Source organism: Panthera pardus, unplaced genomic scaffold (assembly GCF_024362965.1).
Source record: "Panthera pardus isolate Hobbes unplaced genomic scaffold, ASM2436296v1 HiC_scaffold_11, whole genome shotgun sequence".
Classification (NCBI taxonomy): Eukaryota; Metazoa; Chordata; class Mammalia; order Carnivora; family Felidae; genus Panthera; species Panthera pardus.
In genome coordinates this window covers 88,480,572-88,541,519 of record NW_026526666.1, presented here as the reverse complement: position 1 = coordinate 88,541,519, position 60,948 = coordinate 88,480,572, and the positions used below count along the sequence as shown (strand labels likewise).

At 47.7% G+C, this 60,948-nt stretch overlaps 1 protein-coding gene across 2 annotated transcripts; it reads left to right on the top strand.

Annotated features, from left to right (window-relative positions):
* The first annotated feature begins 306 nt into the window (after positions 1-306).
* NIPAL3 (NIPA like domain containing 3) lies at positions 307-49,543 on the top strand. Of its 2 annotated transcripts, XM_019461817.2 has the most exons (13): positions 307-439; positions 4,841-5,163; positions 25,129-25,197; positions 26,424-26,595; positions 29,138-29,197; positions 31,420-31,565; positions 35,248-35,344; positions 37,438-37,573; positions 39,634-39,722; positions 41,144-41,207; positions 44,178-44,272; positions 45,719-45,750; positions 48,660-48,772. In XM_019461817.2, exons 2-12 carry the CDS (start codon positions 5,068-5,070, stop codon positions 45,733-45,735), a joined length of 1,041 nt encoding a protein of 346 aa, XP_019317362.1. In that variant the 5' UTR covers positions 307-439; positions 4,841-5,067; the 3' UTR covers positions 45,736-45,750; positions 48,660-48,772. The 2 variants fall into 2 exon arrangements, with proteins under 2 accessions (XP_019317362.1, XP_019317358.1); XM_019461813.2 differs by lacking the exon at positions 45,719-45,750 and having other exon boundaries at positions 48,660-49,543.
* Positions 49,544-60,948: the final 11,405 nt, after the last annotated feature.

Here is a 60,948-nt window from a genome sequence, read left to right as displayed (position 1 = left end):
GGCTGACCACCTGTCGGGCAGGGGGAGGTGAGCAGTCACCTGAGCTCTCCGGAGAGCGAGAGCGGGGTTTGTTCCAACGTTCTTGGTGCGGCCGCTAGAGGGGACCCCCTCCAGGTGAGCGCGAAGCTGGAGGAGGGCGCCGCCTCCCCAAGTCTCTCCCCCTACGCTTCAAGCAAGCTTTGCGGCACAGCCAATAGCCGGGGGCTGTCCCGCCCATCCCTTCCTCGCAGCCACTCGCCTGCACGAAGTCGCCGCCAGCCTCTGACTGGCAGGCGTCCTGGCAAATCACATCGCGGCCTTTGAAAGCAAAACACTGCAGCACCCTGGCCGCTCTTGAGTTGGGGAAGGAATTAAGGAGGCTGTGCCTCCGGGTTGCGCGAAGAGTCCAAGTCATTTCTCAGAAACCTCCGATAGGTGGTCCTTAGAGAAAACGCCGCCGGTGAGTAGTGATTAAGCCTGAGGGGGGGGGGGGGACTTGAAATCAGCCTTCGTTTTTTTCAGGAAAGGGAATGCATTTGGAATCGTCTAACGCCCCCTAGTACAAATACCCTTCCTTCTTGCTGTCATCAGCCTTGCAGGTCTGGGTCTCGCTGCCTCGGAATGCTTTTTTCCCCCATTTTTGCAGGGGGCATGGGTTTGCCTTAATATAGATGATGGCAGGCTTTACCAAATCAGGAAGTGAAATGCGGTAACTTTGCCAAAATTATCCCTCTACACGCCGGCTCGGGCTTCCTGGCAGTAGCAGATGGTGGAGTTAGCAGGTGGAATGAGGGGAGGTATTCTTGATGTATACTGGCTGCTGGAAGTTGTAGTTTCCAGCTCAATGGGAGGGCAACGAAGAGTGTAACCCTTTAGTGAGCCAAAGCCCGGGAAAGGGAAAGGGCTTGGCGTAACTGGCACTCAACAAGCCGGAAGGCGAATCGTCAGGTGGTGGGAAAGAGCGTATTTTATTTATTTTTTTCAGATAAAGCCAAATCCTAATGCAAACTCTACTCTTAGCAGCCATGACCTATGGTCCTGTCATCTGTCTGACCTGCTCTGTGGGTTGGTGAAATAATTCATTGAGATAAGGGGAGGGGCGGGGGGGGTGGGGGGGGGGGGGAGGGAGGAATGGAAGCAAGCACCTAGAATTATCTTTCCTTTCTTGAGTCAGTGACCCTGTGCTCACTGCTGGCTGTGACGGCCTCAAAATTAAGGGGTGGCTGGGAACACAGAGTTGGCCACTTGCCTCCTGGGCATATGTTAGTCCTGGAAAAGTGCTTTGAAGGCAGAAAAGGAGAATCATCCAGGCAAAGAATGTGCGCCTTACAAGGGAGGGCAACTGGCAAAGAGTTCCTCCAGAGCTTTTATTTTCTTTTTTGAATGTTTATTTATTTATGAGAGAGAGCATGTGAGCAGGGGAGGGGCAGAGAGAGAGGGAGACAGAATCCCAAGCAGGCTCCGCACTGTCAGTGCAGAGCCAGATTCAGGGCTGGAACCCTCGAACTGTGAGATCATGACCTGAGCCAAAATCAAGTCAGATGCTGAGCCTATTGAGCTACTCAAGCAGTCCCCCATCCGAGGCCTTTAGTCTAGACTCCTCCCGAGCCAAGGGAGAGTTTCCTGTCTTTGCAGGTGATGCCTCAGAGGCCTGAGCATTTCTGAGGCAGAGAGAAGAGCTGCTTTTTAAAAGCAAATTAAATGACAGTCACAACACCACCACAAACAAAAACAAACACAGAAACCCACCTGAACAAAGTAGCTGGTCCAAACAAGGTTAGGAGGCCTAGGTTTCCATCACCCCATTGGCATGTCCCCAAGGCCTGTTTGCTTTCTCTGACATCCTGTGGGCGGGGCTGGGTGCAGCAGCAGTGGAGTTGTGGTTGATGAGGCCTGAGTAAGCCATTCCATTCTTGATTGCAAACTGCATCAGGTGCTTAACAGGCCTGCCTTTAGCCAGTCAGGAGGTATAGATGGAGGTCACCAGGCCAGGCCCTGGGCCGGATCTTGGCAAGGGATGAACAGGGGATTCAGCAAACGCCTTCCCAGAGTTTGTGCCCCAGTGCCTCTCCGGCTCCAGCTTGAAAGCCTCTAAGGGTCTCTTGGAGGTCTGTCCCTGGGCCACTCTTCCTTCCTAAGGCTACTATATTCAAAACATTAAAATACATAAATTTAACCCAATAATGCTTTTCACCCACACATGAAAGTATAGTGAAGAATAATTATGCTTTTCACAAGATTGCAAATACTTTACAGTCAGGGAGGTTTGATTATGGGATGTGAGTTATAAAATTGATGAGTGTACCCTGTACGTATGGTATATATATGGCATGTATATCTATGTAATTAAGGTATTGACTATATACTGAATGTGTAACCTCATCTGGAGATAGCAACGATGATTTAATTTTGAGGCCCTTCAACAAAGTGAGACCTGGGCTAAATGGTCTTCGTGGCTGCCCCTGTGCCAAGCCCTGCATCTCGTGTCTCCTAGATGCTGGACACAGTGTTAGCCCTGTGACATATGACTGTGCTGCTCCTACCAGGAACCAGCATTCCTGGGGAGAGGGCTAGATAACAGAAGGAACTGGAAGTCACAGGACAAAGAGCAACTTTTTTTATGCCTTGAGGCATAGCAGAGGCTGTGTCTGTTTGGCATATAGTAGGCCCTCAATAAATGTAGCATGAATGCATGAAAGAAAGGAACATTTGTGGGTAAATTAAATAATTAAACTGATAAGAATAAAATTAATAATAGCTGCCATCCATTGGCCATTTGTTATGCATAGCATTTTACATGCATTATCTCATCAAATTCTCACAACAGCCCTGTGGGGGGGTAGAAATGTTATTATCTGATTATCTGTATTTTCCAGCAGAGAAAACTGCCTGGAAAGTTAAATGACTTGGCCAAGGCAAACAGGTAGCATATAACAGATCAAAAGCTATTTATAACATTTTTTAAATTGAAATGAGCATAGACTTTGCAGTAGAATCCAAATTTGTATGATTGATTTTTTTTTTTTTTTCTTTTCTACTATAAGAAGACTTCAAAGAAACTCTTAGCGTTGTGGTAAGGTGTTTTTGGCCAGGCCTTCCAGAACCCTAGGAGCATACTTCATCTTTCTTCTCCATTTGGTAGACAAGCTTGACATGCATTGAAAATACCCGTCCGATAAAGTCAACGGGAATTACTGTCATTGACGATCTTACTTGAAGCCACATTATTACCCCCACTTTACAGATGAGACACCTGAGTCTCCCAGAGGTGTTATGATCCGGTCACACAGGTCTTCTCCCAGGGTCCAGTGTTACCTCACCTGTGCTAGGCTGACTTTCGGGTAGCAGCCCAGTTCTTCCACCATTCGTGAAGATAGCTTTTCTTCTCGTTCTCTCATTCCGATATCGAACACAGGTGGTTCGATATTTTTTGGAGGCCTGGAGAGGCAGACAAGACAGTCTTCTACTTCTTATGTAGGGGAGCCTATGGAAAAGGTAGGATTTCAGTTAGGATATGACGGGAAGAAGGAAGCCGGCGGGGGAGCAAAAAGGCGATTAGAAAAAAAATTTTTTTAACTGTTTATTTTTTTTTAATGTTTATTTATTTTTGAGAGGGAAAGAGAGAGCGAGCACAAGTGGGGTCGGGGCAGAGAAAGAGGGGGACAGAGTATCCAAAGTGGGTTGTGCACTGACAACAGAGAGCCCCATGTGGGGCTCAAGCTCTTAAACTGTGAGATCATGACCTGAGCCGAAGTCGGATGCATAACCCACTGAGCCACCCAGATGCCCCTAATTATTTTTGAGAGAGAGAGAGAATCCGAAGCAGGCTCCATGCCGTCAGTGCAGAGCCTAATGTGGGGCTCGATCCCATGAACCTTGAGATCACGACCTGAGCCGAAGTCAAGAGTCAAACACTTGGGGAGCCTGGGTGGCTCAGCTGGCAAAGCGCCTGACTTCGGCTCAGGTCATGATCTCATGGTCGGTGAGTTCGAGCCCCGCGTCGGGCTGTGGGCTGACAGCTCAGCGCCTGGGCCTCCTCTGGATTCTGTGTCTCCCTCTCTCTCTCTGCTCCTCCCCTACTCACACTCTGTCTCTCTCTCAAAAATAAACATTAAAAAAAAATATTCTATAAGAGTCAGATGCTTAACCAACTGAGCCACCAGGTGCCCTGAGGAAAGGTAATTTTTAAGGGCCAGGGAAAAAGGTTTTGAGGTAGATGAGCCATGTCTTTAGTATTATTTATTTATTTTTATTACTTTTTTAATGTTTATTTTTTTAATTTTTTTTCTACCTTTTATTTATATTTGAGAGAGAGAGAGAGAGACAGAGCAGTAGGGGAGGGGCAGAGAGAGGGAGACACAGAATCTGAAGCAGGCTCCAGGCTCCCAGCTGTCAGCACAGAGCCTGATGCGGGACTTGAACCCAGGAACCACCGTGAGATCATGACCTGAGCTGAAGTCAGACGCTCAACAGACTGAGCCACCCAGGCGCCCCTTTAATGTTTATTTTTGAGAGAGAGAGAGAGACAGAGCGTGAGCAGGGGAGGCACAGAGAGAGAGGGAGACACAGAATCTGAAATAGTCTCCAGGCTCCAAGCTGTCAGCACAGAGCCCGGCCAGGGGCTGGAACTCACAAACCGTGAGACCCTGACCTGAGCTGAAGTCAGCTCCTTAATCCGCTGAGCCACCCAGGCATCCTGAGCCATGTCTTTATTAGGGGAGGCCAAAGGCATGATATAATTTTGTAAATGACTTCACTTCTCATGACGGCTTGCGTTTTGTCCTCAAAGTGTATGTCCCCTTGGGTGATCAAGCTGGGCTCACCGTACTTGCATTCTTCATGTTCCTCCCCACCACCCTAGGGCGCCGCCAGGATAAGGAATCGCACCCTCGCCTGCCTGCTTGGGAGAGACAGAACCTGGCACTTCTCGGGGTGAAGGTGAGGGAGAGGCTGTAAATCAGCCAGAAGAGCCTCGAAGTCCTCCAACGGCCCCGTGAAAGGAGGTGACCCCCGCCAGGAGAGATGGTCTCCGGGTTCGGCCCCGCCTAGCGGCAGCTCCAGCTTCCCAGGGAATGTTCCACTAGCGCCATGGACCGAGCCCGCGGTGCGGCCCTGCAGCTGCGCCCGCTCCCGCCCACAAGCAGCGCAGACCCCGGCGGCAGCGAGGCTTCCTTCTCCTACAAGGCAAGAGCTTTCTTTCTGGTTTTGAAATGTGGTGTTTTTCTAACCCGAGAGTAACACACCATAGCCCTGGCTCACACGTATTTCCGGGGTCTGCGTGCCTGTTAGCGGCAGAAACAGGCACAAATGTAGAACAGGTAATCCAGAAGAAAGAAACACTCATTGAAGTACATAAAGACAGGGGGTTAGAGAAAAACATAAAAAGAGAAAGAGAAATATTTTTAAAAAATTTTTAAGGTTTACTTATTTTTGAGAGAGACAGACAGACAGAGCACGAGTGGGGGAGGGGCAGAGAGAGAGGAAGACCTAGAATCCGAAGCAGGCTCCAGGCTCCGAGCTGTCAGCACAGAGCCGGACGCGGGGCTCGAACTCACAGACCATGAGATCGTGACCTGAGCCGAAGTCAGGCACTTCACGGACTGAGCCACCCAGGCGCCCCGAGAAATATTTTTAAGGGGAGGTATTCCCACTTAGAAGATTTGTTTGTTTGTTTTAAATCACCTACTCTATTACTCAGAGACAAGCCTTGTTCATATTTCTCCTTCCTGTCTTTTTTTGGTGTTACGCTTTTGGGATCACACTGCACAGAAAGTTCCGTATCTTGGTTGTTTCACGTAGCCCTATTTGTGGGTTATTTCCCCGTGTCATTGAGTCGTGATTTAACGCATACTTTTTGAACGGATTGCCCAGTAATCTGTTGAGCTGCTCTATCAAAACTTTCTGGACACATCCCCTACTGTTAGATGTTCAGGTTGTTTCTACTGCGGGGTGAGTGTAAACCCAGCATCCCAGAGTGCTGCTTGCGTCCCTGCTGTCTCTAAGAATTGGCTAGCCCTGGGAGAGGTGGTCTCTGCCGGGTGAGTGAGGCCACAAATGCCAGAGCATCAAGAACAGAGAACACAAGAAAATACAGTTAATGCAGTTGGCTGTGATGAATGTGTGCCAAACAAACAGATACAGAATCTAAGAAAACACAGAACACTCTCCCAGGTGAGATTTCTAATAAGTTTCCATTTCAGTTACAAATTACAAAAGATACTTATTGTAGAAGTACCTTCCGGGTGCCGGAGCAAAGGTAAATCAATCATGGTGACTCTACCAACAAGCTTAGGAGTTGAGGTGGGAGAGGGGCACATGAACAGTTATGAGCGAACTGAAGTTCCAGGGGGGATCAAGGGAAAGAAGACGCGTCCTCGAATCCCTATTCTGCTCCTTCCCAGCTAAGTGCCCTTGGACATGTAGCTTAGCCCCTCAGAGCTTCTCTTATGGGTAGAATGGTGGTAGTGATCCCTCCCTCCATCCCTCCTCCCTCCAGCCATGTGGATCAATGAAAAAGCACCTAGCCCACGCAGGCGGCATGCGGGAGGTGCTTGACTCACGAGTGCCTGGGGTTTACAAAGAGGAACAGAGGCAGGTGCCCAAAGCGGAGGAGCGTGTAGTTAATTGTGCCTAGGGAGAGAGGAAGTTGCTTCCTTCCACCTTGATTTGGTTAAGGCTATTTGGGTTGCAGGGAATAAAAACCCATTTCAGAAGCGCTGAGACAAAAGGGAAGACTATTATAAGACTGCAAGGTAGCTCCTGCCACCAGAGTTAAGAAGGGCGAGAAGGAGATTAGAACAGATTGGAACTCCTCCCCCGCCTTTGACAGAGGGAAGACCCGATTGGCCAGTTTGGGTCAGGTGTCTACCCTGGTCCAATCTGTGGTGGGCAGGTGGGTGGAGTCTCACACAGCAGACCGGTTTCTGGGGCTCCCTCTCAGAGAAAAGTGGTTATGTGGGCTGGGCAGGCTGCCCCCAAATCATCTCTTATCTTTGGGGCAAGGAAAACGTTAAGAGGGCCCAAGTGCAACTTTATCAATGAGGTGAAGTTAGGAGCACGCCGTTTGAATTGCAGCGCTGCTCTCTGCCCTGGTTGTTGGGGCGGGGGGGGGGGGGGGGGCGGTCTGTGAAAGGGAGCCCAAGAGGCCAGCTGCCCAGAAGGCAGCATCGCAAGGGGTTGCCGGCACTGGAGGCTTGGCCTCAGCCTGGAAGAGTCAGGCCTCAGTTTCTTGTATTTAGCGAATAGGCATTTCAGCTGAGCACCTGCTCTCCCTGCCTGCGTGGGGTGGGCGGGGCTGTATAAACCACTGAGCTCTCTCTTCCCTGAAGGAGTTTGCAGTCTGGGAGGGAGGTGGGGGAAGCTATTTCTATCAGTGCCTTAGCCTTCAGGACAAATTTGATACAAAAGTAGAGCTAGGAGGGGTGTTACCAGCATGGCCTTTAGACTCAGAGAGACCTGTCTTCAAGGCCCAGCTCTCTCACTGTCTGTCATTGTAACTTGGGGGAAAGGCATGCAACTTCTCTGCAGGTCAGTTTTAAATCCACCCTACATGGCGATTGGGACCATGACCTGAACTTACAGATGCAGGAAACTGAAGCTGCCTGCATCCTCCCCTGTCTCTACTGATAGAAATGCTACATATTCTTCCAGCTCCAGCTCAGGTATCACCTTTGGCAGTTTTCCTGGCAGGAAAATATAGGTCCTTTATCACACTTCCATAGCCCATTCCCAGTTCCTGTAGTAATCATCACGATCATAGCAGCAGCTAACTTGTGTTGACTGTTTACTATATGACAGGGACTGTGCTAATCCTTACAGGGCCCCTCAAGGTAGGTATTATTATAATCCCCTTTTACGTATTAGGAAACTGGCACAGAGCGGTTAATTAACTTGCCCAAGGACACACAGTCAGTAGGTAGTAAAGCTGGGATTCGAATTGAGTGTGTGCATTGCCAAGGCCCTTGCTTTTATCCATGGCTCCCTGCTGCCTGCATTGGGCCCACCACTCTGCCAGGCCCCTTCTCTCCCTGACACTGGTTAGTAAGTATTGAAATGGCAATCCTGGGGAAGATAATGCCTCCCCTGCTGGAGAAGGTAAGCATCAGGGAGCTGGCCTGAAGCCAGGTTACAGAAGTAGCAGAGCCTGGAGAGCCAGGCAGCTGCCTCTCTTGTATTTGAATATGAGTAACCCTCAGAGCAAGCCAGAATGCAATTCATACTGAATTGTTGGCAGTTTTAAGCCCAAGGGATTGTGGGAGGTGAGTTTAAATAGCAAGTAATGACTGGTCTTGTCACCGTGATATTTAAATAGAGGCTCTTGTTGGCAGATGTAAAGCAGATGTTAGAATGGGAGATCTGAGCTGAGGTTTCACTCGGCAAGGTTTCCTACCTCTGGGACCTTTGGCTGCTTTTCTGGAAACCGTTTACTTTTTTTCCAGAGTCGTAGCTGGCGCCAAAAAGGTCCTTAGAGCTATTGCTAAGAATAGTGATAATAAAAATAAAAATGATAAAAAATAATGATAGTAACAAGCTAGAATTGTTTTAGTACTTTTTTATGTGCCAGGTGATGTTTCAACATGTACGTTATTTCATGTAGCATGACATTCCCAACATGTATGTTATTTCATGTAACACGACAATCCCATGAGGGTTTACATTCCTCCATTTTAAAGAGGGGAAGCCAAAGCTCAGAGAGTTAAGGTAATTCCCCTGAAGTCATACAGCAGTAAGTGGCACAGGCAGGACCCCAGCCCAGGACTTCTGGTCTTCAGAATCCACACAGGGAAGCTGAAGCAGAGAGAGAAGTGACCTTGATTTTGCTGCCCCACCCTTGACATTGAGGTCTGTTGAAGCCATGCCAAGAAAGCAGCTGAGTTTGAAGCCTTGCTGCCTGCTTGTAGTGTGGCCCTCACCCTCCTTCCCTCTCCAGCAGCCCTTCCCATCCAGAGGCCGCACTAAGAGTACAGGGACCAAAAGTCCTGGCTTGTGCCTCACGGCCACATATATTAATAGAGCCCCCTTTCGTTTTCAAAGAGTCCCAGTTGGGTCAACCTGTGTCCTCAATATAAGGTGCCTGATAGTTGGGAGGCCTCACTACTTCCTCATCTGTATATATGGGACCAAAGTGCTGGGGACACCTGTTAAGGTCCGGCCCTGCCACTTGCTCACTCTGACTTTGGCCATGTCTTGGTCTTTCTCGGGCAGTTGAAATTCTCCACTGGCAGGAGCCCCCATGGAGGTATTTGCCTCCAAATGAGGCTGGCCCTTGCCTCTTTCCTCCCTTCTCTTCCACCTCAGTGGACTCTGCCCAATGAAGTCGAGAGCCAGTTGGGAGGCAGTTAGGTGTTGCCTCAGCGGCATCGTCCCCATCTGACATCGCGTGCGGAGGAACTCAGGATCCAAAGATACGGCAGGTGAAGATGCTGGCCTGAGGCCACCACCAGGCAGTTCTCCCAACCTGCCCCTCAGTGGGGCAGGAATCTGTTTTAGTCTTGAGACAGAGTCACTGAGTCCAAGGTCAAATCCCTGTTCTGGGTTAGCCATCCACGTGGACTTGTTGAACACTTCCCCCTTTAAATAACTTCTGTGAACACACCTGGTGTGGTTCCTCTGCAAAAAGAGGAAGTCGGTGGCTCATCCAGAGGCGGAAGCCACCCGGGCCCCACACCTCGTTCCCTCCCTACCAGCAGACCCAGACACCCCCATTTTGCAGTTTTCCAGCTCTGAGGTTTGGGGGCGGAGCTTAACGTCAGGAGTTCTGCCGGTTGTCACCTCGACTCTGAATCGCCTCTCGCCACACACTTGAGGGCTGCTAATAGGTGTACGTTCAAACTGTGTAACCCCTGGGCCGGTGGCATCGCCTTTGCCTGACTTTCAATGCTCACAAAATTGAATCAAGCACCACTTCACAAGGGCTTGGGGCATAATTAACTTTGATGAAGCCCTTTGAAATGCCTGGATGAAAGGGCATTTAATTATATTGCGCTGTTACTAACCAGGTCTGTCTGTAGCCAGTTATTATGCGTGGAGATTGATATACTTGTGGAAATGGCTTTTAAAAGAAACCCCAGCCGCCTGTGTCACTACTGGGAATGTAGCACTCCCCAGACAGGGTTGTCTTATTTTCCTAATTTACCTGCACCGCCTTTGAAGGGCACCTCAGAGAACACAGTGGGAGACAGCCCGGAGGAATAGTGACAGTCGGGAGACTGGAAGTCAGACCTGGAGCGACACAGAGCCTCCCGTCCCCACCTCTGCCAAGTTGTTACATTTCTTTGGGCCTTACTTTGTTCACGTGTAAAGTCCTTCCAACCCGTGTGCCGAACCTAGGACTCCTGACAGTACACACTTCATAGGTGGGTTATGGCCCAAAGGCAACGCATGGAAAGGGTTTCACGCCACACCTAATGTGTATGTATAAAAACACTCCGTAAATACCGTCCTTGATTATCATAGTAACCTTTTAACCTTGTTTTTCTGCTGCTTAGCCTGCTTATAATTTTTTTTTTAAGTTTATTTATTTATTCTGAGAGAGAGAGAGGGAGACAGAATCCCAAGCAGGCTCCACACTCAGAGCCCGACATGGGGCTCAAACCCGCAAACCCACGACATCACGACCTGAGCCGAGATCAAGAGTCAGAGCCACCCAGGAGCCCCTACGGTTTTTATTTCTAGGTTTGGGCCCTCACCATCCTCCTCCCCGAAATAGTATTGACTTGTCTACATGGCCACAGGGGCTCATTTCCCTTCTTGATCTCTTTACTTCCACCTGGCGAGTTGTTAGCACACTCTCGGGCAGCCTTGTGGACCTCATCGGCATTGCATCTGAGGACAGCTTAGTCTCTTGCGGTAAAAATAAAATAGCTACCAGTTATAGGTTGAACCATATGAAACTACCATTTCGTATGGGTCCAAGTGGCAAAATAGTGGCAGTTTCCTCCAGCTCACCCTAGTTCCAAGTTACCGAGGTAAGTGCTTTCTCCCAACTATCTCAGGAAGTCCACGCACCAGCTCTGAGAGAGGGGCACTGCTGACCCAGCTAGCGAGGAGGTGAAGCAAATCCCCCAGCCCGCCCTTGAACCTGCAGCCGCGTGATCCCCACGTGCCCTCTGAAAAGCCCTCGCTGTGGTCTCCGCTTTCTGCACAACTCCCAGAGCCTGGTTCCAGCTCCCCTTTGTCCCCCATAAAGGAAATAAGGCAGCTGTGAGGTGTTGTGGGAGCCAGAACCAGGGTCCTTCTGTCTCCTCTCTGCCCAAGGCAGTCGCTGTAGAATCACTGCCAGTTAACTCTTTGAACCATTAATCATTAGCGTAGATAAACTGACTTTGTGCGCCGAGTGCCTGCCTGGCCCCCAGATCTCTGCCTCCTTGAGGATGAGTTCCTTGCTCTGTAGCCTTAATGAGCTACACTTAATGAAGGGCTTCCTTTGGGGTCTTCAGACTTGACCCTCTAAAGAAACACCTTGTGTTTCCCCATTCATTCCTTTGGTTGACATCTAAGACATAAAACTTGTGTCACAAGTTTATATTTGCAAAGTATGTCGTTTCTAGCACATTTTAATACGAGTATTTTTTTTATAGCCCCTGAGATATGAAGCCCACGTGATATCTACCATCAGCCTTCGGAACAAACTCTTCTTTTTATTTTATTTTTTTATTTTGAGAGAGAGAGAGAGAGTGCGCGCGCACACAAGTGGGGGAGAGGGAGAGAGGCGGGGAGAGAGAGAGAGAGAGAGGGAGGGAGGGAGGGAGGGAGGGAGGGAGGGAATCTTAAGCAGGCTCCACGCTCAGCGTGGAGCCTGACAGACTCCATCCCCTGACCCTGGGATCGTGACCTGAGCCAAAACTAAGAGTCGGGCACTCAACCAACTGAGCCCCCCCAGGAGCCCCTGAAAAAGCTCTTCCTTAGCAGTCGGAAATTTTTACGTCATTCCTGTTTCTCCCTAACTTGGTATTTTCCCGACCTTTCCCCCACAGAATTTTGTCCCCAAACAGTGTCTGTGTTTTAACACTTAAAAGTTATATGGACACATATCCTACTTGTCTACAAGAAAGGATGTAAAATAGGCGATCGAATTTCACTTTGTTAATATTTCCTTTGGCATAAGGTTTGTGAAATAACAAAAATTCAACCAAGTAAATTTTGTAGATCTAATTGGCTTTATTAATTGATTCATGAATCAGGCAGCATCACATCCAGCAAGTAGAGGGGAGCTCCAAAGGGCTACAGAAAGGGAAGGGGTTTTAAAAGCAAGACAAGAAAGTTATAAACAGAAAAAAAGGACTATTTCAGGTGAGATGACCTTTGGGGACAAAAGGGTCTTATTAGGTGGATTGTGTCATCTTCCTTTGGGGGATAGAGAGAGTCCATGTGACAGAGTACTTTATTGGTGTTGACCAGAAGCTTCCTGACTGACCAGTTAAGACTACATTTCTGGGGGAGGTTAGAACTTCAGTTAGGGGAGGTATTAAGCCCCAGTTTGGTGAGTTGGCCTAAGTGAGGCCATTTTGGGCCTCTGGCTTTCTTTTTAACATGTTCAGAAATAACTGATTCAACCCAGAAGCTTTTTATTGCTACAATTGAATAAAAGCAGTTGATTAATGTAATATAAAGTTTTATAATAATTATCAAGCATAAAATAACATATGAAGAATGGATATCTGGGGGTACCTGGGTGGCTCAGTCAGTTAAGCGTCCGACTTCAGCTCAGGTCATGAATTCACAGACCATGAGTTTGAGCCCTGCATCCGGCTCTGTGCTGACAGCTCAGAGCCTGGAGCCTGCTTTAATTTCTGTGTTTCCCTCTCTCTCTGCCCCTCCTGCCCCTCACTTTCTCTCTCTCTTTTGCTCTCTCTCATAAATAAATAAACAATTCAAAAAAAATTTTTAAATGAATATCTGAATGAGAATGGGACTTTGTTTTTAATATTCAAGACAAATATTACTGATGGCTAGAATGGGACAGATTTTAGCATCAGCTGTGTTGCAGGTTTGGGGTTTTATAGCTAGAGGTGCTGAGAACGTGTTCACAGAAGTACCTGGAATGGAAGGAATGTTGTTATGGCAGCATCCCTAAATTCTTTCAATTCCTTCTAAGTTTCGTGCTAAAAATCGCATAGTGATAAACTATTTTTATTGACTTATCAGCTAACAATATGAGGAGAGCCTCTTTCGGCCTCATTCAAAACAAAGTACTATATACATTTCATTTACCACAGTATTTGTTTGGCTTTCACAGTGTAGGCTCCCTCTCCTTGTAGATTCTTTGGCTGGTCTAATAATTAAATTGACATAAGATAGATTCCACAAGAGAAAAATTTAATGGCATACATATGGAGGCCCCAAAGAAGTAACCAAAGCTGGTAACTTTCATACCTTTTAGACAATAGATTTGTGAAGAATTGATAAGACAAAAGGGGTTGGGCTTTGGATAGTAAATTAGTGAAGTAGTAGCAAGTTTTGTTTATACAGGTTTCTTGGCCTTAAATTTCCTATCTCTGGTGACAAGAATGTCTTTCTTCCTGCTGGTACATACTGGGAAGGTACCTTTCACATGGAGACTTATTTCCCACTTTCAGGAGGACAAATGGGGCCTCAGAGTATCCTTCTTGTACTGGCTGTTTCTTAAGTGACTTTAATTCAAAATAATCAATATGCCAAAGTGACATATTTTGGGGTGACCTATTTTGTTCCTCCTCAATAAGTTCTGTGACATTGACCAAAAAGGCATTATCAATTATGCTGATAAGTTTTCACCTAGAGGCACATTGGGTTAACCTGATATATCCAGAAAGGGTTGGGGAAATTGAAATCTTGTTAATTTTACTACATCTTTGCCTATACTGTATTTCAATACATGTATTTTAATTATAGTATGTGATACAAATATTTACTATTTACTAAATACTAAATTTACTATTATATGTACTATAATATTTGTACATATAATTGCAATTATAAATGCCTTATCACATGCTTGAATATGGCAATTATAATCCCTAACACAATCACTAAGAAAATAACTCAAAAATAGTCAAAGAAATTATAAGGGAATTAAAATGGTACACTAAGAAATATATCTCTTTAACACAAAAGAAGGCAGTAATGGAGAAACTGAGGAACAAAAAAAAAGACATGACATATAGAAAACAAAACAGTAGAAATCCTTCTTTATCGGTAATTACATTAAATGTAAATGAATTAAACTCTCCAATTAAAGGGGACAGATTGGCAGAATAGATTTTTTAAAAAACACAATCCAAGTATATGCTATTTACAAGATACTCACTTTAGATTCAAAGACAAAAAAAGATTGAAAATAAAAAAGTGGGAGAAGATAGTCCATGCAAACAATAACCAAAGGAGAGCTGAACTAGCTAAACTAACATCAGACAAAATAGACTTTAAGATGAAAATTATTACGAGTGACAAAGAAGAACATTACATAATGGTAAAAGAGTCAATCTATCAAGAAGATATAACAATAATAAAATATATACACCAAAATACATGAAGCAAAAATTGACAGAATGGAAAGAAGAAACAGGCAGTCCAGCAGTTATCATTGGATACTTCAGGACCTCACTAGCAGTACCTCACTGTCAAGAAAATGGAAGACTTGGGGGCGCCTGGGTGGCTCAGTCGGTTGAGCGAACGACTTCAGCTCAGGTCACGATCTCGCGGTCCGTGAGTTCGAGCCCCGCGTCAGGCTCTGTGCTGACAGCTCAGAGCCTGGAGCCTGTTTCAGATTCTGTGTCTCCCTCTCTCTGACCCTCCCCCGTTCATGCTCTGTCTCTCTCTGTCTCAAAAATAAATAAACGTTAAAAAAATTTTTTTTAAATAATAAAAAAAATAATAAAATAAAATAAAAAGAAAATGGAAGACTTGAACAACAACCAACTAGACTCAACCAACATCTATAGAACATCTCACTCAGTTGTAACAAAATACCCATTATTCTCAAGTGCATATGGAACATATGGCATAGAGCATATATTCTCTGGGATAGAGCATATATTAAGCCATAGAACAAATGTCAATAAATGTAAAAGACTGAGATCATATAAAGTATGTTCTCTGATCACAATGGAATAAAGTGAGAAATCAATAGCAAAAGGAAATTCATAACAATAAAGTAGGAAGTTCACATATGTGGAATTTAAACAACACATTCCTAAGTAACCAGTGAGTTAGTGAAGACATTACAGGGGAAATTGGAAAATACCTTGAGAGGCCCCTGGGTGACTCAGTCGGTTAAGCATCCAGCTTCGATTCAAGTCATGATCTCACGGTTCATGAGTTCGAGCCCCGCATCAGGCTCTGTGCTGACAGCTCAGAGCTTGGAGCCTGCTTCAGAGTCTGTGTCTCCCTCTCGCTCTGCCCATCCCCTGCTTGTGCTCTGTCTCTCTCTCTCTCAAAAATAAATAAACATTTTTAAAAATTTTTGAATAAAAAAATACCTTGAGCAATCTCATCCTAAAATTCATATGCAGACATGAGGAACCCCAACTGGCCAAAACAGTCTTGGAAAAAGAAGAACAAAGTTGGAGGATTTCAACTTCTTGATTTCAAAACTTACTGCAAAGCTACAGCAATCAAAACCATGTGATAGTGACCGAAGGATAGACTCACATATCGATACAGAGTCCAAATATAAACCAACACATCTATGGCCAACATATTTTCGACAAGGGTGCCAAGACTACTTCTGTGAGGAATGAATAGTGTTTTAAACAAATGAGACAGAGACAACTGGATATCCACATGTGAAAGAATGAAGTTGGATTCCTTCTTCCCATCATATACAAAAAATAACTCGAAATGGATCAGACACCTAAATGTAAGAGCTAGGACTATAAAACCCTTAGAAACATAGGTATAGGCACACATTGGAGACATTGCAAATTTGGTTCTAGACAACCTACAACAAAGTAAATATTGCAGTAAAGTGAGTCAAATGAATTTTTTGTTTCCTGGTGCATATAAAATTATGTTTACACTATACTTTAGTCTATTAAATGTGCAGTAGCGTTATGTCTAAAAAGCAATGTCGTGCCTTAATTTTAAAAGACTTTATTGCTTAAAAATGCTAATCATCATCTGAGCTTCAAGTCAGAATCTTTTTGCTGGTGGAGGCTCTTGCCTCCATATTGATGGCTGCTGACTGATCAGGGTGGTGGGTGTTGAAGGCTGGGGTGGCTGGGGCAATTTCTTAAAATAAGACAGTAGTGACATTTGCTGCTCCGATGGACTCTTTCTTTCACAGACAATTCCTCTATAGCCTGTGACGCCGTTTGATAGCATTTTACCCACAGTAGGACTTCTTTCAAAATTGGGGTCACTTCTCTCAAACCCTGCTGCTGCTTTATCAACTCAGTTTATGTAATATTGCAAATCCTTTGTTGTCATTTCAATAATCTTCACAGCATCTTCACCGGGAGTAGATTCTCCGTCCACCATTGTCTTACTCTCTTTGCTCGTCTATGGGAAACAACTCCTCATCCATTCAAGTGTATCATGAGATCGCAACAATTCCGGCACATCTTCAGGCTCCCCTTCTAGTTCTACTTCACTTGCTGTTGCCACCACATCCACAGTGACTTCGTCCACTGAAGCCTTGAACCCCTCACAGTCATCCATGATGGTGGGAATCAACTTCTTCCAAACTCCTGTTAATGTTGATGTTCTGATCTCTTTGTATGAATCACAAATATTCTTAACAGCATCTAGAATGGTGAATCCTGTCTTGAAGGTTTTCAGTTTACTTTGCCCAGATCCATCAGAGAAATCACTCTCTCTGGCATCTATAGCCTTAGGAAATGTATTTCTTGGGGGCGCCTGGGTGGCTTAGTTGGTTAAGCATCCAACTTCGGCTTGGATCGTGATCTCGTGGTTCACGAGTTCAAGCCCCGCATCAGGCTCTGTGCTGACAGCTTGGAGCCCAGATTGGACTCTGTGTCTCCCTTTCTTTCTGCCCCTTCCCTACTTGTTCATTCTCTCTCTCTCTCTCTCTCTCTCTCTCTCTCTCTCTCTCAAAAATAAACGTCAAAATTTTTTTTGAAAAAAAGAAATGTATTTCTTAGAAAATAAGACTTGAAAGTTGAAATTACTCTTTGATCCATGGGCTGAAGTCGGACTTGTCACCGACTGAACCACCCAGGTGCCCCATCATCAACTTTTAAAAAAGAAAAATAACAAGTGTTGGCCAGGATGTGGAGAAATTGGAGTCCTCAGCCGGTGGGAATGTAAACAGGTGCAGCCACTATGGAAAACAGTTTGACCATTCGCCCAAAAGTTAAAATAGTCACCATAGATACCCAAGAGACTCGAAAATATATGTTGGTACAAAAACTCGTACAAGGATGTTAGTTATCTGTAATAGAAAGTGGCGATAATTCAGACGTGACTGGTGATTGGATAAACAAAATGTGTTATATCCACGTAATGGAATATTATTTGACCATAAAGGGGAATGAAGTATTGGTACGTGTTATAACATACGAACCTTAAAACATTATGCTCGATGAAAGAAACCAGACACAAAAGACCACATACTGTAGGATTCCATTTATATGAAATGTCCAGAATAGGACAGGTCCAGAAACAGGAAGTAGATTAGTGGTTTCCGGGGGCTGGGGTGATGGGGAACGGAGAGGGACTGCTAATGGGTTTGGGGTTTCTTTTGGAGGGAGATGGTGGAAATGCTTGGGATTTAGAGAGTCGCATGGTTGTACAACACTGATGAAAAGTGGACATTTCCAATATTGTGTTGCAACTGTAGAAATCAGATGTGCACCCCTCCCCCGTTTGCTATCGTTGCTTGCTGTGGTTTGTTAGTGTTTGTTCGTTTTCGTGATTTTTCTAAATTCTTTTCATAAAGTCCATGTGACCGCTGTTGTATCCAGCCTGATGAAGTCTGTTCCTGTTGGGTGGTCACCTTGTGTTTTGACAGTTTCCTTAACCACGTAGATCCAAAAAAGGAAAAAAAGAGAAAAAAAAAAAAAAAAAACCTCCCCCAATTCTGCCAGTCTAAGCACATTGGCTGTGTGTCGGGGCCCTCCAATGCTTGGTCAGGCCATTTATACCCCTGTGCCTTAGCCCTTGCTCCCTGCTTGCATCCAGCCTGCAGGCCAGCCAGAGGTGAAGGCTAGTGTTTAATCAGGCCTTTTTGGAGCATGCATCCAGCCCTGGCTACATGCATGGCCTTTTTGATTCCCCGGTATACATGGAGACTTTAGAAAGCCCTTATCCTCTGTGTATCTCCTTTCCCAGACTCTTCCTGCCAGGCTTTTCTTTCTGTCTGTTGCTCCTCCTGAGTACTGTCCCTTGCCCCAAGCTGTTACACAGCCATTACTTGTACCTTTAAAGGCTTTAAAGTCAGACAGAACAAAGACAAGCCCTGTGCCAACCCTTCAGGGATCACCAGACAGGTCAGAATCCACAACCACAGTTTTTAAAAAAATAAGGTTCATGTATCACTCTCTCTGTGTCCTCATGGCTGTCACAGATCTGGGGTGTAAGGGATGGGAGGCAGGCAATTTAAAATGCCACAGTGCTCTCTTACCGTAAAGCAACAGCTTCTCTCTTCACCATGCCTTCCTCTGATTGTTACATGTTTTTGGCTAGACCCCAGGGTTGTATAAACAAAGTGATTCTGATAGGTTTTGTCAGCTCATTAGCTGTTTTTCTGGAGAGATGGGTCCCTGGAATTCTCTATTCCACCATTTTCAATGGTGTCACTCATAACATTGTGAATAGACCGAAAACCACTGTGTGGGATACTTTTAAAAGGTCAAAATGGTGAATTTTATGATTTGTGAATTTTACCTCAATAAAAAAGGTAATGATGGGTTAAATAAAGATATGCTAGGTCTATAGAATGGCCTTAAAGAGCATCTCAAGTCAGGCATTACAATGGGAAGACATTAGCTGGGCAAAGAAAGGGGGTGGGGAAATCAAGCAGGAGAATCATACACACTCAAGTCGGATGAAAGACGAAAGCTACCTGTTAGTGAATATCTGGGATAGAGTCAGATCTTGAGTCCCAGACAGAAACTGCTGGATCATTCACCAACCTCGGTTTACTAAGGAAGTGTATCAGTTAGCTACTACTGAGTAACAAACCACCTGGAAACCTAAATTTACAAACCACAACCATTTTACTGCTTGCAATTCTACAGGTCAAGAATCTGAACAGGATCCAAAAGAGTTGAAGTCAGGATGTAAAAGAGATAATAGGACTTGAGTATTGATCGCAGTACTATCCACAATAGTCAAGGTGTGGAAATAACCTAAATGTCCACTGACGATGAATGAAGAAAGAAAATGTGATGTATCCATACAATGGAATATTGTGAATATTATGCAGCCTTGAGAAAGAAAAACATCTTTCTGAAAAAGGAAAACAGTCTGTGTCAACGGAGATGAAACTTGAGGACAAAATGCAAAGTAAAATAAGTCCTACGGGCTACATGTTTGTCATCCTCCCCCCCACCCCCACCCCCACCCCCCCCTGCCAAAATTTATATATTAAAGCCCCAGTCCCCAATGTGATGTTTTGGAGGTGAGACCTTTGGGAGATAATGAGGTCATGAATGTGGAGCCCTTGTGAATGGGATTAGTGCCCCTGTAAGAAGAGACACAGAAGGATCATTTCTCTCTCTCTCTCTCTCTCTCCCTCTCTCTCTCTCTCTCTCTCTCTGACATGTGAGGATATAGCAAGAAGGTATCCACCTGCAAACCAGGAAGAGACCTCTAAGCAGGAAGAGAATCAACCAAAATCTTGATCTTGGACTTGCTAGCCTTTAGAACTGTGAAAAATATTGTTGAAGCTACCCAGTCTGTGGTATTTGTTAGAGCAGCTAACACTCACTGAGGCAGTAAGCCAATCACAGACCGACAAATACCACATGATTCCACCTAGATGAGCTGTAGACCATAGTCAAACTCGCAGAATCAGAGAGTAGAATGGTGGTTGTGGGGTTGGCGGGGAGGGGAAATGGGAGTTGCTAATCAACAGGCCTAGAGTCTCAATTACGGAAGATGAATAAATTCCAGAGATCTTTGTGCCTATATTTAACAGTACTGCATTATACACTTAAATTGTTCTTAAGAGGGCAAATTTGGGCTACAGTATCATCTGGAGTGCTGGACCGGGGCTGGAGAATCCAAAATGGCATCACTCATGTCTGGAGCCTCAGCTGGGGTGGCTTACTCAGCTGGCAGTTGGCCGAGATGGCTGGGCCTTTCTCTTCTCTTGCTGTTGACTGGGCCCACTCATATATCTATTTGGTCTTCCACATGACCCCTGTCCCTCCTTATGGATAGGCTAGACTTCTTTATAGGTGGTTGAATTCCCTCTGTACAAAAGTAGAAGGTATAAGGCCTGAGCCCGGAAGTCCCAGAGCCTCATTTCCACCTCATTCACAAGGCCTACCCAGATTCGGATGGTGGGGAGAAAAATTCCCACCTCTTGAGGGCATACAGAGATGAGAGAGATGTTTGGCAGGCATCATTCCACTTTTATTTACCAGAAATGGTAACCCCAACTCGGACAGTATAATTGTGAAAGTGTAATGGTAAAAGTCCTGCCTCTCCACTAGGCCTCCACTGACACCACCCAGTAGGAGAAGGGGACTTCGCTGCTGCCAGCTGGGGTTAGAAGTCCACGCTCCCCGTGTGGGCTCTTCTCACTCTGTGGGGTGGGGAGGTGCCTCATCACTGGACCCCAGATCCGTCCTGGGCCTTCTCTGATAATCCCAGCATGTGGGTTAAGGTGTCTTGTTATAACTGTGAAAGGTTGGAAATCTAGGCTCCCTCCTTGGCCTCTGCTGGTGTTGGGGATTGGGTCGGGGGGGGGGGGGGGAGCTATTTTTTTTCCTGTGATATTTGGAATACAGCAGTTGTCTAAAAGTTTTCTGTCTTGGGGCGCCTGGGTGGCTCAGTTGGTTAGGCATCCGACTTCAGCTTGGGTCATGATCTCACAGTTCATGGGTTCAAGCCCCACATCGGGCTCTGTGTTGACAGCTCAGAGCCCGGAGCCTGCTTTGGATTCTGTGTCTCCCCCTCTCTCTCTGCCCTTCCCCCACTCGCGCTCTGCCTCTCTCTCTCAAAAATAGATAAACATTAAAAAAAAATTTTTTTTTAATAAAAACAATAAAAGTTTTCTGTCTTGCTTGACTGCTCATCTTCTGGTCTTTTGGCTAGAGAGCACGGGCTTTTCTTAGAGCTTTTTTGTCTATACCCATTATTATTCCCAGGTTGCCCGTTTCTTCAGCTTCGAGTCTGAGCGACGTGAGGTGAGGAGAAAACCCAGGGAACCCACTGCCGTGTCGTTCCTCGGGCCCCCAGCTCCCCAGCCTGTCTGCCTTCTCCTCTCCACCTTTCAGAGTCATCTCATGTTTGCTTTGTATACAACATCCAGGGTTTCCTGTTGTACACAGCAGGAAGCATAAGAAAAAGTGAGTCCGCTCCATCTTGCTGGAAGCAGAAGTTCCGTCATTTGCTTTTTAAACTGGAAGGAATAACAGAATTTATTGTATGTAAACGGCATTGGAATATTTAAGACGTATGTTTGTTATATTCTTAAGTGCAGTTTATTAGACTTACAAGCATTTCTTAGTTCCTTGGTAAGATTTTATGTAAAAGAAATGAAATTTGTGAATCGGTTTTTTTATAGCAAATATAATTTTTTTAAGTTTATTTATTTTGAGAGAGAGAGAGAGAGAATGAGCACAGCAGGGGCAGAAAGAGAAGAGGACAGAGGATCTGAAGCAGGCTCTGTGCCGACAACAGAGAGCCCAGCACGGGGCTCAGACTCACGAACCAGGAGATCATGACTCAAGCCAAAGTCTGATATTTAACCAACTGAGCCACCCAGGCGTCCCTGGCAAATATAATTAAAAAAAAAAAAAAAATCAATGTAATACAGAGAGGCGCTTTTTTTTTTTTTTTTGGTCTGCAAAAGCCATCCTTCGAAGAAATGAACACTCAGGTTTACTAGGAGTTGGACTCATTATAAACACGTACCCGAACTGCATCCCATAAAGCATGGGCTCGGGCTCTGTGGGGCAAACAATAGAAACCAACTCGAGCAAAAAAGACTGCGGGGCTGCTCCCAGAATGGAAGGAAGGGCTAGAGAAGGAGGTCTGGGGAAGTCCCAGGCACCAGGATGGCCCCTGGGGCCTGACTTGCCCAGGCCTGGCCTTGGGCAGCAGTGAGCCCAGCCTTCTTTCAGGCCTCCATGCTTCTCTGTTCAAGATGTATACCCCAGAGAGAGGCTCTGACCTGCCTGGTTGGCTCAAGCTTGAGTCTAGGCCCGTCTTTGTCCAGGGAGGACAGAGCACTTGGAGTAACAGTCCCAATGAGACTTTGCAAGGGGGAGCGGGGGCAAGAGGGAGCCTTCCACAGCAAAATCAGGGTGCTGTTGCCAGACCAAAAGGAACGGGATTCAAATGGCAGGCGGGTGAGCATCACAGATGTCTGCAGACCACGAGTTCTAGAGCCAAGTAGGTTTGGGACACCTGGGATGGCCGAGGAGGAACTGCCCGTGAGGCCCTCCAACCTGCCAGTGCACTGTGGCCTCCAAGCCGTGCACCCAGGATCCAGTGTTTCCCAAACTTACTTAACTATGTGGTGCTTTTTGCCTCAGAATCCCATTGACATCTCTAGGAACCCAGTTAGGGAAACCCTGGCCTGGTGGATCTCCAGTGACCCTTTTAGCTCTGAGATCTTGTGATCCCACAGGAAGGACATGGTTTCTGCTTAAGTCTGTTTAAGAAGAGACAGACAGCAGGGGCACATGGGTGGCTCAGTCTGTTGAGCGTCCGACTCTGGCTCAGGTCACGATCTCGCGGTCCGTGAGTTCTAGCCCCACGTCGGGCTCTGTGCTGACAGCTCGGAGCCCGGAGCCTGCTTCGGATTCTGTCTCCCTCTCTCTCTGCCCCTCCCCCGCACATGCTCTGTCTCTGTCTCTGTCTCTGTCTGTCAAAAATAAATAAACATTTAAAAAAAAAAAAAAAAGAGAGAGAGACAGCAAAAACACATCAACAGAGATGGAGAAGGACCAAGGAAGTGCAGCTCAAGCAGTGAGAGCCTTCTAGGGAAGAAGTGGAAGCCAGCTCCCTTGGGTCCATGAGATGCCCTCAATGACCTTCTATTAAGGAGTTGTTTTCTAAAGTGAAATGAACGAAAGTCAGGTTCCTGTCTGGCCTGCTCATTCACTTGGTTTCTGTTGGCAGTCTGGCTTAGGTGACCAGAGGCTTAGGTGGGGGCTGGAAGGATCCTTAGAGGTTATCTGGGCTGGCGTTTACATTTTCCAGACGGGGACACACAAGCCTGATGAGGGGAAGGGACTCCCCCAAGGCCATGCAGTGACGAGGCAGCAGAGCTGTAACTAGAACCCAGGTCTCCTGGCTCCCAGCTCAGCATCCTTCCTTTATTTTGCAATGCTGCACCTTGCTGGGGACAAAGTCAAGGACAGGCCATGGTAGTTTCTGTCAGTGAAAACACCCCCTCCCTCCTCCTCTTCCACAACCAACTACCTTCTTAGCTGTCTAGGCCCTCAGGATTCCAGGAAAGAGGGGAGGAGAGAGGGACAGAGGCTTGACTCCCTGCCTTACCACTTGCTAATTAGGTCTTCTAGATGAATTGCAGGACTGTGTTTGTCTCGCTCACAGCTGATTTCCTAGGGCCCGCCCAGGCCTTAAGGACCCAGCATATTTCACAGGGAGGGAGGAACCTCTTGAGCTTAGGGGAGTTGGAAAAGGCCCATCCTGGGGAGGGAGGATTCATATTTGGCTAAGATAGAACATTTCTTGGTGTTTAGTGGTGAAATAACCCCGGAGGGTGTGTTGGCAACATAGTATAGTGTGGTTTAAATGCTGAGGCAAGTACCCTCTGACCCAGCAGTCCCCCTTCTGAGAATTTATCCCAAGGAGGTAATCCTAATCCTCATAAATGCACAAAAATGCATGTACTAGGATATTCAGTTAGAGCAGTGTTTTCAAAAAAGGAAACAGCCTCAATACCCAATAATGGAGAAGCAATGATAAAAAATATGGTACATTGAAATGACGAGTTATTTGATATTTATTAAAAATGATGAATTAAATATGCTTGACAGGGGAATGTGTTTATAATATCTTAAGTAAAAATGGGTTATAAAAAGATTATAGTCTTATTTTTATCAAATGAACTAACATTGTCATTCATATCTGAATTATGGACAGAAAAAAGTTTACAAGAACAAAATGTTTGCAGGAGTTGTCTCTGGGTTTTGGAATTACAGGTGGCTTTTCTATTATGTCATAATTGTTACTGTTCCTGTCATTTATTTGTATTCCCTGATTGTTCTACAATGAATATATATTTCGTAGTCATCTTTTAAGGTTAAAAGAAAATGCCATGCCAAGAAATCTGAACCTTATTCTTAAGGTGATAGAAATTAAATGTTTATAAATGAAATGATTAAAAATTAAGCACATTAGCCAGTTTAAAGAGTCTCACTGAGGGGCGCCTGGGTGGCTCAGTCGGTTAAGTGTTCGACTTCGACTTCAGCTCAGGCCTGATCTCATGGTTCGTGGGTTCGAGCCCCGCGTCGGGCTCTGTGCTGGCAGCTCAGAGCCTGGACCCTACCTCAGATTCTGTGTCTCCCTCTCTCTCTGAACCTCCCCCACTCATACTCTTTGTGTGTCTCTCTCTGTCAAAAATAAATATTAAAAACTTAAAAAAAAAAGAGTCTCATTGAGACCCCTCTGGCAACATGACGAATCCACTGATAAAATGGCAAATTGTATTCCTGCCTTTGTTTCTCTTGTAAATTCTGATTTGCTTTCCTGCACAAGACTAAGGGGAGTCGATCCATTAAGGGAATAGCAGAGCAGATTCAGGCCTTACCAGGTCTTTATGACCGGTGGACAAAGGACGTTGCTTTGTGGAAGTATCCAGCTCAGGGCAATGTTTTGTAAACCAGCAAAGCAGCCGTGTTGACCATGAGTAGTAAAACTCCAATAGAAGGTCAGGGGTGTGGCTTTGTGGCAGATGTTTTCCTGGTTTGGTTTGGGGACAGCAAACAGTGGGACCTCAGATGTGCCCTGGGGCCCTTTAGCTTCTACCCAGTTCACATCTTCTCCTGTGAATTTTCCTTACAGGAAAACCTGATCGGCGCCCTTTTGGCAATTTTCGGGCACCTTGTGGTCAGCATCGCGCTTAACCTGCAGGTAAGTGTCAGTCACCAGCACCGTCCACAGCGGAGACACAGCTCTGATCAGCCGGGGCGTCTGGTGCGGACCCCGCTGCCTCCTCACCGTGGGACGCTGTCTACTCCATTCCTGGGCTGGGCCTACAATATCTTGTGGGTTGTTCCAGAATCTTCTTCGCCCCCATGTCATCCCCCCCATCACCCCTCTGCTCTGATGACAGCACTCACCATTACTTAGAATCCCTGGGGGCCCTGGAGCAACTGCTCTGGAAGCCGGCCCCCTTAGCCCATCCCAGCTGGCAAGCAGGTACCTGCTCCCAAGCCCTGCCTCGGAGGTTGCTTTGGGGACACCCGTGGACAGGATACGTCCCACAGCACACGGGCTGGCTCCGCTCTGCCAGTGCTACTCAGCTTCTAGCTGCGGTGAACCCGGAACAGGAACATGAACACACATGGGCACCGGGTACATCTCGGCTCCCACGCACACGCGTGTACGGGAGTGTTTCTGTGTGTTTTGGTCTCGTAGCCACTTGTTTGGTTCAGGCTCTTCTTTCTGCAGACCGGCATCCCTGCCTCCACATCTGCTTCTCTGGAGCCCGCCTCACGGTCCCCCCCTAAGGAGCCCCGTGGTCCTCTAAGTCTGCCTGGCTCTCTTCAGTCACCACCCCACTTTCTCTGCCCCGAGTCTGCACTTCCAGAACAAAGGCTGTTGGCCATACTTGGGCCAAGTATCCACCCAAGGGAAGGCAGCGTCCACGGATACCCCCGGGGCTGCCCCAGTGCATCTACAGAAGGGAGTGAGGCCGAGCAGGCACCCTGAGGTGCCCATGAGGAGTCCTGGGCATTGCAGTTAGAGAGAGAGAGACTCAGGCCAAGGCCGGGCTAACATGGGGGTCCTAGACCACGGCTCCCACTCCAGACTGTGATGTGCATTAGAAATGCACCTTTCCAGGCCTCCCCCACACCTCCCCTGAGGTCGAGATGTTTATATTTTCAGAACTTCCCCGGGAGTTTTTGAGGCTTTCCAGCCAGTTTGAGAACTTCTGTCTTAGAGTGACAGTCGGGTATTGAGAGCCCTACTGCTTGCCTCTCCTCTGAACAAGGACTCCAGAACCTGACAAACCTTCCTAAATGAAAAGGCGGGGGCGGGGGGGGGGGGGAGGGCGGGGGTAGACTTAGGATACATACATCGCAGCATCTTTCCCCAAACATCTGGGCAAGTCACATTCTTTCTCGGATTTCTAGAAGTACTGCCACATCCGCCTGGCAGGCTCCAAGGATCCCCGGGCCTACTTCAAGACCAAAACATGGTGGCTGGGCCTGTTCCTGATGCTGCTGGGCGAGCTGGGTGTGTTCGCCTCCTATGCCTTCGCTCCGCTGTCACTGATCGTGCCCCTCAGCGCCGTCTCCGTGATTGGTAAGCCCGGGCTCCCTGCACCACTCCCCTGGGACCCACCTGCCTGCACCTCCACCGTCCTAGTGAAGCAAAACACCGTTTTGCTTGGCCACATAGCTAACACTTACAAACGGCTTCATACACACCGGTCCTGCATCTAGCACTTTACAGATACTAATTCTTCTAATCCTCCTTTTTGAGGTACTGTCATTATCCCCATTTTACAGAAACAGGGGCGCTGAGCGGTGAAGTTCCTTCCTCCAAATCACAACAGCTAGTGAGTGGTGGGCCTGGGGTATAGATAGATGGGGGGCTGTCTGGCTCCCTAATCTCCTTAAAAATGATTCAGAAAGTGTATCAGAATTGCCTTTTATTTCCACTGAAGAAGGAAGGTAGAAACTTGGACCCTTTCATCAAGATAATCCAAGCTTTTATAGGGTTCAGGTGTCTCACACCTCTAAAAACTGCACATTCAACTTATTCTCTGATCTTTTTCCATCAACTGATACCATCTTCAAAACATTGTTCACTTTCTCGGGGCGCCTGGGTGGCTCAGTCGGTTAAGCGTCCGACTCTTGATCTCAGCTCAGGTCATGATCTCCTCATGGTTCATGAGTTTGAGGCCTGCGTCGGGCTCTGCTCTGACAACGTGGAGCCTGCTTGGGATTCTCTCTCTCTCTCTCTCTCTCTCTCCCCCTCCCTCCCTCCCTCCCCCACTCACTCACTCTCAAAATAAATAAACAAAAAAATATATTGTTCATTTTCTCACATGCCATTTTTCTGTCATTTTTGTAATCACTGAGCCAGGGTTTCAGAACATTTGAACCAATGAAAAGATAAAAGAAAAAGACACTCAAGCCAAGCCCACGAGACACTTGAGGTGTTCACACATGCTCTGTTCCTTTCTCACACAGTATTGTTCTAAAATGTAATCTGGGGGCGGCTGGGTGGCTCAGTCAGTTAAGCATCTGACTCTTGATTTCGGCTCAGGTCATGATCTCATGGTTGGTGAGATTGAGCCCTGGTGGTGCTCTGAATTGACATCATGGAGCCTGTGTAGGATTCTCTCTCTCCCTCTTTCTCTGCCCCTCTTCTGCTCGCATGCTCTCTCTCCCTCCCTCCCTCCCTCTGTCTCTCTCTCTCCCTCCCTCCCTCCCTTTCCCTCTTTCTCTCTCTCTCTCTCAAAATAAATAAATAAGCATTTAAAAAATAAAATGTAATCTGAACGCCTTTAGTTGTGGCAGAGGTCACCCCAGTCCTTGCCTTTCCTTGTCGTCTTATCTGGCCCACTTTCTATGTTTATTTTATTACACAGCCCCTACGGGTATTGACGTTTGTCTTCTGCCCGTTGCTGATCTGAAAAGGACTTCAGAACCTTTACTCAGAATGAGACATAGGTGACCAAGTGCTTTAAATATTTGCCTTTGAATTTTAATAATTTAGTGATTCAATAATCAAATTCTTAACAATAAGAATCTGAATTGTAATGATGGGTTCTCAGGTATCAGCCACTAGAAAGTAAGGGGCTCTCAGAGCTTCTTAAGTCACCCAGTAAAAAATAATATTAAAAATATATAAACATTAAAATAATAACTACAGTTTCTTGGGCACCTATTACTTAACAGTCACTATTCCAGGCACTTTAATAGTAATAATAGCTCAGTTATTGAGCATTTACTGTGTAACTAATTATCTACATGTATTATCTCATTTAATTGCCCTTATAACTCAGAGAAGTAGGTATTTTCATTGGTACGCTGATGAAGCAACATTCAGAGAGAGAAAATGAGAGAAGGAAAAGGAGGATGTGGAAGTAGAGGGAACGAATTCCAATTTATATGGAGCAAACACCCCCACCATGGCTGATTTCACAGCCCACCATGGCTGAAACCACAGTGGCTTCCTGCGTATTTAACAAGCAGCGAGCTGGTGTGAGCTGAATCGAGACTGAGACTCCCATGTAGCGACTTACCCACCGGTACACAGCCAGAAGAGGCAGCGCTGAGAATGGCCACCCAGGTCTGTTCACGGTGAATGCCAGCCCCACCCTTCCGAGCAGTAACCTGCAAGTTTGAGAGGGACAGAGAAGAACCAGGGGAAAGTGTCAGAGGTAGTCATGGCAGTGGAAGGAGCAGGAGCCCTGGCCTCCGACAGCCCTTCCCAGCTGCACGGTCCTGAGTGGGTCCTTCACCTCTCGTAGCCTCAGTGTCCCGTTTTTCAGATGGGAATAATAGCACCCACCTCGGAGGGTAGATGTGCCAGAAGCGACTTGTGCAAATCACCTGTCACACTGCAAGTACTCAACGCCAGCGCTCCTGGGCCTGTGGGAAATCCTCAGGAAGGCTCAGAGAGGAGCCTCCCTTTCCGAGGTGGAATAACAGAGGAACCAGAAGGACTGAGTTTTGGGGACGGGAGCATGAGGGAGAGGTACCAAGGGAGTACCAAGTTCCAAGGCAAACGAGTCAACCCCAGGGCCTGGGCAAAGGGACTCCGTTGGGCTGATGGCAACCTCAATTTTCTTTTCCCTGTGCTTTTACTTATTTATTTATTTTTTTTTTTGTAGCTAGCGCCATCATAGGAATCATATTCATCAAAGAAAAATGGAAACCTAAAGACTTCCTGAGTAAGTTCACTGATTTGAGTCCCCGTTCTTAATGTTACGCTTGTGCCGTTTGTTCATTATGAAGCCAGCTCACCCCAATTTAGAGATCATCTGTCTCCTGCTCCCTTCTCTGCTTCTATATTCTACCCTCATCAGGCTCCTGAGAGCTGGGTTTTTTAATCAGTGGTTCCCAAATCTGGCTGCACAACAGAATCATCTGCGAGACTTTTTAAAAAGGGCTTTCATTCATTCCACTCAATCTATATTTACTGAGCATCTACTGTTGGGATTTTAGGAGGCCTGAAAAAAGGCACCCTCTTTCCCTAAATGAGTTCTAAAGCAATGGGAAACAAACATGGAGGTCAAAGACAAGAGGTCACAAGTTATGCTTTATTCCTTCTACAAACTAGATTAGAGTGTGCAGCCAAATGAACTTGCTCACGTGGCCAAGTTTGGGAACAACTGTTCCGAATCGTTGGTGCCGGATATGAGCAAGACAGGGCCAGAAGACTTGAAAAAGAAAAGAATCTGACACTGCTCAGCAAACATACGATGCCAAGAGTCTTTTGCTCGGAGTGAACTGCGGTAGAGTCCCGATGACAGAGGAAGGGTGCAGGGGTAGCTGGACTGGTTCTGAGACCAGTGTAGAGTTTAATGTGCCTTCCAGGCTCACTCTAGGTGGTCCTGGTATAAGAGACACGCTAGTCCAGGCAGTGCCCTATGTAAATTGGAAAAAGATGGCCCCTCTGGACAGCTGTAGGTCTATGGGTACGTGACCTGGTGAGCAGAGCATGGGCTAGATTTTAGCCCTCATCACCTCTTCAGCTAGGTGCTCTTAGGCAGTGAGCAATTTATACAACTGTACATGGCTGTCCTGCATAAAGTTCCATTAAATTCAGCAAACATTCACCCAATGCTAGACCTGTGCTGTTCACCACAGGCATGGAGCTAAGTAAGACCTTTCCCTGCCTGAAGAAAACTTAAGACAACAGACTTGTATATCTTAGCACAGAACTCATTATTGAATTTAACCGTGGCTCATTCATTCATTGAACAAATGAACAACTGGTTTTTGAGCACCTTATGAGGCCTAGAATGAAAATTAAAGACATGTGATGTGGTATCACATTTTTTTGGGAGACAATGGAATGAAATATATAGTTAGTTCCATCCCACAAAAATCCAGAGGCCTGTGGTAACCAGGCATAGGTCAGAACTCACAGCCCTTTTCAAAGCTTGCCTGGATCTGGGCTGGACTTCCAGAGGTTTTTCACAAAATCCCCAGGGTGCATCTGGAGTGTGACAGGACCCAGGGGAAGAGGCAAGAGACTCCCCACCCCTCTAACGGCCTCTGACAGGTCTGTGGAATAGAATATTGACAGTATTTGGACCGATCTCTTGGGATTAGGTTAACCAGCCGACGGGAAAGGATAAGGTCATTATGACACGCTCAAGGATGTTCCTAGCTGGTTATTTGTTATCACCCAACAACTGGAGAGTCCTCAAACACCCATCAGCCGCAGAATGGATACACCGTACAGCCCTACACCCCACACCAGGATACAGATGAATCTCACAAGCTCCCAAACCTTAATGTTGCACGAACCCAAACGCAAGGAAACGTAGTGTGTGAGCCCGCGTAGATAGAGTACAAAACCAGGCAAACTGTCAGCACCTGTTAGAAGTCAAAGTTTTCTCCTGGGGCCGCGGTCTAGTGATTCAAAGGAGACACAAGGGAGGATGTTGGGGTCCTGCTAACGTTCCCTTTCTTGATCTGGGTGCTGGTTACGTGGGTGTGTTCACTTTGTGAGAATTCATCGGGCACTTTTTTGTATACATGCCCCACCTCACTAAAATGTTTTCAACATTACATGTTATTTTTTTTTAATAACAATAAGGAAGGGGTGCCTGGGTGGCTCAGTCGGTTAAGTGTTCAACTTCAGCTCAGGTCATGATCTCGTGGTCCGTGAGTTCGAGCCCCGCGTCGGGCTCTGTGCTGACAGCTCAGAGCCCGGAGCCTGCTTCAGATTCTGTGTCTCCCTCTCTCTCTGCCCCTCCCCCGTTCATGCTCTGTCTCTCTCTGTCTCAAAAATAAATAAACGTTAAAAAAAATTTTTTTTTTTAAATAACAATAAGGAAGATAAGAAAAACCAAAAACAACAACAACAACAACAACCAGAAGCACATGCTGGCCTGAGGCCCAACCTGCCGCCAGCCCTGTGACAGCCTCCCTTTCTCTGCAGGGCGCTACGTCTTGTCCTTTGTTGGCTGCGGTTTGGCCATCGTGGGCACCTACTTGCTGGTGACATTCGCACCCAACAGTCACGAGAAGATGACAGGCGAGAACATCACCAGGCACCTCGTGAGCTGGCCTTTTCTCTTGTACATGGTAAGAGAAGCCGTTGTTCCTTCCACCCAAGATGGCAGGAGGGAGCATCACATCCTAGACCCTGAACACCTGAATATCCAGCAATAGGGGATTCAAGTGAATCATGACGTATTTCACAGCACCAAAGACCGTGCTTGTGGCAAGGATGTGCTCCATGGGAAATGCCTTTTTCACTCATATCCTGGGTAATGTCTAAATCTGCACATACAATACGATAATTCTAGTTTTTAGAGAGAGTGTAGGTGTGTGTGTACAATGTATATGTGAAGGACTAGATGGAGAAAACAGAAACTCTATCTATAATTGTCTCCGAGAGCTGGAATTATGATTGAGTGTTCACTTCACCTGTGTCTTTATGCATCATCCAAAATTTCTCCAGTGATCATTTAAGACTTTTAAGGTAAGAAAAACACTTAACATTTTAAACAGTCATAGAACTGTTACCTATGTATTTTTTCCCAGTATCACACAGCTGCTAGAAGCTAATAGAAACTCCAGAGACACTGGAAACTGTCTCTTAAACCCCTAGCCCCGATTACATCCCACGTGAGGTCTACAAATAAACTGATTGAGGAAGCATGTAAGGTATTTAATAAGCTGCCGGTATATATTCCCGTTCTGTGCCAGGCAGGCACTGAGCTAAACACTTTCTTGCGTATCATCTCAAATTCTCCCAGAACCCTATAAGGTTTTTCTCCCCATTTTATGGAAGAGAAAACTGAAGCGTCGGGAGGTTAGTTGACTGCTCAGAGTCCCACGAGGGCAGAGCTGGATTCGAAGTCGGGCCTGCCTGGCTTCACGGACCACCTTCCCTCGCCACGGCCCGCTGATGAAGGTGTTGACTGTTTTTCCTCTGACACGAGCAGCCTGGGACTGCTCTACAGGCCTGAAACGTCCTTTTTCCTTAGTTTGCTCCCAAGGCAGAGGATAGATGTCCCCCAGATTGGGACTGTTTCATCTCCCTACCGTCAGCCAGCCCCAGCGTGTAGCTGGTGGGCGTGGAGACTGCCACTTCTCCACACCCTGTCTCTGGCAGGACAGAGCCAAAGAACACCCCTCTTCAGGAAAAGCTTAACCCCAGAACACAGTTTTCTCCTAGGGAGTCCTGGGCTTGAATCTGTCATGCGCTGTGTGACCTTGGCCAGGTCGCCTAACCGGAAGCTCTGCCTCCTTCTGTGTAAGCTTGGTGGGAGTCACTGGCCCGGGGCTGGTGGTTGGGGGACGTGAGGTGGTGCGGCAATCACCCGGCCCTTGGCAGATGCCCAGTGACCTACTCTGTTTGTCTCCTTGTGTCTCCAAGGCATTGCCGCTGTAACCGAACTCAAGGGGTCGCTGCTTGGGGTGCATCCAATTGAACACAACCCGAGGAAGTGTTGAAAGCAAAGACCTTTTATTACTTGTCACAAGTAAGGAGACAGGGAGATAGCTCTCAAAGCACTGTCTCCTGGTGGGGTTAGGGCAGGAAGCTTTTATGCAGTGCGCTGGAGGGCAAGGGCAGGGAGCTGGGCACATTAAGGAACGGATGCATTTTCTGTTTCTTAGGCACTTTGGTTCAGCTGCACATGCTTATTAGCATACATTGTATATTCACAAAAAATGGCAGAAAACCCCACCCGTAGGAGATCTTAGCATTAGAATGAGTGAAAGGTAACGTTAGGGCAGCTCATAGGGCTTCTGTGCAGGCCCCGATCTCCAGCGTGGCTTGAGCTGGCTCACTCAAGGGGTGTCTCTCTAGTGGGGTACCTGGCCTTGACCTCTCCTTGACGGGAGCTGTTTATTTCCCTGCCTTTGCCCCTGCCCCCTCTCCCTCCCGCTGATAGATTTCAGTCCCCTGACGTGAGTACGTCTCTGTTGTGACCTAACACCGCCAGCTAGACAGATGTGGCCCGATTCGGTCAACATTCACGGAGTATCTGCTGTGTGCCAGACACGGTGCCCGTGAGACTGACGGCAGGTGCACTTGTGAGCAGAGCATGATACACAGAGTTGATAGAGTTGTCCAGTCGCTGTGTTGTACGCCTGACGCTAACGTGACGTGGTGTGTCAACGATACTTCGGTAAAAAAAAGAAAGGAAGAGAGGAGACATGCTCCCGGGACTCAAGGTCACGTACGCGGCAGCACCAAGTCTATGCCAGCACGCATTTAAGCCTCGTGAAGGGTGGCTAGAAAACCGGGCCCCCTGAGAGCACGCACGATGGTTAGCAATGTTGACGAGCAACTACATCTGCTTGATGGTGTATGTTGCGGCAATTAAAGATAATTATGACAACTTCAGAAAATACGAGAGTTGTTTTTAGTAACTAAAAACAGCCCAGGACAAAACTGCGCACGGACTGTGATGACAAGTAGATAAAATATGTATTCACTGCAACAAAGGCAGAAAGAAACAGGAAAATGAAAACAGCTGGGGTTTTGTTTTTTTTTTATGGTCTCTAATTATGAGGAATTTAAAAATTTTTCGAAATGCCCGTTAATGTTTCTGCGTTGCTTTTTATGAGTGCCTCCTACACCCTAGGCCCTGGGCCTCTCGCATCCGGGCAGCGTAGCCTAGTGGGAAAGTGCACGGGCCCTGGAGCCAGCCTGCCCAGGTTCGGATCCCGGCTCTGCCATTTCATTAGCCAGCACTGTGACAGTGCCTACTTCACAGAATTATTGTGCTGATTTAACGACCTTAGTCTAGACACAGTGTTTACAAGGTGCCTGGCGCCTTTATGAGTTCGTTACGCGTTAGCGATGATTATGGCCTTACAAAGTAAGAATCGTAATCCCTATTTCACAGATGAGGTAATTGAGGCTTAGAGATGTTAAGTGACTTGCCCACGGCCACACAACCATTTTAGAAGCAGATCCAATTTCAAACTTGGGCCTCCCTGACTCCAAATGTCCTTTCTTTCGACCCCACCAAGCCGCGCACATTGAAGGCTTGGTTAGGGGACAGGGGCACGTATACTTAAGCCAAAGGTTCTACTTCAACCAAAGAGCTCTTCTCCTCAGTGAACAGTGTCTCCCTCTTTTTTCTTTTTCATTTATTTTTAAAAATTTTTTTTTTATGTTTATTTATTTTTGAGAAAGAGACAGAGTGCGAGACAGGGAGGGGCAGAGAGAGGGGGGAGGCACAGAATCTGAAGCAGGCTCTAGGCTCCGAGCTGTCAGCATAGAGCCTGATGTGGGGCTCGAACGTACAAACTATGAGATCATGACCTGAATCGAAGTCGGTTGCTTAACCAACTGGGCCACCCAGGCGTCCCTAGTGTCTCCCTCGTTGACCCACCTTCAGTTTTAATGGGGTTACCCATGGAGCATTGAGGTGGGGAGAAACCTCAGCCTGATGAATCCTGGCCATGTAAGACAGGACGTGTGTGAGACCAGCGCACCCTCCTCAAAGCCCTGAGCGAACCCCTCATCAGTGGGAGCCCTGAGCCCTCCTCATCAGTGTTACCCAGAGGGTAGAGATTCACTCAGAGTTTACTCAGAGCCCCTCCCGTTTCCACGGGAGAGTTTGGGAAATGCTGGGTGCTTCAATTCCCTGTCAACTCTGAGGGACTTGAGTCCTTCCATGACTTTCAACTCCGTGACTTTAGTGACACCAGCAGCATCAATTCCAGCCCAGCCCAGCAGGGCCTCCCAGGCTTGCCCACACCCACGGCCACCACTGACCTCCCCGCCTGCTGACTTCCACAGCTTGTCGAGATCATTCTGTTCTGCTTGCTGCTGTACTTCTACAAGGAGAAGAACGCCAACAACATCGTCGTGATTCTTCTCCTCGTGGCCTTACTCGGTGAGTGGGGGTCTGGGTGGTTGAGTTTTGCCACCATCGGGCAGCACCACGAGGTCCCTGCCGAGTGGAGGTGGCTTCCGTCAGTTCTGTCACTCTGCTGACTGCGTTCAGTGTCCTTGCTCCAATACCAAGAGTCCCCTAAGTGCCAGGAATGGTGCCGGAGAGGGGGCCACAGCGGTGGACAAGACAGACAAACCCCCGCCCTAGGGAGGCCTCCATTCCAAAGGGAGGAAGTGTTAATAAACAAGCAGACAAATGCATAGATCCTGGAGAAGTTTGGGCGGTGGTGATTACAGTGAAGAAGAGGACAGCAGGGTAAGGGCGAGGGGGGGTAAGAGTTTATTTCAGAGAAGTCAGCGGTGGGGCAGGCTCCAACAGCTGCCTCCTTAAGGCTTCATGGAAGCCTGTCGGGCTGGGAAGGAGTGCTGAATTCAAAAGCAGGAATCGATTTTGCTCTCTCACCTGTTTTTTCTTTCCTTTGGGAGGGATGGGCACAATGTGGGAAATGGCCCCCAAATCAGACTGGGGCAAGGCCTGATCCCACATAGAGTGTGATATACTAATCAGGCTGTGAGATGTGTCCAGACTTCCAGGGGAAGGAGAAGGGGGGGGGGGGGGCTCCTGCTGCCTCCTGGGGACTCTGTAGCCTGGGGCAGGTGACTCCCTCCTGTTGAAGCCACGCTGTCCTCTAAAAATAGGCCTGGGAGAACACCCAATCTCAGGGCCGGTGAGCAGGGGTAAATGAGACCGGCACAAGTGCCCAAGACGTGTTGCCGCCCTTCTGTCCTTCCCACACCGAGCCTCCACACCAATCACAGGCTGTCACCCACACAGGGGCCACAGGGGCCAAGGTTGCAGCATTTTGATTTTTTAAAAACAGCTTTATTGAGCTATAATTTACCCACCATAACATTCACCTGTTTGAAGTATACAATATAAACGGAATCCTCTAATAATGGGGCTTTTTGTGAGTGGTGTCTTTCACTGAGCATATTTTAGAGGTTTGTCCGTGCAGTAACTTATAGTGACGGTCCCTTCCTTGGTGATCTTGTTTGCAAAGCAGTTTGGAAGGTCAGGGTCCCAGTACGTTCTCTCTGATGAGCAGGAAGGCCAGAAGGCCCTAAGGCACATTGGCTGCTCTCCCTGTGTCCCCTTCTCACCAGCAAGGACACCCTCACGAAAGTGCCTGTCTTCACTGGCTGCTGCTGTTTGACAGCCGTCATCTAGGTAGCCGAGGGGCCCAGAAGCCGCTGTGTGTGGTGGGTTGTTAGCAAGAGGGAAAAGGAGCAGAAGCCAAGAAAAATGGGAAAGCAGAGCATCTCAGCCAGAATAAAGGGCTCCATTAGTACCCATACTTGGCAGTGGTTTCTTTTCACTCCTCCTCTGGCAGGGGGATCAGACAGTTTAGGCTTAGCAGTGCTTTCTGCACCACTGGGTAAAGCAGTGGTCTCCATAGTGAGGTGAGCAATGATCTCTCCTGCAGCTGTGTTATAATGTAAATACCATATAAGCACAGTGGTACATGGGTATCACTTTAAAATACACAAACATGTATTATCGGAAAAGTATGTGCAGGCACATAGGAGTAGGATTCCAAAACATCCAGAGACCTCTAACAAAATGTTTGTTGTTGTTGTTTTTTTTTTAATACAAGTGAATAAGCATTAAAAAAAAAAAATAGAGCTCCTTGCACACCATGTTTCTTTTCCCTGTGATTGCCATGAGAATGATACTAAAAAGAAGTTCATTTATCCATTCAGAGATCCTCTTGACCTCCTACCGTGTTCCAGGCACAACGCTGCCACTCGCGTTCAGAGACTTAGACTCAGTGCCCTTTCTTGCTGGACTCTGGAAATGACATTTGGAGACGCCTGTTGGTATTTTGCTTTCTTCTCTTCTTGGACGTAGCAGCACAGATAGGGCAGCTCATGGAAGGGGCGTAAGAGAGCCGAGGCAAACGGCTTCTTCTCGCCACGTCGGTCACTGGGTTGGCTCTGCCAGTGCTCCATATTTTTCATCAAGTCCTTTGGGGTCATAAACTGACTTTCAGCGGGCGACTCCCTGCATCCGTCCCTCCTGTTCACCTTCTGCAGGCTCAATGACGGTGGTGACGGTGAAGGCCGTGGCTGGCATGCTGGTCCTGTCCATCCAGGGGAACCTGCAGCTCGACTACCCCATCTTCTACGTGATGTTCGTGTGCATGGTGGCCACCGCTGTCTACCAAGCCGCGTGAGTCGCAGACCCTTTTCCTGCCGGGCCTCTGCACGCAGGTCTCTTCCGGGCGCTGGGCCCGATCTGCTCTGTTTCGGAAGCTGTAGGGAAGGCAGAACGATCGATCGATCGCACCACACAGCCTGCCGCCAAGGTTTGGCAGCCGCTGTGGGGAGAGGGGTCGCTGATTGGCCGAGCTGTCACGTGGTGGGGCGGGGCTCTGTGCCGCCGGAAAGACGAAGCCCGGAAGGGACGTTGTTTTTCCCCCGCCGCCTCAAGATGGGAGAAATGTGTGATCACCGGCAGCCTCGCTTGCCATCTGCTCCCAGGCAGGCGTCTGCTTCGTGGACTCTTGAAGCTGTGCGGCCCCCAGGAGCCACCTGTTAGGTGGAAAACAGAAAGTTGCCATTTCTTGCCCCCAAGAAATCTTCCCCGTAGAGCGAGGTGATCGTTTCTCTCTCGGAAGCGGTGGTCCTAAGGGTAGGCCTGGGCCTTGTCCACGTCTGAGACCCGGTGCTCGGCAGAGGGCCCCCGACGGCCTGGGACCGGATTGAGTGTTGGGCTCTAGAGCCTCTCCCCTCCAGGCCTTTCCCTCAGCTTCCCTGGGATCAGATTCCTTGTCCGCAAGTGAGAACAGCAACGGCCCCGACCTAAGAGAATCGCATAAAGCGCTCAGTACCGTCCCCAGAGTAATGTCCACAACATCTCAGCCTCTTTTATGATTATGATGACTATTATTGCGATTATTTTTTAAATGTTTATTTATTTTGAGAGAGAGGGAGAGAGCGAACGAGCAGGGGAGGGACAGAGAGAGAGAGAGAGAGAGAGAGAGAGAATCCCAAGCAGGCTCCACGCCGTCAGCACGGAGCCCAAAGTGGGGCTCGAACCCAGGGAACTATGAGATCATGACCTGAGCGCAAACCAAGAGTCAGATGCTTAACCCGCTGAGCCACCCAGGCACCCCTATTATGTGGATTCTTACTGTCTTTAGTCCTACTACAGAGATTCTGGTCATCACCCCTGAGCCGACCCAGCGCCAGGCTCTGTGCTGAGCACCCCACGGTTCCAGAGATGAATCCGATGCCCACTCCCCCTTCTCACTCACCCAGTTAGCACTCGTCCACCGAGGGCCCGCTGTGTGCCGGGCAGGTCTGCACACACAGGCCTGAGCAATAGTCGCTGTCCCCAGGACACTCACAGCCCTGGGGTAGGGGGAAGGGCAGCCACACTAACGGAAGAGAACAACTGAGTGGGATGTATGTCATGGTGTAGGCAACTAGGTAGTAATAACTAAATGCTGTGCGGAGAACGGACAAAGAATATATTCCGAGATGAGGGAGTGTTCATCCTAGATGGAGAGATTAGGAATGATTCTAATTTCTCTCTCTCTCTCTCTCTTTCCCGTGCTTACTGCAGCGAGCACATTATTTTTGCATTAAGAAGAAAATTTGTTTTAAAAAAATAATTTACAGGAGCACCTGAGTTAACTCAGTCAGTTGAGCGGCCGACTTCGGCTCAGGTCATGATCTCGTGGCTTATGGATTCGAGCCCCATGTCGGGCTCTGTGCTGACGGCTCAGAGCCTGGAACCTGCTGTTGATTCTGTCTCCCTCTCTCTCTGCCCCTCCCCCCACTTGTGCACTGTCTCCCCCCCCAAATATAAACATTAAAAAAGTTGTTGTTGTTGTTTTTAATAATTACAGCAATAGGCAGAATGTGCTAAGTGCTGTTTCTTGGACTGTATACAAGGACAGAAGTGGCTCTTTTTAGTGGGGTGGGGATGCTGGCGACAGTGACGGGAGGAGCGTGAGAAGGGCGTTTCGGGTGATGAGGACCATGTGGCCAGAGAGGTATGAGACCGGGAAGGCATGGCCCACGTGGGGAACAGGATTGTCCAGGGGACAAATGGGAACAAAAGCGTGGACCCCAGACCGAGAGAGGCACAGGGGTGGCATCTTTGTAAACCCAAGGGATGTTCCTTCACGCTCCATCTTCATTTTTCAAACCGAGCCTACTGTCATCAGCTCCCGCCTCAGCCTTCCTGACATGCCCACTGACCACAGTGCTCTTGTGTTTAAGGTTTTTAAGTCAAGCCTCACAGATGTACGACTCCTCTTTGATTGCCAGCGTGGGCTACATTCTGTCCACTACCATTGCTATCACAGCAGGTAAGGGTGGCGATCGCTAGATTCCTGTCTCCCACCTGCGCAGCAGGGACATCAGCCCAGTGGGGAGGGACCGGGCTCTGCCTCTCTCAAAAGGCCAGTTCTAGTTCTGCTGACTTGTTCTACCTCTCAGAGTCGTGTATGACGTCATAGAGGAAGTGCAGGATTTCGGGCCAGAGGGACCTGGGTTTGCACCCTAGCACAGACACAGAGCCGCGTGACCCTAGGAAAATCACTTAACCTCTCTGAGCCCCAGTTCCACATTCATAAAATGGGAATAACACTCACGTCCTAGAATTGAAACACACACAAGCTGTGCTTTGTACAACTGGCACAAAGTTTCTCCAGCAATTTTTGCCATCATCTGCTAGCTCCGCTAAGTGATCACAGATTTCTTCTCTATAATTTTTAGAGATTATGTCCGGATGAAGCATCTGTAATGTAATAGGTGCTGAGTAAGCCGTCATCAGTTTGGCAGGCCCCCTTTCTTCTACTCCACCCCTACTTTTTCTTTCTGAGGTGGCTTCGGAGGCTGCAAGCATATCAGAGTGTGTTTGTTTTTGAGGGTCAATGGAGATGAAAATCTCCGAGGTAATAAGGCCAATAAGAACAGTGTGCCTCCCTTTGAGGAAGGCCCGGCCGTAAAGCCAGATGTTTTGCACTGCCCTTTAGACAAGCGTGCCAAATCCTGCTCACAGAGGTGGGGGCAAGGTAGGCACACGTCCTGCCAGAGCCTGTGCTGAGAGCAGGACCCGGGATCCCGGGAGGCGTTGACCCAGAGCAGCCAGAAAGTGAGCCCGCCGCACAGACTTAAGTCATGATCCAGAACTCGGGTCCAGTCAGGGTTGAAAGGAAGAGCCAACAGCATGATCAGAAGCTGGGCAGGAATCAGGAGCTCAGGGACACAACATGAAGCCCCGGGAGGTGGAATGAGTCCAGACAGACGCAGGCTGCCGGGCGGGTGAGGGCAGCCAGGCCCATGTGGCTCCCGGTGCAGGAGCGGGCCTGCAGGCCTGCCATCTGCTGGCCACGCGAGGTCAGAGAGCTCTGACAGTTTAACACCAAGCCTTGCCTTTCCCTCTTAGGAAAGACGGGGGAAGGGAGTATATAAAAACTGGCAAAGAAAGTCTGTAGTTTCGTTTATAGTGTGTTTAATTGGGGGAGGCTGGGTGCAGGGTCCATGAGAACTCTATAGAAAAACAAGATGGAGATAAGAGGAGTGTAGGAGAAAGAGAAGACAGTCTGTCTCCCCCCGCCCCGAAATGGCTTTTATTCCACTCTTCTGACATCTACCCTGCCGGTCATGATGTTTCTGATCACTTTGGTTTCCTACAGGGAAGAGAGTTTAGCCAAATGCTAGACAGACTGGCAAGAAGGTGATTTGAAAACAGCTCACCCATATTTCCTATTTTCTGCTGTTCCAGGCGCAGTATTTTACCTGGACTTCATCGGGGAGGATGCGCTACACATCTGTATGTTTGCACTGGGGTGAGTTACGTCCTGCTGTCTGGCCTGGGGCATTGCCTGGGGCCAGAGAACTCCAGGCAGGTTGCCTCTCTGGCCCCACTATTGCTTCTGCCTCTCAGGCAATCCTTTAGATCCCGGGGAGCAGCCAGGATGTGGAGCTTTGTCCTCCGGAGGGTGAGGCTTTTCCTCCCAAAGGGCTTTATCTCCTTCCCCCTTCTTCTCTTTTGGGCTCTAATCTCCTTGTCACTTTGAAAAGATCCCATTTTGACACATGAAAAGACTCTCAGCCTCACCCCAGATCACAAAAATGCATTTTTTTAAAGTTTATTTTTTGAGAGGAGGGGGAGGGGAGGAAACAGGGGGAGGGGAGGAGAGAGAGGGAGAGAGAGAATCCCAAGCAGGCTCCCCTCGGTGTAGAACCTGACACTGTGCTCGATCCCACAACCATGAGATTGTGACCTGAGCCTCTATCAAAAATCAGATGCTTAACTGACTGAGCCACCCAGGTCCCCCCCGCTCCCAGAAATGCATTTTGAAGCCACATGAGATGCCATCATTTTGCAAAAAGTAGCAAGATTAATAATAGCCATGTTGGCAAGAGGAGAGGACGAGGAGACCAGCTCTCGGCCACACCGAGAGGATGTTTAACGCCAGAGGACAATTTGGCAATGTCAATAAAAATTGTAAGTGAGCGATGTTCGATGCAACATTCCATTTCTAATCACTTATCTTGGAAAAATCATTGAAATGGGACGCAAAGACACATGTATGAGGCTGTTTTTTAGTTAAAAAGTTAATTGTACAAGCAAAAAATTGGAAGTAGCCTAAATACCCAGCAATAGAATACAGGCTGAATAGATTGTGGTATATCCATATAATAAAGTACCATGCTGCCATTTTGAAAAATTGAGGTCAGTCTATAGGTACTGACATAGAACCATGTCTAGGATATATTTAATGGAAAAAAATCCATTTTTTAAAAATGTATAGTCTACCCTATGATCTAGCAACTCCACATCTAGATATATACCCAAAACAAATAAGTACACATTGACAAAATGACTTGTACCTGAATATTTATAGTAGCTTTATTCATCATATGTCCAAATGGATACAACCCAAATGTCTATACACAGGAGAGTAGAAAGCAAATGATATAGTATATTAAGACAGTGGATTCAATATAACAATTAAAACCAATGAACTACTAATATATACAATAAGGTGAATGAACCTTAAAAACATTTATCAAGTGGGGCTCCTGGGTGGCTCAGTCGGTTAGGCGGCCGACTTCACCTCGGGTCGTGATCTCGCGGTCCGTGAGTTCGAGCCCCACGTTGGGCTCTGTGCTGACACCTCAGAGCCTGGAGCCTGTTTCGGATTCTGTGTCTCCCTCTCTCTGACCCTTCCCCGTTCATGCTCTGTCTCTCTCTGTCTCAAAAATAAATAAATGTTAAAAAAAAAAAAATTAAAACAATAAAAACATTTATCAAGTAGGGGCACCTAGGTGGCTCAGTCAGTTGAGCATCTGACTCTTGATTTTGGCTCAGGTCATGATCCAAGGGTCGTGGGATCAAGTCTCACTTCGAGTTCCATGCTGAGCGTGAAGTGAAACCTACTTAACATCCTCTCTCTCTCTTTCTCTCTCTCTCTCTCTCTCTCTCTCTCTCTCCCTCTCCCCCCCCACCCCACCCCACCCCCTGCCTCTGCCCTGCTCACACTCTCTCTCTCTAAAATTAATTTAAAAAGCAGGGCGCCCAGGTAGCTTAGTCAGTTGAGCATCTGACTTTGGCTCAGGTCATGATCTCACAGTTTCTGGGCTCTAGCCCTGCGTCAGGCTCTGTGCTGACAGCTCAGAGCCTGGAGCCTGCTTTGTACTCTGTGTTTCCCTCTCTCTCTGCCCCTCCCTCTTGTGCTCTGTCTCTCCTCTCAAAAACAAACAAACAAACAATAAATAATGAAAAGTTTATTAAGTGGAAGAAACTAGACAGAGTATATACATGCTGTATGATTTCACTTATAAGAAGTTCAAGAACAGGGAAATCAAGTTTTGGGTGATAGAGGAGGTCAGAACAGTGGCTTCCTCTGGGGCAGGGTTAGCATGGATTGGAAGGACGTGAGGAAACTTTCTGGGGTGGAGGGGGTGGAAATGTCTCCTCTGTGGACCTGTGTGGCGATCACACGAGTGTCCACACGGACCAAATTCATCGAGTGCTACATTTAGGGTTTGTGCATTTTACCGCATGTAAATCACACCTCAGATTTTAGAAAGCGTGTTTATTTATCTAAACTCTAGGGAAAAAGGAAAAGACTCTAGAAGAATATACACCTGCGGGGGGAGGGGGGTGGGATTAGGGGGAGATCAGGGGCTTTTTCACTTTTTCTTTCTCTCCTATATTAATTGAATTTAGGCCACAAAGAATTTTTTTGATTTAAACAAAATATTTTGGGGGGCACCTGAGTGGCTCAAGTCGGCTAAGCATCCGAACTTCAGCTCAGGTCATGATCTCTCAGTTCGTGGGTTTGAGCCCCGCATCGGGCTCTGTGCTGGCAGTTCAGAGCCTGGAGCCTGCTTTGGATTCTATGTCTCCCTCTCTCTCTGCCTCTCCCCACTCATTTCTCTCTCTCTCTCTCTCTCTCTCTCTCTCTCTCTCTCTCTCTGTCTCAAAAATAAATAAACATTAAAAAAGTATTTTTTAAGGGAAGTTCTGAAGACACAGGCCAAATGGAAGGGAAGACATTTTGCCCAGGAAGAGTCTAATTAATTTATCCTGATTAACGCGGTGCCGAGCGTAAGGGTGTGTGAGGCCGTCGTTTATCTCCAGCCTGCTCCCCACCCATCTCAGGCCCCCCAGCCTCCCTGGGGCTGTTCAGCAGCAAACCCCCTCCCTGTGGCCTGTGACCCTCTTTTCCCCCTCACCTGGGCTTGAAAGTAGCCCTCCCAACCTCACTCTGGCCTTTTTTCTCTCCCTCCCTTGCCCCTGTTCTCAGGTGCCTCATTGCATTCTTGGGTGTCTTCTTAATCACCCGTAACAGGAAGAAGGCCATTCCATTTGAGCCCTATATTTCCATGGATGCCATGCCAGGTAACGTTAAAACCCCATGTGTCCAGCTGCCAGCCCATCCATATAGAATGGCTGCTACTTCCTGTTTAAAAAGAGACGGCTCTCTGCTGGGTTTGGTACAGGGAAGGTGTGCTGTGCCGTTATGGTGTGACTGTCTCTCTCTCTCTCTCTCTCTATCTCTCTCTCTCTTTTTTTTAAATCTCACTGTGCCAGATAGGAGGCAATGGTTGAGGTGCCTCAGTTGGTTTTGAGCCCATCTCGCCAGTTCCCGTGTGTATTCTGGGATCTCTTAAAGACAATCCTGATTCACACTGGATAGAATTATGATCTGTCCATCAGGCTTCGTACCTGTGAAAGGAAAACTCCACTCATCCCGTTGGAATAGAACGACCAGAGAGGGGAAAGAATATAGGATGAATGAAATTCAAATACTATAACCTCACTCCTTAGATTCCACGAGGGAGTGGATTGTTCTGGAAAGCCTAGTTTCCCAGGGAGCTGGGGGTTCACACTGAGCAGCACAGGCTCAGATGTGTTTCGTCCTCGACAGTCACAAATGCATGAATCAGCAGAGCACTGCACAGAAGGGAGCCGTGAGGGCTGTGGAGAACTGGGGCATGCCCGCCCAGCCTCTCCAGGGACCCAGATGAGAAAAGTTAAGACACTGGGCCAGCCCCATCCAGGTTTGCCCACCTAAGTTCTGGGGGTTGCCGGTGACCACCTGCTTTCACTTTTTAGCTCAAAATTAATTTTTATTTTAGATATAACGGCGGAACTCTCTCCAGATCATAATCCCCACCCTGCGTTAAGACAGCCCAATGAAGGGGCACCTGAGTGGCTCAGTCGGTTAAGCGTCCGACTCTTGATCTTGGCTCAGGTCGTGATCTCACGGTTCATAGGATCAAGCCCCAAGTTGAGTTCTGTGCTGACGGCTCAGAGCCTGTGTGAGACTCTCTCTCCCTCCCTCCCTCTCTGCCCCTCCCTGGCTCGCACGCTCTCTCTCTTTATCTCTCAAAATAAATAAGCATTAAAAAAAAAAACTTCTTAAAAAGACAGCCTAATGAACAAACTATAACCACACTGAAGGCATCCGGTAGTCCTTAATAAAGGACGCTGGGATACAGCTGTGTTCTCAGGGCTGACTGAGGTGCCCCTGCTCTAAATGGCCCTATGGTTTGTGTGTCTTCTTTTATATTATTTCCTCATCTTGCTCTCAAGCTGTCGTCTGTCATCCGTGCTGTTACCAGCCTGCCTGTGTACAGCAACTCCAGGTCCAACTTCTCATTTGACCCAACGTGCTCGAATTGTATATAAAATTGAGATAAACAAGCTCTGAGTTGGGGCCTTACGGTTTCTCCTAGGAGTTAAGTGCATGAGCTTTAGTGCATGGACTTCGAGAACATCTAATCTGGCTGCTCAGATGCCTTTTTTGCTTACTTCCTTGTTTCTCGGCTGTGTCCCGGATAGATGAGGGCGCTGGATAGCTGAATTCCAGATAGGTGAGGTGTCAACTCTGTGTGTGTGCAAGTATGTGTATGTATATGTGTGTTTGTGTGTTCACAAACTGTGTATGTGTATATATCTATATGAGTACTTGTATATGCATATATACAGATGTATTTTCCAGTGGAAAATAGAAGGTAACCTAAGGTAATCTTAGATATCAACATTCTGTGGTCTGTTTGTGGATGTGGCTCTGGGCTTCCTCTTTGTACCTTGTGACGGGTGGGAAGTCAGAGGTTGATGAAAGGAGACCCTGCCCTGTTGCCGTGGCGTGTCAGACACTTCCGAGTGGACGTGTCCCGTGCCACGTGGGCTTGGAGTTCGGGTGCCCTGGATTCCGATCCCAGCTCTATGTCCACCCGCTGTGTGACCTTGGGCATGTCCTTGGACAGGCCGAGGCCTCTGACCTTGTAAATTGGGATTCCTTCTCTCAGGGTAGTGGGATAATATGTGAAAGGCTCCCTTGCACAGTGTCTGCGACTTGGTAGATGCCTGGTTCAGTTTGGTTTCACTTCCCTTTTGCTTTAAAAAAAAAAAAAATCTTTGAAAATTTCAAACACGTGTTCAACCTGATGCCAGGTAGAACATGAAAAAGAAAAAAAGAAAAAAAAAAGAAAAAAGGAGGGGGACGCTGGCTGGCTCAGTTGGTGGAGCACAGCATTCTTGATCTCGGGGTCATGAGTTCAAGCCCCACATGGGGTGTAAGAATTACTTAAATTTTAAAAACTTTAAAAATAAATTAGTTAATTCATTAAATTAAAAAAAATAATAAAACTGTTTAAACCCAGTGCCTTTCCTACTACCTGTATTCCCTGGTCAGCATTAGAGCCTTGCATTTGGCCTACCTAGATTGACCTTCACAACCGACCAGTAGCTACAGTTCAAGAGGCATGCATTCAGTTTCTAAAAAAAAAGGAAAAAGCAGGGGCACCTGGGTGGTCCGTCGGTTAAGCACCCGACTTCAGCTTAGGTCATGATCTCACAGTTCATGGGTTCCCCACCTCGGGCTCCGTGCTGACAGCCTGGAGCCTGCCTCAGATTCTGTGTCTCCCTCTCTCTCTCTCCCCTTCCTTCCGTCTCTCAAAAATGAATAAACATTTAAAAAAAAAATTTTTTTTTTTTTAAAGGAAAAAGCAGCCCGATAGCTGGGAGCTGCCTTGGCAGCCACTGCTGGACCTTAGCACTCCCTGCCTGAAAATAAACAATTTCACAGCACATCAACATCAGACAAGGTCCCTCCAAATCGGTAGATCAAGATACAGACAGGACCACTCCACTGTCCTGTATGAACACAGACAAAACACGCACATTGTCCCATCCACAGAGGACTGACCATCCACCTAACACAAGTGACTGCTGCCTCCTTACCAATCACAACATGAGTCTCAATACAGTCTTCTCCCCATCCAGATAAGAATTATTCAGATCCCCAAGTACAGAATTAGTTCCACTTCCCAACAGTATCGAATCCAAAGCAAAGCCCTGCTTCCTGAAAACTCCTCCCCCAAATCACCTAACACAAATCCAAATCCTGGAAGTCTTTTCTAACACCCTCTGACTGAGAGGTCTCACAGTCCCCCCACGGTGGACGTCGCCCTCATTTTCCATAAATCAGTTAACCCATAATTGTTAGACTGTGGGTGTAGTCCTGCTGCTTAAGAACTTTGAAAACATCCAACAGCTAAGCCGTGCCCGGTAGGCGCACCCTTTTCCGGAAGGAACAGGCACCCCCCTCAGCTTTTGTAACTTCACCCCTTGGAATCTGTGTCCTCATCCGGATAATGAGGCTCGGATTGGGGGGCGGGGGCGGGGGGGGGGGGGGGGTATTAAGCGGAAGTGCGCAGGGCGGCCACACGGCATTCCTGTTAAGAGTGTGGGCTTCAGCGCTCAGACCACCCGAGTTTAAACTCTAACGCTGCCACTTGCGGGCTTTGGGACCTCAAGCAAGTTCTATAACCTCTAACCGCCTCGTTCTCCTCCTCATCAGTAGTTGTGAGGATCAGATGAGATCAAGCTTTTTTTCTGCCAGGAGCTCAACACTCAGTACCCGTTAGCGGTCCTCATGCTCCCTGTGGTTACCATTGTGATGTAGAGCGCTTAGCCCAGAGCCTGGGCGCAGTCGGGAGTCTGGCACCTGCTGTTACTGCCTTCATAGTTTCCTGGAGGACACTTTGAGTTCAGTTTCCTACGACAGCCTAGCGGCAAGAGAATGTGAAGTCTCAATTCCCAGGCCAGGAAGAGAGTTGCCCTCCTAGGTCAGGTCCTGCCTGATGGGGAAAGTGTAGAGCAAGGCTAACGGAATTCAGGAGTAAAGTCCCTGTTCTCAACTGTAAGAAGAAATCCAACATCAATATGTGCCCAGAAGCGGTAGGCAGAATGGCACCTGCCCTCTATGCGGATCAGGGATGTTAAACGTTAAAGGTCAAAACTCGCCTTCTGAGTGTCCTGATGCGTCTGGCACCGCCGCGTGTCCATGACACGAAAGTTACCCTCCCTCTTCTCCCAGGGGGATAATGAAATGTGCTGGATCCTGATTTAATTCCGCAGGAAAGTATTGGCATCTACCACGCTCGAAGCACGGTGCTGGTTCTGCTCCCCCTGGGGCCCAAACACGCGTTCCCACCTCGTGCTAGGCCAACCCCATGGTCTCTCTTGACAATGGCTGGTCTGTGTGCATTGTTTCCTGAAGATTCGTCCCCGGTTGCTTAGCAACCGTAATATTTCTAGCACATATTTCTGGATGTTCTTTTTTCGATCGAAAGCATTCAGGAAATTGGCAATGCACGTGATCAGCGCCCCCAGCACTATAATTAGCCTGCGATGGGGTGGAGGAAGACGCAGTCTCCTGTGCCCCACCCCCACCCCTTACCACGTAATGATGTGGAGAAAATGGATTTCATTTCAGGTATGCAAAACATGCATGACAAGGGAATGACGGTTCAGCCCGACCTCAAAGCTTCTTTTTCCTATGGGGCCCTGGAAAACAACGACAACATTTCTGAGATCTGCGCTCCTGCCACGCTTCCGGTCATGCAAGAAGAACACAGCTCCGGGGCTGCCCCCGGGGTTCCCTACCGAGTCCTGGAACACACCAAGAAGGAATGAGCCCACCTTGCTCCCTTTATAACTGCTCAAGCCCTGCCGATAGTGATTCAACCCTGAATTCTGAAGTTTGCCTTTCGAGTCTTTTTTTTTTTTTTTTTTAACCGAGAACTCTCCAGAAGGGGATCTGGAAGAGCCTTTGTCTCTGGCAAAGAATATATTATCTTGGCTTGGAGATTCCGGATGACCAGGGTGGTGGTGGGGTGGGGGAGGGTGAAAGCAGTATTCCGGGGTGGGTGGGGCGAGTGCGGGATTCAGACCCCGCCCAGTTCCGCTTCCCCCCCCCCCCCCCCCCGCCCCAGTCCCCCAGGTTGGGAGAGCCCCCATCATCCCCGAGGATGGTAACTGAACATCCCCTGTCGGACCGCAAGTTGCCACATTCCTCGCAGCTGAAACAAGACAGGTCCTGCCCTCTCCTTTCCACATCGAGGGAGAGGCTGGAGACCCCTGAATCCAGTCTTCCCCTTGCCTGATCCTCCCCATCTCGCTCGCGATTCCATATTTTCACATAACGTTTGCGTTGTCTTCACATGGCATAGCGGGCCAGCCCCGGGACCCTTCTGTCATTCACCTGCAGAAAACGCACGTGTGCCCCTTCCGGTTGTCTGTGCCTTTCTAGCGAAAACGTGCTTGATGTGTTCATATTCCACCCGCGCTTGAAAACTAATTTGTTTTTGGTTCTGTGAACTGTATGATTGCCTTTTTTTTTTTTTAACCCCCCAAAAGGAACGGAGAAGTTAAGAGAAGGAGGGAAATAACGTTCTGGAGCAGCGGTAATGATACTTTAGCCTGAAAAGGAAGAAACATCCCTTCCCATCTTACAAAAGGTGGTCGCATCACTTACAAAAGGATAGACAGAAAATCTGGCTCTTTTATTTTGTGTATTTTCCTGCACACCAATGCCCTCTGGGAGGCCTGGGGGCTCTTATTTCAGAGACAGCCTCCATCATTCCCCCTCCATCCTCTCCTTTATAGATCAACAAACCAGACTTGAATTATTAGTTAATTAACTTGGAGCTGATAGAGACGCTGGGTCCTCCTTTCATATGGTCCCACATATGTCTGGAAAAGCAGGCATTCTCGGTAAGGGTTGCTGCTTTCTTTCAGGCTACACACGTGATTGTCTTCCCCTAGACTGACTGTACTTTTGAGAACGGCAAGAGTTTGCAAATCTTAGCATAAGGATCCCCTAAGGAGTTTATTTAAAATGCAGATTCCTACACCCCAAGCGCGGATATTCTAAGTGGGAATGGCCCAGAAACGGAGTCTGCGTTCTTAATTGGCAGTACAGGTCATTCTGATGCATGTAATCCAAGAATCCCACACCTCAAAAGCCTAGTAATTGCGAGAGATGGTCTGCTACAACCCCCAACCCCCGGGGGGGGGGCCGACACACTTCTGGCTGGAAAGTCGGAATTAGCATTCCTTGTTTCCCATCTAGGGTTCACTTGGCAGGTCAAATAATTCCCATAGGATCTGTGGCATTCATCCATCCAGTGATAACTACTTAGAACTACACTTGATGTTTCCCTAGGCAGTCTTTAACTAATAGGCAAGATAACAGTGTTAATAGACCAGTGTTGATAGATCATTAACCTTTATGGATTGTGCTTAATACTGATTTAGTACCTTGACTTCAAAACCCGGCATCTGTCGCCTGTGATAACCACTTCTGTATTGTGTCTTAACCACTTCTGTATTGCGTCTTCCATGCCTAACAAGGCAGCAGACGGTGACCTTTTTTCTTTAGGATAGGTGTCAACTCAGTTCAACAATATTTGTGAGGCATTACCTGTGTGTTAATAAGCATTTGGATGGTGAAGGCTACAAAGAATGACCATGGTTCCTGCCTCCCCAGACCAGCAGAGGAAGACACATACCCAGGAAACCGTGGCAGGACAGGCCTGGAGAGGTGCACCTTGCAACAGTGGGCCACGGAAAAGGACAGTTTGAGGGAGGGGGCGCTGCCTAAGGTCAGACCCCAAGCCTGGAACAGGGTATTCAGAATTGAAGGTGATTTGGGGGTGCCGGGTTGGCTCAGGACAGCACGCAGAGTGTCCTGTAGAGTATACTTAGAATAAAAATTAAAATTTCTGAAACTATTCAGTTTCAATTAATTTTATTTATTTTTTTAAGTTTATTTATATTTGACAGAGAGAGAGAGAGACAGAGCATGAACGGGGGAGGGTCAGAGAGAGAGGGAGACACAGAATCTGAAGCAGGCTCCAGGCTCCCAGCTGTCAGCACAGGGCCTGACGCGGGGCTCGAACCCACGGACCGCAAGATCATGACCTGAGCCGAAGTTGGACGCTCAACCGACTGAGCCACCCAGGTGCCCCATCAATTGATTTTAAAAATAAAAAGAATTGGAGATGTTTTGGGCCCCACTCATTGATGGGGGCAAATGTTACTAAGGTTTGAGCAAAGCATAGAAGTTAGGGCTGACCAGCACCAACCCCCCCCCCAACACACACACCCCAGGTAGAGGGACCAGAATTTGCAAAGGCACAGTGATAGGGAGTGGGTGTTGACAAAGAAAGGAGAGGCAGAGAAGGTGGTGGGAGATGAACCCGGAAAGATAACCAGTGGAGGGGCGCCTGGGTGGCTCAGTCGGTTAAGCGTCCAACTTCAGCTCAGGTTGTGATCTCGCGGTCTGTGGGTTCGAGCCCCGCGTTGGGCTCTGTGCTGACAGCTCAGAGCCTGAAGCCTGTTTCAGATTCTGTGTCTCCCTCTCTCTGACCCTCCCCCGTTCATGCTCTGTCTCTCTCTGTCTCAAAAATAAAGGTTAAAAAAAAAAACTTTTTTTTAAAAAAAAAGACAACCAGTGGAGGCCAAATCATGGAGGCCTTGAATACCTGACAGAAGAGACCAAGGTGCATCTTAGTGGGCATGGGAGCCATTGATGATCCATGAGGAAGAGAACGACAGGATCAACGCTGATTGGAAAGGAGGCCTTATGCAGAGTGTAAGAGAAAGAATCTGAAGGGATAATAAAAGTCACTTTTCAAGGTCAAGCTGCAAAGCCTGCAAGAACAAAACACAAAAGGGAATTAAAATCTGGTTTTGCTGCTATTCAGATTTTCCAAGTGATTTTTCTGAGGTGGGCAGGGATGAGGTGGGAGGGCAGAGCGGATAAATGGAAGGCGAGCAGGGAAGCCATTTATTTTTTTTAATTTTTTTTTAACGTTTATTTATTTTTTTGAGACAGAGAGAGACAGAGCATGAACGGGGGAGGGTCAGAGAGAGAGGGAGACACAGAATCGGAAGCAGGCTCCAGGCTCTGAGCCGTCAGCACAGAGCCCGACGCGGGGCTCGAACTCACGGACCGCGAGATCGTGACCTGAGCTGAAGTCGGCCGCCCAACCGACGGAGCCACCCAGGCGCCCCGCAGGGAAGCCATTTAAATGTGTCAAACCCAGGTGATCATTTTGGTGTATTATGTGCTCCCAACTTTACCCTGCCCCTTCCCTGTTTGGGTTATGGGCCTTTTAGTCCCAATCCAGGCAAGAATGAGATGAGTGGGTAAAAGTGCATTATAGTTTCTGGTCAGCTGACGGTTATGGTTTCGGTGCCACTCAGGCGTTGCCCCCCGGGGGCCTGGCCCTCCCCTGCCTGCAGGTTGGGGGTGATGGCATAGCTGAGCTCCAGGAAGGCTGAGCAGAGAGTGCATGGCAGCTTCCTGAGGGGAAGCCAGGGGCAGGTAGGTACCTGGGTATTCTGGAAGAACAGCTGATGTGGATCCAGAGTTCGGAATCTGCCTTGGACTATCGACTCCCAGCCTTTCTCCCCAAGTGTCAATGAGCTGTTAGCTGGTGACACTTGCTGTTGCGGGACGGGGGTGGGGGGCAAGCAGACATCAGCTTTCCGCTCACATATTCCCGATCCTTTATTTTTTTTCTCTCGGCTCTGACATCCCCCAAGCCCTCTAGAATGCTCCAAGCAACGTTAAGTCTCCCACGTCTCTCTCCTTCCTAGCGGCCAGTGCCTACACCAGGGTCACCAGACCTGGGTTTAAACTGTCCGTTGTTCTCTGGTCTTCCCCTCTCCGCTCCACTCTGCCCCCCTCTTCTCAAGGCTGCGACTCTGGGTTCTCTAACCAGACAGCTCAAACCCAGGTGCCTGTGGGCTTTGTCGAGAGCTCAGCCCCTCCCCGCACCCCTCCCTTGAAGCGACGATGCCGGGTCGCCGGGGTTCCTGCACCGCGGAGCCGATTGCTGGGTAGGAAGGGAGGACTGATATGTCCATTGCCTTCCTGGTGGAAACCAGCCACCTCGATGGTACTGTGCACACAAGACAGCCATCAGGGTGGTTCGTGTTGGAGCAACTCCACCCTGCATGCGTATGAACCCCAAATCTGGTCCAGCAGTGGCCGGTAGGCAAAAAAATGCACTGCGTGCTTCTCTGAGAAGCGGTGTTAAGTGAAGTCGCCTTAGAATATATTCTGCGTGGATGCTTATATTTTGTGAACTTGATGACTGATACGACATGTCATATTTCTCAAAAAAATAGGCGTGTTGGCTGCAAATAACATTACGAAGTGGTGTTTCGTTAAAAAAAAAAAAAACAACCCACGTGATACCTGTTGAGTTTGAGTCTTATGTTTGACTAGTGCTTTCTAAAGTGATCTAGAACGGTGCTGCGCCATAGAACTTTCTGCGAGGGTGGGATTGTTCTATGTCTGTGCCGCGAGGTACAGCAGCCACTAACCAGATGTGGCTATCGAGCCCTTTAAATGTGGCAAGTGCAACCTAGGAACTAGGTTTTTAATTTTATTTAAACTTAATTAAAGCTAAATACCCACATATAGCTAGAGTATGGCTGCTGTAGTAACAGTACAGTTCTAGAAAGGCCCGTGATGGCAGTTAAGGCTGAATTAAGCCACCCCCCTCCCCCTGCCTTTTTTTTTTTTTTCTGCAGTGGTTAAGAGTATAGACTCTGTGGCCAACTGCTTAGGTTTGATTCCTAGCTCCCCACTTAGTAGCTGTGTGGCATCGGCAAGTTACTTAAACTCTCTGAGCCCCATCTGTGAAACAGGCACAGTAACAGTGTCCACCTGAAGATTCTTATGAGGATCGGATAAGCTCATAGTTATAAAGTCTGGCAACTATGTCCAGCATTCCATCAGGATGTTATATTATATTGAAGCAATGGGGAAGCCCTGAGCACAGAAGCTTCTGTCCCCAAGGAGTTCGGGCCCATGAACCTCCCTTTATGGATGTTTGCCCACTTCCCCTGTATCCTTGGGATTTTATGGAGGCTACCTGCGTAGGCCTGAGCAATGAGTAATTCCGTTTCCACCCCCTCTCTCCTCTCCAGGGGAGGGAGGGTAGGGCTGAGAATTCCCATCTTCCATTCAGGCTGAGCAGCCCCCATCCAGGATCCCCACCAGTGTCGCCTCATTAGCATAAAAGATGCTCCTGGGGCCCCTGGGTGGGCAGTCCATTAAGGGTCCTTCCTCGGCTCACGTCATGATCTCACAGTTTGCAGATTCGAGCCCCGTGTCGGGCTCTGTGCTGACAGCTTGGAGCCTGGAACCTGCTCCGGATCCTCTGTCTTTCTCGCTCTCTGCCCCTCCCCCGCTCGTGCTGTCTCTCTGTCTCTCAAAAATAAACATGAAAAAAAAAGAAGAATAAAAGAAGCTCCTAGTGCTCTTATCACTCACAAATTTACAAGGTTTAGGAGCCCTGAGTCAGAGACAAGGTCAAAGACAAATATTACACCCAGAGCTATTCTCGATGTTCTTACCACTGAGGAGACTACAAGGGTTTTAGGAGCTCTGTGCCAGGGACAAGGTGCAGAGACCAATATGTATATTTTCTATGATCTCATAGTGCCCTCGTTAAACAAGCTCCCTCGCCCGTTCTGTTCAAGTGAGGACACAGCGAGAAAGACTATGAACCAGGAACGGGTTCTCACCGGACTGAATCTGCTGGCACCTTGGTCTTGGAAATCCCGGCCTCCAGCACTGCGAGAAATAAATGCTTGTTTGTTTAAGCCACCCAGTCTACGGGTGTTTTAGTTACAGGAGCCTGAATGCGCTAAGAGACCGGTGCGATGAGAGAAGATTCTCACGGCAGGGCAAACGGTGCCTGCTGCCTTCTCACGTTGACGCTGGGATGTGAATCTTCACCGTTGCTCCCTAGAAACGTTCGTGCACTTATTCCTCAGGATTGTTTTGTAAGTTAAAGAACAGCAACAGCAACAATCCACAAAGCCCCTCTTTAACTCTCCAAAAGCCTGTTTGTCATGAAAACAGCCCCAGAAATACATCTTTGCAGATGTCCTTGTAAGCATCCCAGACGGATTCAGGAAATTAGATAGCTGTCATATAATGTCTTCTACTTTTCCCAAAACGTCATCTTCTACCAAAACGTTCAAGTCACAGACATTTATTTCTCTTCACATGAATGACGCCGAGTATCTTAGCACGCGTTTATACACATTTGTGTATCCTTTTCTGCCAACTGTCCAGTCTTTGCCCACATTCTCTGGCCTTATTGGTCTCATTGATTTGAACGTGCTATTTGTATTTTGCATCAATGAACCCTTTCTCTGTGATGTGAATTTCAAGTATTCCCCAGTGTATTTGCTTTCTGATTAGCTTATGTGGCTTTTGTTTTTTTTTTTTTTTTGCTATGAGAAAATCTTTTTGTTTTGTGTGTTTCGTTTTACATATAATCCAATTATTTCTATCAAATATATTTTTATACATAAGTATTTTATAAACATAATGGAATTGAGGTGACATTTCTATAATATGCTAACTTTCTAAATTTTCTGGACTCTCTGCTCTGCCCCACTGATATGTCTGCCTATTCATTCACTATTAACATACTGGTGTGTTTTTTTTTTTTAACGTTTATTTATTTTTGAGACAGAGAGAGACAGAGCATGAACAGGGGAGGGGCAGAGAGAGAGGGAGACACAGAATCTGAAACAGGCTCCAGGCTCTGAGCTGTCAGCACAGAGCCCGACGCGGGGCTCGAACTCACGGACCGCGAGATCGTGACCTGAGCCGAAGTCGGCCGCTTAACCGACTGAGCCACCCAGGCGCCCCTTAACATACTGTTTAAATTATTTTTATTTTTTTATTTTTTTAAAAAAAATTTTAATGTTTTTTCATTTTTGAAAGACAGAGAGAAACAGAGCACAAGCAGGGGTGGGGTGGAGAGAGAGGGGGACACAGAATCTGAAACAGACTCCAAGCTCCGAGCTGTCAGCACAGAGCCCGGCACAGGGCTCAAACTCACAGACTGTGAGATCATGACCTGAGCTGAAGTCGGACACTTAACAGACTGAGCCACTCAGGCGCCCCTCTACTATCATTTCAATAAACAGGACATTAATATCCAAATAGTAAACAGGCAAAATCTCACCATAAAGGCTAGTCCTTTAAGCTGAATAATTTAGTGTTATGAAAAATGTAGGACAGTATTATTATTTGCCTCATTTTGCCACAGGCCCATAAGAAGACACCAGCATTAGGGAACCAAACTTGGCTTGATGTGACTCAAACATGGTGTTTCACATGTCAGGAGAGGGGGGCCCCGCAGAGGGGTCCATTGGCTAGTTACCTGCGGACCCAGGACGAGAACCCAGGTCTTGGGATCTCCAGTCTTTTCCTCCCCCGCTGCACCAAGTCCTGCCACAGCCTATGTTCCACATCCACCACTAGCTTCTGAGCTCTTCCTCCTACTGTGTCATTTCCCTCCCTTCTCACAACAGCTCTGCAAGGAGGCTGCTCTGTCCTCGTTTTATAAGCACAGAAACTGAGGCTCAAAGAAGTTCAGTAATTTACTCAGGGCCACTTGGTGTGTAAGTTACAGAGCCTGGATTCAAACCCAGATATAACTGACTCCAAAGTTTCTCTCTCTCTCTCTCTCTCTATGTATGTACACATATACATGTGTGTATAGATATATGTATATACACATATACATATGTATATACACATATACATATGTATATATACATATACATATGTATATGTGTATATATGTACATATATATGTATATATACGTGTATATGTATATGTGTATATATGTACATATATGTATGTATATGTATATATATGTACATATATAACTTTTAAAGTTTATTTTTTAGTAATCTCTACACCCAACAAACTCACAACCCTGAGATCAAGAGTCACATGCCCCTCTGACTAAACCAGCCAGGTGCCCCCTTTATATATTTTAAATCCAGTCTTTGATATATCAGTAGACAAGAATTCTTTTACTTTTAAATTCTTTATTCATTTTTTTTAGCACAGTATGTAACTTTCTCTGAGTCTGGAGTAGCCTAAGAGCGTAAGGTTTTTGTTTTTTTTTTTTAAGTTTGTATTTATTTATTTATTTATTTATTTAGAAAGAGAGAGAGAGAGAACAAGCATGAGTGGAGGAGGGGCAGAGAGGGAGGGGCAGAGAGAATCCCAAGCAGGCTCTGCACGGTCGGTCAGGGTGGAGCCGGAAAGCGGGGCTCGAACTCACGGTTTCATGAGATCGTGACCTGAGCCGAAATCAAGAATCAGACGCTTAGGCGACTGAGCCGCCCAGGCGCCCTACTTAGAACATAATTTCTTAGGCAGCTATTGAATCAATCAGGGTCCTGTCAGGAGACAGAAACCATACCAGTTACTGGAACAGAAAATGTAATATAAGGAATTGGTAACTAGGTAGAAAGCTGTTTACTGGGCAACTGAAAGGGTAGGAGAGAATCCTGAAGTCTCATAGAGACAGCGACGGTAAGAAGCAGCCCCCACCCGAGGGCTGGGGGAAGACAGGGAAGAAGCTGGATGTGGGGGGAAAGCTTAGGAATTCCCTGAGCCTGCACTGATGGGTTAACAAGGCAGACAGAAATAGAAAGACTTAGGATGCTCACACCCCAGTCTGGCTAAACAAGATTAGGTAAATAGGTATAGAGAGAGAGGCAAAGGCCCCAGTCCAGATAGTGCCGGGCAAAGCCCCAATATAAAACAAAGGCAGAAGAGTTAAACAAGATTAGGTATTCAGGGTGGAAACACCCCCAGTTTAGAACAATAGCAGAAAGCTGCTTTCACAGGAAGGAAGAACCAAATTAGGTAAACAGGGCTGCAAGGTGAAGTTGTCCAAGGCAGAGCGAATTAGCAAAAGGAAGGTTGTTTGACCCTTGTGGACCCTGAGGTAGCACGCACTGTCTTTCTTGTCCCCTAGACTAGTTCAGGTTAACAGAGGTGGTGCCTCAAGTCCTCTGTAAACAACCTTCCGCCTGGGTGCCAGGATTTTGTTTTGTATTAAAGCTGGTGCTGTGTCTCTGAGCTGGAGGAGAGGCCTCACGGGATTGGGACCCAACCGATGAGGGTCTGTATGAGCCCTGGAGCCCACTGAGGAAGAAGACAGACTCCCTGAGCTTCAGTGGGAGAGGAAGAGTTCCTGGGTGGCTCAGTCTGTTAAGCGTCTGCCTCTTGGTTTCAGCTCAGGTCATGATCTCATGGTTCATGGGTTCGAGCCCCGTTTCAGCACGGGGCTGACAGCACGAAGCCTGCTGGGGATTCTCTCTCTCCCTCTCTCTCTCTTAAAATAAATGAATAACATAAAAAAAAAAAAAACAGGTGAAAGAGGGGAAAAAAAGGTATTTCATCATGCCAAGAAGATACGTTAAAAGTTCCTGTCCAACATGGAGCCTAAGCAGCCACACTCCCCTCTTCTCAGTGCCAGGGCTTAGTCAGTAGGTACCAAGAACAAGGGTGCTCTGGGCAGCCAAAGGACAGATTCATTGGAAAACTATAATAGACTCTACAGACGCAGGGCAGCATTTGCCCCAGATGGAGCCCTAACAGTGGAATGTCTGGCGGTGGGGGCCCAATGGGAAGGATGCTGGGGCAGGGAGGGGGACAGGACGGAGCTGAAGAAACATGGCCCTCCATGAGGACAGGGAGGCAGGATAGGGAAAGGCATCTCAGCCCCTGGTGTGAAGTCCTGCTTGCTTTTGCCTACAGCACAAGGCGGCCTGCGGGCCCCTCACTTCCACACCTGAAGGGGAAGCCACAGACAGCCCAGCTCACCTCCTCAGAGACAAAACTCACCCCTCACACTCAGGGGACAAGAAGCCTTTGGGGAAACAGACTCACACAAGTGCAAAGGAAAATCCACACTTGCTCAAAGAGCAGGGAAAAGTACCATTAAGGGGACAATTGTTTGCCATTTTTCTTTCGTGCAATACCCATCTTAAATGCAAATAGAAGAGCCCTTCGCTTGTATGGGAACCACGGGTATTATACAATTTGTATTTCGTAGCTTGTACACAGATATGTACTTTGTTCTATCAAGGCGCTGGAAACCCTGCACAAAACTAACTCAACTGTTTGTATGTCGCTGATGGATACGCACACGTGCTCTGTGCCTTCGTGAATGGGATCAGTGTCCTCACGAGAGGTCAGAGAGCCGGCTCGCTCTCTCCCCACCATGTGAGCGGACAGAAGGAGGTGGCCATAACCAGAAAGAGGGCCTTCATCAGAACCCCACCATGCCGGCTTCATGATCTGGGGCTTCTGGCCCCCAGAACTAAGAAATCGATGTCTGTTGTCGATAAGCCACACGGTTTATGGTCAATATAGCAACCAGAACAGATGAAGACAGCAAGTCACGAAGCTATTTTTCTCTCCGCTCCAAACCTGCCCTTCTAGGGGACGGCCGTGGGAGGCTGCAAACCACCTCTCTGCTGGGCTAGCTGCTTCCTGGGAGCAGGGGGTCGTGCTCAGGAAGGGGGTCGTGAGGCTGCAGGAGGAAGGGGCTCGCCCCTTCCTGTCTACTTCCTGTTCCTGTGCCCATCTTCTGGAGGCACTTCCTCCCCTCAGTGAAGCATCAGTTGGGTCTAGTTTGCAGCTCTTTCCAACTCTCACGCGACCAGCTCCGTGGCCCCCACCCCTCAGCGATATCTGCACACCCTCCTGGAGGCCTGGAGGTGTGGTTTATCCAGGGGACCCCTCCTCCTACCTTTTTTTTAAACAGCTTTACTGACATAAATCACATACCATACAATGCACTCTCTAAAGTATATGATTCGGGGTGCCTGGGCGGCTCAGTCAAACTTCTGACTCATGGTTTCGGCTCAGGTCACTATCTCAGGGTTCGTGAGTTCGAGTCCCCGCATCGGGCTCTGCGCTGACAGCACAGAGCCTGCTTGGGATTCTCCCTCTCCCTCTCTCTCTCTCTCTCCCTGTTCTTCCCCCTCTCGCTCTCCTTCCCTCACTCAAAATAAATAAGTACACTTAAATGAAATAACTTACGTAACGCAACAGTTTTTAGTCTATCTACAAATATGTGTAACCGTCACCACAGCCCATTCTAGAACATTTTCACCCCCTCAAAAAGAAACACCGAAAAGAAGATAGCAAGCGCTGGCGAGGGTGTGGAGACCCTGGAAGCTTGGTGCACTGGCAGTGGGGATGTAAACTGGCACAGCCGCGCTGGCAAACGGTATGGTGATTTCTCCAAAGATTCAAAATAGATTACCCCGTGTTCCAGAAAGGCCACTTCTGGCCACAGACACCAAAGAACTGAAAGCAGGGCCTCAGATATTTATACACCCGTGTTCAGAGCAGCGTTCTTCGTGATGGCCAAAAGATGGGAGCAACTCAAGCGCCCATCAACGGATGCGCGCGAGGATTCGTCAGCCTTAAAGGGAAGGAAATATTGACACACGCCAGGACACGGCTGAACCTTGAGGTCAGTACGCTAAGTGCATTGGCCAGACACAAGAGGACGAGTACCGTATGATTCCATTTATGTAAGGAGCCGCCAACGCACTTTCTGTTTCTATAGATTTCCCGATTCTGGACTTCCACATGAACGGAATCACGTAATATGTGGGCTTACATGCCTGGCTTCTTCCAGCCAGCGTGTTTTCACGGTTCATTCCAAGTTCTAGCCCATGTCGGCATTTCTTTTCTTTTTATGGCCGAATAACCTCTTCTCTTGTTAAGTTTTCATCATTACAACCTCTTACCTTGGTCCCCTTCACCCTAGGAATGGTCACCGCTTTCCGCAGTTGTTAACGCCATGATCCCTTAAAGTTCTTTCTGCCTGTTGGGTTTGAGAGCCCCTAGTTTGAT

Bases quoted from the DNA above. Each gene is read 5' to 3' on its own strand.
- NIPAL3 (XM_019461813.2), top strand. From the start codon at position 5,068: ATGGACCGAGCCCGCGGTGCGGCCCTGCAGCTGCGCCCGCTCCCGCCC. The intron at 35,345-37,437 runs GTGAGTGGGGGT...CACCTTCTGCAG, and splicing joins TCTCCTCGTGGCCTTACTCG to GCTCAATGACGGTGGTGACG. The intron at 39,723-41,143 runs GTAAGGGTGGCG...CTGCTGTTCCAG, and splicing joins TACCATTGCTATCACAGCAG to GCGCAGTATTTTACCTGGAC.